The sequence below is a fragment of the Equus asinus genome, chromosome 9, assembly GCF_041296235.1.
Source record: "Equus asinus isolate D_3611 breed Donkey chromosome 9, EquAss-T2T_v2, whole genome shotgun sequence".
Taxonomy (NCBI): domain Eukaryota; kingdom Metazoa; phylum Chordata; class Mammalia; order Perissodactyla; family Equidae; genus Equus; species Equus asinus.
This window is the reverse complement of record NC_091798.1, coordinates 28,321,644-28,389,557: the sequence shown is the minus strand read 5'-3', so window position 1 is coordinate 28,389,557 and position 67,914 is coordinate 28,321,644. Positions and strand designations below refer to the sequence as shown.

Genomic DNA, 67,914 nt, shown 5'->3' with positions numbered 1-67,914 from the left:
TCTCTAACCTTATTTGACTTTAATATCCCCTTTTTCCCCTGGACAGGTATGCATGACTCCAGAGAGAATTCCTTTCTTGTGACAAAAGAAAACACTGAAGATCACAGAGAAGTTGTCTTGCTCTAGGCTAGGTTAATAATTTTATTGCAATCAAGGCCAGGGCTGGAAACCTACTTCTTTATTTTGTGGCTATAAATATATTTTGGTCACATCCATACATGACATATATCTCAATTTTTAGATAATTTCATAGTTAGTATAAAAGCTCAGAGAAGATTAATGTGGATATTCTCTGACTTGAAAGATTTAAGTGATTCATAGTAGATAAATGGCTTTTTATCCAACTTATTCTCTCAAATAATAGCAAGTGATTAAATGTGATTACATATGTATAAAAATTTTTTCTCCATATTCTGATGATGCAAAATTATACAATTTAATATTAGGGATAACAATAATATAATTCTTATTATTCCATGCTTCCACTGTCCGTTGACACCCATCCAATAAACATAATGGGGTTGGGGACACACTCATTGAAAACTATAAATGGCAGTGGATTGAAAATACTAAAATGGGTTGGAAGCCCGTCAACCTCACTGAGCTTTTGTTGGCTTTAAAATTCATTCCCTTGACTCTTCTCGCTCCCCTGAGGGTAATGGGGCTATGTTTTGTTCCTCTGTTCACTTAAATGGAGCTCTACTAATGAGTGATTCTGAAAGGCTTTTCCTTAGAGGGTTAATATTGTTGGCCCCTCAGTTAAATGCTGCTTTTCTTCTGAAGCCCCATCAGCTCATTCAAGCACTTTTGAAGGGTCACTGAAGTCATCCTAAAAGTCCCCAGGCTACAGAAATAACAAAGTGTGTGCCTTTCTAATACCTCAGCTCTCTGCTTGGTTTATGTTTTTCTTACTCAAGTGGGGGCAACTTAGGCGGCAGTACCAATGGTTGGTTCTGTTCTTGGATTGTAGCTTTATTTATACAACCAGATAAACAGTACCTAATCGTTTTATGAGCATGCCTTCTACAGTGGGTTGAATGGTAGCTCCCCCAAAAAGATATGCCCAAGTCTAAGCACTTTGTAGCTGTGAATGTGACCCTATTTGGAAAAAGGATCTTTGCAGATGTAATTAAATTAAGGATCTCCAGATGAGATCATCCTGGATTTTTCAGGTGGGCCCTAAATCCAATGACAAGTGTCCTTATAAGAGACGGAGGAGGAGAAGACACAGGGAGAAAAGGAGAAGGACATGTGAAGATGAAGGCAGAGGTTGGAGTTACAGTGTCACAAGCCAGGCAGTGTCTGGAGCCAACAGAAGTTGGAAGAGGCAAGAAAGGATTCTCCCCTAGGGCCTTCAGAGCGAGCATGGCCCAGTTGATGCCTTGATTTTGGCCTCCCTTCTAGGACTGTGAGAAAATAAATTACTGTTGTTAAAACCACCAAATTTGCAGCAATTTGTTACCGCAGTCACAGGAAACTTATACATCTTCTTGTCCAAGTTTTCCAACTGAAGCTTTGAAATATTCAGGGTGTCTTTCTGGGAATTTAGCATTTGTGTACCCAGGAGGATCACAAGGTGAGACTCAGAGCTCTGTACAGGCAACAACCACATCTGCTTTAACTCACCATCTGTCCATATGCCTGGATAGCTCCTGGTATAATCATAGGTGCAATATTCTGATTTATAAGAAACATATATTTGATCATTCAGATGACTAAAATATATTTCTCATATATATTTTGTCTTTGTCCAGGTTTCCTGGCTCACAGCTCCTAAAACCCTTGGAATTTCCTGTGATAAGAGTGATAAAGGTGTTTTTTTTCTTGTTAAGGAGGTACCTTTTGGAAAGCCCTCAGGTAACTAAGGATGAGGGGCTGGTTGCCGGAAGAACCAATCATATGATTAGAGGGTTGGAACTTCCAATCACCCCCTCCCCATCTCAGGGAGGGCAGAGGGGCTGGACACTGAGTTCAGTTGCCAGTAGCCAATGATTTAATCAATCATGCCTGTGTAATCAAGCTCCATAAAACCTGCAAAAGACGGGGTTTGGAGACCTTCCAGGTTGGTGGACATGTAGAGGTGCTGGGAGAGTGATGTTTCTGGAGAGGGCAGGGCATGAAAGTTCTGTGCCCTTTCCCCATCCATGCCTTGCCCCATGCGTCTCTTCTGTCTGGCTGTTCTTGGGTTATATCCTTTTGTAATACACTGGTGATCTAGTAAATAAAATATTTCTCTGAGTTCCGTGAGCCACTCTAAAAAATTAATCAAACTGAAGGAGGGGGTCATGGGAACCTCTGATTTATAGCCAGTCAGTCAGAGGTGCAGGTAACAACCTGAGCTTGCAACTGGCGACTGGTGTCTGAAGTGTGGGTAGTGGGCAGACTTGTAGTCCTGAACTCTTAACGTGTGGAATCTGATGCTATCTAGAGTAGATAGTGTCAGAATTGAGTTGACTTGTAGGACATCCAGCTGGTGTCCTGAGAACTGTTTGTTGGTGTGGGGAACCAACCCATCCCCCACATTGGAATTGGTACTAGAACCTATTTAATAGGTGCTCGGTAAGTATTTGTTGAATGAATGATTCCGTTGAATGGCTGAATTCTAGGATGTTAGAATTTAAGGGCCCTTAAGAGAATAATCTGACCATATAACTGGCTAATAGGAAAATAGCATTCCAGAAAAGGGAAGTGACTTACCTATGTGGTTTTAATTTATTTATTCATCTTGCCCAATAAAGGAGTTTGTTTGTTTGTTTATTTGTAACTTGAACGTTTTGGCACTATAGGACAGCCCATGGATAATTAAATATCCTTGTCTATAAGTGGCTGATGACAGGTTTTACTTGCATATGTGAAATGTGTATATTATTTTACACATTAGTGTCATTTAAAATTTTTACCCCTAGCATTTTGGAAAAAGACTTAAGATCCCTCTGCTGATTTTAAGTCTCTCAGAGGCTAAAAACAAACTCAAAAATCATAAGAAAATCTTGTAGTTTTTGTAAGTGCGCCATTGAAATATAAAAATTGCATTAGGTTTTATTCATTACTTTATTTTATCTTCAGGATACCATTCCCTGCACTGTTGCAATAGCCTAGTAACTGTTTCCCTTTTTCTAATGTCTGTTCTACACATAGATGATTAAATCTTCGTAAATTTGATTGTGTGTTTCCCCAACTCAGATGTTTTATCCTGCCTTCATATGTCTACAAAGGGAGGCTCAAATTGCTTAATCTGGCCCTAGCCAATCTTTCCAGCTTGATTCCCACCTCCAGTTTATTAAAAGCACACAGAGACCCTCCCGACCCCTGGACCAGTGCTTCTCAAAATTCAATGCACATATGAGTCTCGTGGGGGATCTTGTTACCATGCAGATTCTGATTGAATAAGTCTGGAGTGGGAACCAGGGTGCCTGCCTTTCTAACAAGTTCTCAGATAATGCTGATGAAGCTCCGCCAAGAATCACACTTTGAGCAGCAAGGCCCTGACAATATCATGCCCTTCTCCTGTGCGCACTCGTCACACACATTTCATTGTTGTGTGTTTAGTAACTGTATTTCCCTCACTGCAGAGTATGTCCCAGAGGACCGTGTCAGATCTGTTCGTTCCACTGTTAAATCCCTTGGCACCTATCAAAAGGAATCTGAGGTTCTTAATACTCTAGCTTTGTACAGGACCTAATTCACCCCTTCTTCTCAAGCCATCGGCAGTGAAATGAATTTGGAGAGGGAAAGTGACCTCTCCAAGGTGACACCATGAGTTAGTGGCAAAGCTGGGACTAGGAACTGATCTCTGAAGTAAATATTTATTTTAGTACAGAACTTCAAGTAAAGTTCTTAGGACAAGAAGCACATATTCAGAACTTGCCCCCCAGGTATTGGATACTTAACCTAGAACTCCCATTTCAAGCCCTCTGGCAAATTATATGTCTGAGAGAAGACAAGAAATACCTCTGGGGCACTTCTCAGAGTCCATGGAGGCTCCACAATTAGACTAATAGCTTAGAGGATAACTAGAGTGTAGCCAACTGAGAAGGATTGACCTCATTCTTCCTTTTTAATTACCTTAATTTTATGCATCAGGTAATTAATTGAATGACTTAGTGATTATAGATGCTTTCTCTACCTCCAGCCAGGAATGGGAACAAGTTGCATCAGAAACAGGTGGGAGGAGGAGGAGAGATTAGGGCAATGACCACTTAGTAAAGTCTGCATGAACCCCACGCTGTGATACAAAGATCTCCGTGGTCTTTTATGTTGGAGCAGTACGTTTGTCTGCCCAGTAGGGTGAAAATACAGGGGATGCCCTGGACTAGCTTCCAGGACTAGACCACGGTTCCTCAATGTGGGCACTATTCACATTTTGGGCCAGATCATACTTTATTGTAGGGAGCTATCCTATCCATTGCAGGATGTTTAGCAGCATTCTTGGCCTCTACTCACTAGATGCCAGTACCACCCTCCCCTCAAATTTATTACCACCAAAAATGTCTCCAGACATTGACAACTGTCCCCTGGGGGACAAAGGGAGAAAATAATCCCCAGTAGAGAACAACTGGACAAGACCATTGGTCAGGCTAAACATGTCTACAGGGCTGCTGTGTACAGATACAAATGATGCAGTAACAATTCCACGGAACACCATTCTTGTCTTCAATAATATTTGGGGCAACTTATTTTATATTTTGATAATATCTGAAACCCAACGCTTTGTCCCTTAAAAATGAACCTTTGTAGGCTAAGAACTTCCCCCATTTAAAAGCAATGTGAAGAATTTGCAAAAGCTATATGCCCATCAGAGTATCTGGTGACTTTAGTGTCCAAGAAGATGATTTGTTGGTCGCCTTGATCTCCACTAATGCTCTTGTCTTTCACCCTACCTCATCCTAGACCTTATTATCCTCAGTAACTGTACTGCTTCTGAAATCTGTATGTCAAGTATCTTTCTCTGATCACCAACCCCCATGCTTCTGACTTGAGTAATTAGCCAGTTCTCTCAACAACATTTTGACCCCACCTGAGTCTCCAATACATTGACCTCACCATTTTGCTCCACTGACCACTCCCTTCTTATCTAAATTTTTCTCTTTACTTAGTTCAGAATCTCTTGTTCATCATGGTAATTATTCCCTTGTAAAAACCCTCAATAACCTTGCCTTACCAGCTCTGTCATGTATTTGCTTGGCTAAACCTAATGCAGATTGAATCTAATTATTTACCTTCTCTGTATCTAAACAGATAAACATCTGCGCCTAAATGGAAAAGACACATACAGTATCTTCACTAATTCATTGCAGTTTATATTCAAGACCATAAATCTCAAACGGGCACTCACACTGCCTAGGATTCTCATCTTGGAGAGTTTGTTTTCTCCTGTCTGGGACGACTCTGTCATACTTCACTCTCTTGGAGGTTGTACCAGTCCTCTGCCCTCATGCTTATCTGATAACCTAGCTGATAACTGCCTGAAAAATAGAAGCAGAGGGAACTCTCGTGTACACATTATCAAATCTAGGACATATCTTTGTTTGGACCCGTATTCTCCGTTTTCCATCCTTTCACTGCTTCTATAAGGGCCAGTCTCCTACTATGCGTTCTATCCCAGCTCCTCCTGTAACTTCCTCAAGGATTTTGCTTCTGTAGTTCCCCCGTCTCCGGCATCATGGTTTCTTCCTTTTTTTTTTTTTTTTACAGATTTTATTTTTTTCCTTTTTCTCCCCAAAGCCCCCAGGTACATAGCTGTATATTCTTCGTTGTGGGTCCTTCTAGTTGTGGCATGTGGGACGCTGCCTCAGCGTGGTTTGATGAGCAGTGCCATGTCCGCGCCCAGGATTCGAACCAACGAAACACTGGGCCGCCTGCAGCGGAGCGCGCGAACCTAACCACTCGGCCACAGGGCCAGCCCCATGGTTTCTTCCTTTTAACCAAATTGTTCCCACTGCATATAAGTATATTCTTGTTTCTCACAAATTACATTTCCCTCTCATGATTGAAATTCTACTTTCTCTACCATCATATTGCTCTCTTCTCCGTCACAGCAAATCCTCTTAAAGGAGTGGTCTACACTCACTGGATCTGGTTCCTTATCTCCTGCTATTTCTTTAATCTACTCCAATCTGGGTTTTACTATCATTACTTCTCTAAAATGATTTCTGTCCAGGTTGCCAAAACTAATGGACATTTTTTTGAACTTCTTACTCACCATTTACTATTGACCAGCCTCTCCTTCTTGTAGCTCCTCTTGGTGTCTAGGATACTACATTCTCATAATGTTTTTATTGCCTTTTAACATCCTCCTTTTTTTGTCTTTTTTCTTTCTTGCTTTCTCAATCCTGCCTGTAATTGTTAGAGTTCTCCACTGATTGGTCCTGGACCAATTCTCTGTCCGTACATTCTCCTACAGTGATCTCATCCACTCCATGGCTTTAAATACCAAATGGATGAAGATGGCTCCCAAATCTATATCTACATCTTGTATTCTTTTTCTGTGTCCCAGATTTCTATATCCATCTGACTCTACTATTTATAATTTGATGTATGATAGGCATGTCAAGTTAGCATTTTCAAAACAGAGATATGAACTTTTCCTTCCTCTCCTTCTGTGCCCGGCTCCCCCCACCCCAAGACTTTCTCATCTGATTAAATGGCACCTTCATCTACAGAAGAACCCACTCAGAACTCACTCAGGCCAAAACCCTGGGAGCCAATCTTGATTTGTTCCTTACATTCATTCCTTATTTATAATCCTTGTCATGATGTTTCAGTCTATTTCTGAAATATATTTTCTTTCCTTTGTCAAAGAACAACAAAACTAGGCAAGACAGATTTTATTCAGACTGATGCAGCAGGGGAGAGAGATTTCAGTAAAAATTGAGCTCAACTCCCACTAAGACAAAGGTAACTGAAATTTTTAAAGGGAAAATGGAGAGGGAACAAAAAAAGGCTACATGGAAGTGAAAAAGGGAGAACAAAAAGGGATTGGGGGCTTAATGGAATGGAAAATTACAGAAAGGAATAAGTGGAGAATTACCGAAAATAGTTTGGCAGCAAGAGTTGGAACAATGCACATTTTGCGGTTTGGCAGCATTAGATTTTCTTGAGCAAAGACTCATCACAGGGGCTGAGGTCACCTTTAGGGACATGGCCTAGTGCATGTGGAAGCCAGGCTAAAGTTTAGTCAAGTCTCTTAGCATAAGTTCTTTGTGCCAACATAGGAGTTCGCAGTTCACACCCTCTTCACTGTTACCACCTTGTCCAACATTTATCATCTGGACTTTTGAAAGAGTCTCTCCAATGGACTCCTTGCATACCTTCTTGCCCAGTGTGAATTAAATCATGTGTTCATTAGTCATTAGGAAAATGCAAGTCAAAACCACAATGATATACCACTTCAACCCGTCAGAATGGCTATAATAAAAAAGACAGACAATAACAAGTGTCAATGAGGATGCAGTGAAATTGGAACCCTCATACACTGCTGGTAAGACTGTAAAATGGGATAGCCACCTTAGAAAACAGTTTGGTAGTTCTTAAAATGTTACAGATTGAATTGTATGACCAGCAGTTCCATTCCTAAATATCTACCTAAAAGAAATGAAAACATATGTCCACACACAAAAATGTATCTAAAGGTTATTATTTGTCCATTATGAATCAGCAGAAGAGCTCTACTTATAGCAGCCACTCAGGGACCTAGGATGATGAAGCAGCCACCATGCCTACCAACAATTGTTATTTGCTTTCAAGAGGGAAAACATAACTCAGGCAGTTCTTGCATCAGCAATTAAGTGACACATTACTTCTCACAATTTAGAGGCTGGAATTAATCACAAGGTCCTCTAATACAAGAACAAGGAAGTGCAATCCTACACATGCCTGGGAGGTAGAGAACGAGAAATGGTCAGCAAACATACTAATGACATCTTTGCTGTGCCCTTGCTGTTCCCTCGACTTGATGTGATTTTCCTTTATTTCTGTGCAGAGCTGGTTCCTTCTCATCCTTTAGTTCCCAGGACTTGCCTGAGAAGACTTCTGTGACAAGTCTGTCCCAAGCAATGCCTCTATCTCTTGCAGAATCCTTTTGAGCTCTTTATCCCATCCTCCAATGTGTTATGACCCTGCTTATTTCATGATCTGAAATTGTTTGGTATATGTCTTTGCTCTTTTCCTTATTGACTAACTCGTCCTACTAGAACATAAACTTTTCGAGGTTGCAATTTTGTGTTCTTCTCTGTTTCATTCCTTCCCCAATCTCCAGCATTTGGAACAATGCTTAGCAAGCTCATAATATAAAATCAATAAATATTCATTAAATGAATGAATGAACATGCTTTCTGACCTCCCTAGCATTGTTCATGCTGTTCCTTCTTCCTCTTCTTTCAAGCAGAATACCATGCATTCTCTAATTTTCAGCTTAATGTCATCTGCTCTGTAAGGCCTTCCCCTAGTCAGAGGTTCCTTCTAACTCAACCATGCTCTCATAAAATTTCAATTATCCCCTTTTTTGTGTAGCAGATACTCTGCTTTATATCTTTGTAGTTGTATGCATGTATCATTTCCTGTCCCATCTTTTAATTAGACCTATAGAGCCTAATTAAGGCCAAGTATTGTGTCTTATGAGTATTTTATATCCCAGTGCTCAGCCCATTGGACAAATATTTACTGAATGTCTATGTTCCAGATAGTTTCTAGGTGCTAGGGATAGAGTAGTGAGCAACACAGACAGAGTCCCTGCCCTCATGGCACTTATTTTCTATTGGGACAGACAGACCAACTAACAAGTAAATATATGACATAATTAAGATGTAGCAAGCACTTTAAAGAAAATTAAAATAAGAAGGATAGGCAGTGAGGAGGGAGTATTGGTCAGGAAAGCTTTTCTGAGATGTGATATTTGAATAGAGATCTGCATGAAATCAAGATGTAAGCCATCGAAACATCTGGAGAAGTATGTCACGGGCAGATGGTACAGCAAGCACAAAGGCCGCGAGAAGAGAAAGAGCTAGAAGGTGGCTATTGTAATGTAGGTGGAGTGGGATGGGGAGAAAGTCAGAGAGTTATTGGGGCCATATCTTATGCAGAGCCTCTGTAGGCCACGTGGTAGTTTTGGGGTTGGTTTTAAGTGTGTTGGCTGGTCATTAGTAGATTTTGAACAGATCAAAATTTTTTAAAGCATCAAATCAACTATCACTCCATCTTCTGTGAGGAAGTGGAGTGATATTCTGTGATAATTGTCTGTGGGGGGCAAAAATGGAATCAAAGAAACTAGTTAAGAAGTCATGTGATAGATCAGGTAAGAGAAGAGGGTTTAGATTAGAGTGGTAGTGAAGAAATATTTGATAAGTGGCCAGAAGACAAGTGTTGTATCCAGGGAGCCAAGTGAAGAAAGCGTTTCAGGAAGGAGAAGGATCAAATAAATCAATGTTATGGAGAGATCGAGCAAAAAGAGTCTTGATAATTGACACCTGGAGTCATTGGTGAACTTGATAAGTGTCATTTCCTTGGAGAGAAAAGCTTGACTGGAGTGATTCCAAGAAAAGGTAGAAGATAAGGAAGTGGAGGCAGAGAATATAGACTTTGATGGGATTTTGCTATAAAAGGGAAATAGATAAATAGAGGGAAAATGTATAGTGTGCATACAAATGATTAATTAAAATTTTCAAAACCAACACTCAGAAAGAAAGGCAGAAAAGAATGGACTTATTTAGAATTATTGATCTAATCTTAATGGAATCTTAAATGGAAACTTGAGGCTGTCTTCCCTTTCCACTCCTTTAACCTCTCTCTATCCCCAGGAAGGAGAAAGACTTCCCCTATGGATCGGGGATTACATGGACTCCAAGGACCAGCCAGGCCACCTTGCTAACGGTAAAGCTTCCAGAGCAGAGCATAAAGGGAGAACCTGTAGCTATGTACTGGGCAAGGGCTCTGTTGTCCCTTTTAGCATCGCTCCCTCTTGTTCCCATCCTTTCTTGGCCATGATGCTCTTTTCTCCTATTTTGGGTTTCTGACCAGGGATTTTGAATTTCACTTTCCAGAAAGAAGGTTGTCCTGATCAGAACTCTTGTTTGCAGGTTTAAAAAAAGAAAGAGAGAGAGAAAGAGAGAGAGAGACAAATCAAAATAATAAAAAGCAAAGCAAAGGATAACTCTAATTGGTTTAGGTCGAAACGATGAATCAATTCTTTCTGTTTTGTTTCCTCCAATATTTTTTCCTCATCAAAGAAATAAGACCTTGAAAAACACTTGACTTTTTTAGTCTATACCAGGGGTCAGCAAGCCAATTAACCTATGGGCCAAGTCTGGCTTACTACCTGTTTTTGTAAATAAAGTTTTGTTGAACCACAGCCCTGCTAATTCTTTTACATGTTGTCAATGGCTGCTTTTATGCTACAATGACAGTGTTGAGTAATTGTGAAAGAGAGTGTGTGGTTGTAAAAGCCTGAAATAGTTACCATCTGACCTTTTGCAGAAAAAGGTTTCTGACTCTGTAATCCATACTAACGTTTCCCCAAATGTGCCCATTCAATGACATTACCTGAGTGGGATACAATGAACACAGGCAGAGAAACTCCAAATTAAATGAGGTTAAGCAAATTTCTTCACCACAGGGCTTTACAGAGACTTTATGCCCCTATGAATGTAAGTTTCTAAAAAGGGGTTAAAGTGTGCTTTGCAGGTTTAAAAATATAATCTTATGGGATTTAGAATTGTATTATGGTTCTGATTCCTAAAAATGCCCAAATTCTGACCTGAAAGACACCTCTTCTTTCCATAGTGTCTCTAGACAAGTAATATCTGTAAGGAAAAACAGGGAGAACAAAATTCCACTTTATTAATAGATGCTCTAGTGTCGAATACCCCAATGCAGGGCTCTGCTATAAATGACTGTGTTGAAACACACAATTTATAACTTAAGGCACACAAGGGCCTTCCTATCCTCCCCCTGGCTTAAATCTTGGGATATCACCATTTCATGCCAGGCTCTTGAATAAAGGAAGTTGAAGGGGCTGGATGGGGAGCAATATGGCAGGTGGCCAGAGCAGGCCCTAGCCTAACTTATGTGCTTGAGGAGGTAGAAAAGAGAACAATCACAGCCACACCTGCACAGAAGCAGCGGTTTCTCAATGGAAGTGTGGGAGAGGGAGTGCAGCCTTGTGTATGCTTTTAAGGCACAGTGATTGTATCTAATAACGATAACGGTCCAATCAAGCAACACCTTCCTATATGCTACTCCCTTCTTTTGCTGGTGGTGGGGACAATGAAAAGGGATGGGCAACTGGGGACAATTAAAAGTACCCTGGCGTGGTGAGAGGATGCTGTAGTGTATCCTTTATCTATAATTTGCTAATTTTCCCTAACTTGTCTGACTTCAATATTCTTTATATTTCACAGAATTCATAGTGAGACCAAGCTTCTATGAAACTCCCTTGGAGAACGTTGGCTTAAACCAGCAGTCCTCAAACTTTAGTGGGCATAAGAATTCTTGCAGATTCTTAATAATAATTCGTATTCCTGTACTCCAGTTCAGGTTCCATTTCAGCAGGTTCAGACATCTGTATTGTTTTAACAAACTTTCCAAGTGGTTCCAAATCAGGGAGTCCACTGGTCATATTTTGAGGAACAATGGTTCCGACATCAGCTGGAGAAGCAAACAGAATATTTTTTTAACATTTTTTTTTTAGTGGTTGTTCTGCAGTTTGCAATATACATTTACAACCAATCCAAGTCCACTTTCACCCTTCTTTATCCCTGATGACTTTCCTTACTTTGAAGTCTGCTCTCTCTGAAATTATTATAGTTACTTTTGCTTTCTTTTGCTTGGTGTTAGTATGGTGTATTTTTCTCCATCCGTTTACTTTTAATCTACGTGTATCTTTATATTGAACGTGGGCTTCTTGTAGACAACATACAGTTGGGCTGTGTTTTTTGATCCACTCTGACAGGCTCTGTCTTTTAATTGGTGCATTTAGACCATTGACATTCAATGTGATTACTGATAAAGTTGGATTAATATCTACCATATTCCTTAGTGTTTTCTATTTGTTGCCCTTGTTCTTTGTTTCTGTTTTTGTCTTTTATTGTTTTTATTTTTTGCCTTTTGTGGTTTTAATTGAGCATTTTATAGGATCCATTTTCTCTGCTTTCTTAGCATATCGATGTTGATTCTTTTTTACTTTTTTAGTGATTGCAAAAGGAGTCCTTAAGCTCATGTGTAGTCCTGCCCAATTTAGCAGAGAGGGTTGGAGTAAAACTCCAGGCTGGTAAGCTTGAGTTTCACTCCCAGATCACTTATCTTCTTGGGAAACCTCTGACACAGATGATCTAGACTTTTAGTTTGAAATTTTGGCAAACTGAACTCTCGGAGACATGATTAACAAATTCTAGGAAAATTTGAGTTTTAAAGATGATAGGCGTTCTTTGTATGGTTAGGAATGGTTGAGTCATTTTCACAAAGGAAACAATATTTGGAGGGATTTTTAGGGTAAGACGCCAGAAAGGTTAAAAATCTAGTTCTCTGTGTTATTTCAATATGCTTTCTGGAGAATTATAGCATCTTCTTTTCCGGAAATCACTAAGCACATTAAGACTAGTGTAGACAACATGAGAGATCTTGCATGGTTTGCAGGCCGTGCTCAAGAGAAATGAAGACTTACCAGAACAGCTAAAATGGAGCTGTCTGCAAAGAGGATGAGCTGCCTTGGTAAGCCGCGAACTTACATAACAAAATGTGCACGCATAAGACAGATTGTAGAGGGAATTCAAATATTTCTCAGTTCTTGGGTTCTCAATTTTAAAGTTCTAATTTTAAAGTCCTCACCAGCTCTGAGATTCTGAGTCTGATGTATAGTCACTGCATACCATTTTTTCGTGTTGGAAGACAATGCCAATTTTACATTTTATTTCTGTAAAAATAACTTATATGTCCACTTGGGGGTAGTAAAGTATTTTTTCAGTATCTCTAGGGAGTCTTTAATATTTTCTCTGTAGATGCATTAGATGTGAGTGAAGACAGTACCAACTAGATGTTGTATTATTTCTTTTATTTTGTAAGAAACAGTTTCCTCTAGTGCATAAATAAACACAATAGGAATTATGAGCAAACACGGATTTCATTTCCCTTTTATTTCTGTAATGCCAAGAGAGTTAAAAATATACAAATTAAAATTGTTTTATCAGCAACAAATATATCCAGAGACTGAATGACATTTGAGTTAATTTTGTAATGGTGGTCTTGTTATATACAATTCAATTCAATAAGATAGTCCCAAGATGCTTTGAAAATTCCTGGGTTGTAAAGATATGCAAACACTTGAATTATTCTCTTTCTCTTAAACGATTTCAAGATTTTTATGTTTTTACTGTAATAACAGTAACATAACAAATTACTATAAAACTTAACGGCTTAACATAATGCATCTTCATTGTCTCACAGTTTCTGTGGGTCACCAATCTGGGTGTGGCTTAACTGAGTACCCCTGGCTTAGGATCTCTTACAAGGCTGCAGTCAAGTTGTCCACAGGCCTGTGGTCACTTCAGGGCTTGACTGGGCGAGGATCTTCTTCCAAGCTCTTTGGCAGCTGGTTTCTCCAGAGAGAGCGAAGAGAGAGGGAGAGGGAAAGCACGCCCAGGGAGAAGCCAGAATCTGTTTGTAATCTAATCTCAGAAGTGACATCTTGTCATCTCTGTCATATTCTATTTGTTAGAAACCAATTGAAGTCCAGCCCACACTCAAGGGGAGGGGATTATGTAGGACATGAGTACTGTAGGGGAGCAGAATTTGCCACCCCAAAATGTGTCTCTTTGGCTTGATTATTTGGGGATTATAATTTTTGAGAACAAAAGATTAAGGAAGAAACTTGACCTTCCCTTCCACTGCCTTAAACAATTTAAGATAGAAGGCTTGCTCTAGAAAGGAGCTATCACCATAGATAACTATAGTATATTATAACCTAGGTGTGGTAGACAGGGAGGAATCAGGCAAGGCCCTTTTGACCAAAGTCCTCCCCGTGTCTCATTTTCTCTGCAAGGCGTGGTACACATTTGTATACCAAACGTTTGCTTTTCCATCTCCATGTGAATTGCCTTCCTCCTCTTTGAAGTCCCAAACCACTACCCCCAGCATCCTCTTTTGTCTTTAGCTGAAGATGGTATTTAACATGGTGGTTTCAGTGATTTTGGTGAGTTAGTTAGTTTTCCTGGGTTTCTCCCATGTTTGCATGTTATTAAACTCTGTTTGACTTTCTCCTCTTATTCTGTCTTACATCGATTTAATTATTAGTCCAGCCAGAAGAACCTAGAAGGGTAGAGGAAAATTTATTCCTCCCCTACAGTACCAAGAGATGAAGATCATTCTAGGGGTACATTTTATAGGTTGCCCAACACAGATACAGATTTTACAACTACATGATTTTAAATTATTTCTCTTTTGAAAAATTACTAAAACAGTGTTCAGTGGTTTATCAGATTTCTATTTTATGGGCCGAGTAACCAGAATGTGTCTTGCACTGGTAGTCAGTAGACATGGGTTCTGGTCCTTCCTCTGTGCTGACCAGCTGCCACACTCCAAGTACTTTATTTTGTGAAAATTAATTAATGAAAATCTCATTTAAAGTGGAATCAGGAGGCCAGAAGAGAGAGCTCTCATGCATGTGCCACTCAATGCACACTACAGACCTCAAAAAGAAGAGACATACTTTGTGTGTCTGACAGAAAGTGATACTACTTACTACCCCAGCAGAGGGAAGGAAGAAATTCCTCTTTGCCCAGCAACAGCTCAGCCAATGAGAGACTGCCATAACTCAGCCAATGAAAAGCCACTACACTTTGAACTCCCAATCTCCTTTAATGAAGTTTTCATTTACAATACTGCCCTCCAAACTTCATAAAAGAACATTTATTTCCATGTGGTTTGCCGTAGACCACATATCTTGAATTGCAATTCTTTGCAATTCTTGAATAAACCCATTCTGCTGGTAAAATAACTGGCTGTTTATTTGTTTTATATTGACAAATAAAAATGGCAAGCAATAGGATATATTAGAGTATATGAGGAAGCCATTTGGTGTAAACCTAATTCGGCCTGACCTTGTCTTTCCAAAAGGGCCTGACCGTGGCCATTGAGCATGCATTGTATATCTGCTTTAGATGTTCCCTATGGCAAGAACAAAGGCCCTTGAGATAAAGGTGCAACTTCCCTCCTCCTCCCAATGTTGGCATTTCCTTAAGGATTAAGCATCTTTCTTTAGGCTAGGAACTGATTGCTGCGCTCACCTGTGACCACCCAGCTCGAGACAAAAGACTTGCCTCCTGCTACACCCACCAAGATAGCAGACCCACTACCTGCTGTGTCTGTCAAGCACTGTGCCAACAGGGCAATCTTGTGACTATTGTGGGAGGGACATTTCAATCATATGTGAAGTATCCTGTTTGGGGGTATATAACCACTCTGTACATCTCCCTTCTTTGGTGCCCTTTCTACCTTCGGAAATAAAGGCCCCGGGCCATGGTCCTCACATTTTAGCTCAGAATAAACTCTCCCAAATTTTCATTTATAGATTGGTTATGGATTATTTTCATCGACAATATCAACAGCTTAAGTCCTGAATCTTGATTTCCATGTCAACAAAGAAAGGTGGTTTGATTACATTCTTTAAGATCTCTTCTAGTTTGGACATTCTTTTCCAACAAACAATCAAATTCTCTTCTAAGGAAGTCCAACTCTCTTTCTTTTAGACAAGAGTTTCTCAACCTCAGCACTACTTACGTGTTGGGTTTGGCAATTCTTTGTTGTTGTGGATGAAGCTGTCTTGGACATAGTAGAATGTTGAACAGAATCCCTGGCCTCTACTCATTACATGTCAGGAGCAGCCCCCTATTTTGGACAATAAAAAATGTCTCCAGGCACTGAGGACCACAGATCTAGGCAGAGCCAAACTAAATCTAACATAAAAACATGATTTCCTTGTCTGTAATATCTTGGTTTTTTTCCATCAAGAAAAAAATCAATAAATTAATGAATACACAGGTGTTAATAACTTATGAGTATTTGTAATTGGAAAGAGAAGTGGTCTTTTGAGGTAGAAATTCAAGGCCTAGAGTTGAGAGGGTATTTCTAGTGACTGTGTCAGGGCATGGGGATGGGGTGGGACATTATTCATACTAAGCATGAATCATGTTCATTCCACAGAAAATTAAACTACAGAGACTAATTTCCAGAAGCCACAGAAGTGATTGTGAAAGTACACGAGTCCGGTGATGGTGAATTTTATATGTCAACTTGAATGGGCCATGGGGTGCCCATTCATTTACTCAAACATTATTCTGGGTGTCTCTATGAGGGTGTTTCTGGAGGAGATTAACATTTGAATCCATTTGAATTAGTAGACTGAATAGAGCAAACAACCCTCTCTAATGTGGGTTGGGCTGATCCAATCAACTGAAGACATGAATAGAAAAAAAGGCTGAGTAAGAGGAAACTTTGCTCCTTGACTACTTGAGTTGGGCCACTGGTTTTCTCCTGCCCTTGGACTGGAAATTATACCACCAGCTTTACTTTCGTAGTTCTCTGGCCTTCACGCTCAGATTGGAACTGTACTACCAGCTCTCCTGGGTCTCCAGCTTTCTTGCTACAGATCCTGGGTCTTCTCAGCCTTCATAATCACACGAGCCAATTCCTTATGATAAATATCTTCTCCTCTGTGTGTGTGTGTGTGTGCACGCATCCATCCTATTGGTTCTGTTTCTCTGGAGAACCCTAACTAATACAAGTCCTGAGGAAATTTATAGTAAGAGGAAAGATGGTCAGGGAAGACTCTAGGGGAAATAAGTTGAGAAGAAGATGGATGGGAAAATTTCAGACAAGTCACAACTTTTCTAAGCATCATCTTCCAGGGCCCAGTGCTATGTAACACTTGGGAAGTTTCTCCATCTGCCATAGCTTCCTCCTGTGGCCATCCTTACCTCCTAAACACCATTGACAAGAAGTCTTTCCTTGACCAAACTTTAGTCAGCCTCCTTTGAGCCCTCTTTTTGATGAGGCCTCTCCTTGGCCCTCATCTTTGGTCTGTCTGAGTCCAGTTGTAGCAAAGAATCCTGGTAAGCCAGTTTATAAAGCATCTTTCTTACCATTGATATCCAATCAAACTCTTTTCCTTTATCCTTTATCTAATCGACCTCCTCTTCCCCTCCTCCACCTTTGATACCGAGCCAGATTCCTCATACTGACCATAGGCCATAAATCCTGACTTGGTCCTGTTACATTTGAGATGAGTTCGATTTCCCTCCCCTATTTTAAGAGTCTCTAGAGCTCATTACTGGTCTTGAATAAAGTCTTCCTTGCCATTTTTAGCAAGTGTCTGGTGCAATTTTCGTTTTATTTTATACTACAACGCAATGACAGCTCAGTAAGTAAAAATTACAGGGGACAGATTAAGACTAGATTCTTAGACATTTCTTCAATCTGACTCAAAGTGTGATTTTAGATTTTTTTGTTATTCTTAGTGTGAACCACCTAATACATACCTAGGCATGTTTTAAAGCTACATCCTTCTGTTGAGAATTCGTTTGTACATGGGCATTACAAAATAATTTTATAGCTAAGCAAATAGACATAAATCTATTAATGAAATCTTCTTTAACGAAGTACAAAGACCAATATTATGTGTTTAAGAATTATACCGGTTTTAGATTATGCTTTATTTTCTGAATTATCCAGGCTGGAGGTTCTCTTTCTTCATTCAAATGTAGTAAGATATGGGAGGAGCCACAGGCTGGAGTCAGGAGAACTCAGTCCTGATATCAACCTTGCCACTCACTGTTTTATTTTGGACAAACCACCCTTTTGTTGGTGCTTTAGGCAGGTAATATAGATTTGCAGCTAAGAACTGGATGTCTAGACTTAGAATTGACTAAGTTAAACCTCATCTTCAAACTTTATTAGCTGTGTGACCTTGGATAAGTCACTTAACCTTTCTGTTTCAGTGTATTTTTCTTCTATGGGATGGTGATTATAATAGTGCCCACCTCTTAGGGTTGTTCAGAAGGTTAAATCAGATGAAAAATGTAAAGTTCTTGGTACAGTAGCTGGAAAAATCTCATTAAATATTATTGACATACAATAGAAAGAATGGGCTAGATGATCTTGAAAGCTCCTTCATTTTCTAACTTTATATAAATTTCACAAGTTGTATAGGAGTTCAAAATAGACTGCATGTCTCCATTTAATCAGGGCCACAGTTAAGAATAGATAGTGAAAGAGTGAATATAAATTTCGATTCGGTCAGTAAATTTGAATATCCATAGATGCCATAGGTTGAGGATAAGGACTTATTTGTTATTCTCTGTATTTTTAGATCCAGCTCAATGTCTGCCATTTGGTGTGTATTCAGTATTTGCTGGGAGGGGGCGGGAACGGAATAGAGCATGTACAGCAGTGAAGAACAGGTTGCAGGTCAGACTTCCTGCCTTTGAATCCTGGCCCTCTCACTTATTTATTTGTATGAATGGCAGCTCAGTTATCTCTTTAAGGCTCAGTTATCTTGTCTATCAAATGGGGGTTGTTATGAGGTTTACTTGATAAAGACTTCAAGCATATGGTCCAGTATCTGCCTTGTAGCCAATGTTCAATAAATAGCCATATTGGATACAAATTTGATATTGAGGTTCAGGCCCTTGATGCAGCTAAACATCCGTCTCTACAAGCGCTGGAAATAGTGTAAGTGAACCCCCTGAGGCTTGTCTCCTTGTTACTCATCTCTGAGCTTGGTGTCCATGCTAGAACCATCACATTAGTTGGATCCTTAGCCCTCTGTCTTCTAATTCTAAGAGCCCAAAACCAGACATTTAATTCCCCAAATGAAGACAGGTCAAAGGCCTTCAAAAACAATTAATATGCTTGGCCGTCCTTAGCAGCCTGGGCACCTTGTGGTTTTGCTGACCGCCCTATCATAATATTGATTAATCTTTCATGTAACAGATAAACAATCTTTAATACATATTCGTGCCTTCATTATTAATGAAATCCTAGCAGTTAGTGGTGGACTCTTGGGCAGCTCGTTTGTCTGGTGGAAATGACTGCAAAAAACACCTGACATGTTTCTTGGTGTAGAGCTCATTTAAATCATCTTACATTTGAATGCTGCCAAAGAGAGTAATATTCTCTAAAACCTGTAAACAAAGTGAAATGGGATTAAAAAATATCTCTTCATGAAACAATACATGTCCCCATTCCTGTTTATCATTTTTTCACACTTATTATAGCACTTCCTATGTGTCAGGAGCTATCCTGAGAGCATTACAAATATTTGTAACATAAAGACGTAAGTATATTACTTATTTAATCCTAATGCAACCGCTGTGATATAGATACTGTCGTTATGTCCATTCTGTAGATGGAGAAGCTGGGCCACAGAGAGATCAAGTATCTTGACTGAGGTCACACAGCTAATCATGTTACAGCAGGATTTGAACCCAGGCCTCTGGCTCTGGTGTCCACACTCTTGACAACTGTGTTTATTCTTCCATCTGTATTAATGATTTAATGGGAAGTAAATGAAGAGATGATATTTGGGAATGATATTAAACTGAGAGGCTTTTTCAGTGATATTAATGAAATAGAGTCCCACGTGAGCTCAGTGTAGTGTAATGGCGGAGCTCAGACATTGAAGTCACAGAGTTTTGGGTTTGAACTCACTACACCACTTACCAGACGTGTGTCCTTAGTCCTGACAATTCACTCCCCTTTGGTAGGTTATACAGCCCCTTGGAGGGGCCATGGCCTCATGTGAGTGGAAGGTACTTCTAGGTTCTCTAACTTTGAGATTGGCCATGTGACTTACATACCATGAGAAGTAAATACTCCAAGTGGCCCCTGTGCCTCCTGTCAGTACCCCAGCCTGGGGTGAAGTGGAACCGCCCCAGCTACCCTGCAGATATACGAGTGAGGTGTAAATACCTACTGCCATTTGCCTCAGACTTTGTACTTATCTATTTTCCCAAGTGTAAAGTGAGGATAAGTTTTATTTTCTCAACTGTAAAGGAGGGATAATAACAATACTCTCCTTTTAACAAAGTTGCAAGAATTGGTAATAAAGTCAAGGTCTATCCTAAAATTTTCAACACTTACATAGGGAAGCATAAAATTATGATAAGATATTCCTTTTGTTGGTGTAATATCCAAATAAGCTTTATCCAAGCCTCATTAAGAGCTGTTTTCAAAATATCTATTTACTCACAAATCGTTCTTCTCTATGCATTAAGTAGGCTTCCTAACACACAAATTATTTCATGTTTTTGGAAATAATGATTTGCTTTTCTTTTTAAATAATCTTTTTTTTTTTTTACTCCAATTCAGTCTAACAATTCTAGCCTACTAAATTCACGGTATGTATTTTTCACCGTGTGTATATTTCAGCGGCAATGGTATAATTTAGTATAGGAAACACTTTCTAGGTCATGAGTAGATTAGTTAAAACTTCCAAACATTGACATTACCTAGAAAATGTTTCTAAAGTATAACATATATGTATATCTAATAAAGAGTTCAAATGTGATTTAATGATTCAATGGGATGAAAAAAGGGAAGGAACAGCTTGTTTGGGTAAACCGAAACTTTGTGTGGCTTGTATAAGGCAGTACAACATCAAGCTTCCTTATAATGTTTATGTAGTACATTTTTACATATTTAAAAATGGAGATCTCCAGCCAAGTAGAGAGAATGTGGAAATTTTGTGTCTTTTTACAATGAATCCCGTGGGATATTTAAAAACAGATGTATAGGGAAGATAACAAGTAGATCTGTTGCTATTTTCTCCACTAATATTAATGGACAGCATCGAAGAGTAATTTTTCTACTCTAGGTTAATTATAAAATGCTGATGAGGCTTTCATGTCATAATTAGCATGCTTTAGCTTATTTTATCTCATCCCCCTGGATCAAAATCTGGTCCACTGACTATTTTTTTCAATGACTTAACCACAACTCTAAGTGGTCTATAATTATAATAGTGTTATTGGGCATTTATTCTACAAACAAATCACACATTTTAAACCAAGATGGCAGATTGCCACATATTAATAATTAGTGGTATGCTGATAAGTTAGTTCTCTGGGGGGAAAAGCCCCAATGTGCAGTGTTTGCCAATTTCTGTGGTATAAATATTCCCGCTGTGGTTGATTTCAAGCTACCAATCGTTTGACAGCAGGCTTACAAAATTCCTAAATATTTAACAATAAGCTTTCATGAACCAGTCCAAGTCAGCACCAGCAGGCTCACACCACTGTACAGCTAATACTCATACATACTGGACTTTTATGTTGGAATATTGATACTTTTTAATTATCCTTTGATGCCTCATTCAACTACAACTCGTCCATTAAGAGAGTGTCTTTATGTAAGACCGTTAAGGACACTTTGCAATAGTGATTACAATAATTTAAGTCACAGACTACTTTGAGGAGCTAATCAAAGCTGTAAACCTTCTCTCCAAGAAAAAAGTACACATTAAGAATTGTGAATACAGGGGCTGGCCTAGTGGTGCAGTGGTTAAGTGTGCATGTTCCACTTCGGCGGCCCAGGCTTCACCAGTTCAGATCCCAGCTGCGGACATGGCACCGCTTGGCACGCCATGCTGTGGTAGGCGTCCCACATATAAAGTAGAGGAAGATGGGCACAGATGTTAGCTCAGGGCCAGTCTTCCTCAGCAAAAAGAGGAGGATTGGCAGTAGTTAGCTCAGGGCTAATCTTCCTCAAAAATAAAAAATAAATAAAATTAAAAAAGAAAGAAAAAAAGAATTATGAATACAATTTCAGGGAATTCTTGCACCTCCTGACACCTGTTCAAAGGGTCTGAAATAAAGAATCTCTTGTATCTCTTTGGGCTAGACAAACTAATTTGGCAAGCAACATTGTGAATGTCATTGCTTCAGTTCACTAAGTTTTTGAATTACTAGAGAACTCAGAAGTCCCTATCACATTGCAGAAGAATTAAAGTATCAATATTTTATTAGTCACGTTTACTATCTGGCCTCTTCTGTTATTAGTCTAAAATTCAGAGATCACAGAGAATTCATGAGGAGATGATGAGGTCAGTCATAGGGTAGCACTGAACAATTTAGTTTTAATTTCTCCCTTTGTCCTACTAATTTGTATGAACTAAGCTAACTCTGGAACTTGTGATATTTCAATTTTCATTTTGGAATATAAGCTTTCTTCATGTATATTTGTGCTTGTGTAGGTATGTGTATATAGACAAATTAGCTTCTCAGTTAACACTCACTCTTTTTCCTTTTTAATGCCATGCTTCACTAAACCTATTTCCCCCTGACTTGGCCAGACACTTTTTTTATGTAGTCCCCTAGTACTTGTATTCATAGTTTGTTGCACACTTCATCACTAGATTTAAATAATCAATTTTGTAATGGTTTTCAAAAATAATCATTTCTTCTACTAGATGTAAACTTTCAAGGCTGGGAAATTCATAACGTGGAACAATACACATCACCTGATGGGTATGAGTGAAGATTTGTTGAATGAAAGAATTAATGAGTAAATTATAATTTTTTGGATATAAATTTTCAAGAGAAAAAAGTAAATGAGGAGAAAACAAAAAGATACCAAAGTTTTAATCAAACAACCAAATTACTAGCTTCAATTTTAGTGTTTTTTTTATTTTTTTCCTATCCATCCACCTACAACAGCAGCATTGTTACTCTTGATCATTGGGAGTTAAGGATAATGACCCTATGAGATCTTTATTCAAGAATGTCTCAAAAGGCAAGAAGGAAACTCATTTCTCCTCAATTTCTGATGTTTCGTTTTGCTGAGTCTTTTTCACTTAATCTTCAAATGACCAGAGAATTCTGCTCACCAACATAAATCACCACTGGAGAATTCTGATCCATTAGAGTTGGCTTACAATTAGCAAAGGTATTTAAATAAAATACTGAATCACTTTGAAGATGACTGTTCAGTTAGGAAATGATGACGTTAGAGACCAATACCCTCATTTGTCAGCAGGATAGCTCATTCAATTTAGGGAACATTCAGAGACTAAAAGCTGGAACTTGGGTGTTTCAGCATCAGTAAACCCTGGCGCTGGGAAAGGCCTTCTCACACCACAGGCACAGCAGGCGTCCCCTTATAACCAAGACTGATGAAATGGTCGATTGAGGGTCAGACAGGCTGGTCAGAAACAGAATCTCAGTCCTTTGGCTCTTAACATGGTTCTGTTTGGAGCTGTTGTTTGGCTCAATACATTGGAATGTGACATCAACTCACTTACCACATATTTATTGAACAACTACCATTGTGACAGATATATTGCCAGGATTCCAGCAGCAGCACAAATGAACACAAGATACTTCATGCCTTTGACAAATTTACATTCTGGTAAAACAAGAAGATAAATCACTGAAACACATAGCAGAGTGAAGGCAAAGCTTAAGAGATGTAAACTGACAGAGAAGTTATATAACACATCCTATTTGAATAAATCAAGCAAGGTTTCATGGTGGAGATACCATACTGAGATGAACATTGAAGGATGGGTAGGATAGCAACAGATGGAGATTGGAGGTATAGAGGGCATTCTATAAGCAAATATGTGCAGCTGAGAAAACTGGGGCATATTTTCATAAGAAGAGCAAGAAATTGAGTTTGAATAGAGCATATATTCCTTGGAATAATATAATGGAAAATGAGTCTGGAACTAGATTTTGCCCATATTATATGTGTGATGAGTGTTATATTGGTAATGAAGGATTGAGTAAGTGAAAGCCATGGGTTTGAGGCCAGTAGTTACCATTGACTTGTCTTTGTTCTGAGACAGTAGACCATACCTCTGTCTATTTGTGAAGACATGAGAAATCCAAGGCTAGCCGGATTATGAGAACAACTAAGTTTGTTTCTGCTACAATTTTGTCTCTTTGGGCCTGTCACCACAGCTTTCTCCCTCTCTCCATTCTTCTCTAAGTGGGACTTGTATCTGATCCCACTCCTGGTGAGGAATGACTGACAATGGCCTGGGGATTGGAACGGTGGGAATAATAGTTCTAAGGAGCGTTTCCATATTATCAGGAGGACTCCTAAAGTAAAACACTTCAGGACTCTTAGGAACCACATTATAGTGGCAGAACGTGAGGCAGTAGGGTAAATAGTTTGAGGTGGAGGAACACTGGCATGGACCCCCCTGCCCCCAAATCATTTAAAGAAGAACAGCATCTACATGTCTCCTTTCTGTGTCTCACAGGGACCATTGGTTGTAAGAGCGACAGCCTGATTCAGAGTGTGGATGACTCAGGACAAACTACTCCCAAGAGTGGAAATTACTCAAAGCATAGGTACCATGCTTTGCTAGTCATGTTCTTTTCATGAACTAGTGAAGGGGTATGAGGCAGTTAGGATAGTGGAAAGGCAACTAAAAATCAGGAGGTTCTAGATTTTAGATCCAGATTTAGTAGCATGTTCACATTTGTTAAAAAAAAAACACACCTAGAAATGGGTATATAAGTTCTAAGAGCCATTTAATCTCCCTAACATCATATAAGAAGGCATAAATTATGAGATGTCCCTCCCTGCAGTGCAGAGGCAGAGTTCCTTTCATGGTGCCTGTCCAGTACAGAGGGCTGCGGGGAGGTGGTAGCTGCAGAGGGATGACTGGCAGGGGAACTGGGGACCTGCATCTTCAGTCAGTTCCACGAGGTGACATTCTGTCAGGAAGACATTCCGCTGGGCAGGTGGCCCCTGTGGGTGATGCTGGGAGTGCCACTGTTTGCAGGAAGGAGAGATCACGTTCCGGAATGCTGCTCGGAAGCGGTGAGAGAGCACGTTATAGATAATGGGGTTGACAGCTGAGCTCAGGTAGAAGAAGACACCTGGAACGCAGGGGATTAGAAGAGACATGCCAAGGAGAAGCTGAATGAGAGGCATAATAGGGGAAGCATAAATATTTAACAAAGGCCTAGGTCCCTGTGATTGCCTCTTTTGGAAGTGATCATATATACAAGACTCTAACTGAGAATACAAAATGCTCTGAACCCATCTATCACCTGTGTGCTTAGGAATCAAACACAGAAAGATTAAACAGTCTTGGAAAAATTTAGGCTGGCATGGGATCTCTCTGAGATGTTCAGCAACTTCCTTTGATCCCCACTTGTTTAATTAAAGAATATGTTTCTGTAACATGAATGAGAAATGCTTAAGTATCAGAGGAAAGAGAGATGTTTTTATCTTATTGGAGTTTTGCTCAAATCTATAATTTGAAACTGTAAGTAATGGAGGAATGGAAAATCAGTCAAGGCATAGTCCCTGCTGAGATTACTTATAATGCTAAATATCTCTTCCAAGAAATATTCCCCAATGTCCTTTCCCATCTAGCCTTTCCCCTCGATGACTCTTCCCACCTTATTTCCAACTTTATTGAATAATTATATTTTGCCATTATTTTTTCCAGCAAATGCCTTGCATACTGCCATTTTCTTCTTTGGTATAGACCCTTTCTTTTTTGTCATATTTTATTTTATTTCCTCAAGGCCCAAGATAAGCCTAAGGTTGAGAATCAGAGGACTTAGTTTCTGACCTTGGCCCTTGCTTGCTCTGTGACCTTAGACAGAATTGGCATTTCAATTTTTTTTCCTCTGTAAATTGAGAAGGATAATACCATCCTCGCCCACCTCCCTGGATTATTGTGAGGCTAAAGTTGAGATACTATCCACAGAGGGGTTGAGAATGGCTAAGAAGATAAAATAAGTGATAGGTACTGTTATCAATGTATTCATTGTTGTCTTTGTTTATATAGTCCAGGACATTCTGAGTGCCATGTGCCCTGTGTACTGAACTTGGCAGAGAGGAATATATAGGGGGAATATTTCCATGGACTGTTAATTCATTCAATAAGTAAATACTGATTAAACTCTTATAGCAGGAACTTTGAGGTGCATTGGAAGGTAGTAGATTTAGACTTTGTTCTCCAGAGACTTAAATAGTATTACAGAGGCAAGATCTATGCCTAACTTCAATAATTAATAAAAGAACAATACCAACAATATCTATCAAGAGCAAAATATGTGTTACCAACAGTCATGCTATGGAAATTCACATAATGGCATAAACACAAAGACTGTGATGGTTATGAAAGATTTAAGGGGGGTGATGGGACTCTAGAAAGACCCTGACTTGAGTAGGATACAGTTGGGGAAGAGATGAGAGAGTACTCCAGGTAGAAGGCATAGCATGCACAAATGTGCGGAGGCAGGAACGGTTATATTGCATAGGAATACTGCAGAATATGTAGAACTCCCTAATTAACAGTGACAAACAAATGGTCGATGAATGGGAATACTATAACTTGAAGATCAAAAGGCAAGTTAGGAGCATTTTCTGTAGCACTTAAGAGATTTAGACTTCATCTGTTGGCAATACGGTAGTGGGAAGGATGATATGTTAACAAGAAGATGTTATTATAAATGCCATAATTTGGAAATCTTAAAATGGTTGTCTTGATGCATCTGGAGAGGTATCAGTCAATGAGTCAAGTCTCATGTGATCTTGTAATGATCCAGTTTATTTAACTACTTCCATTTTTCTCAGATTAACCACAAAGATAAGAGTTATAAATATTTTTGAGATTTCACTTAGAATAATAGTTTAACATGGAAGAAAGTACGAAGGCCCAGGTATAAGCTGCATACAAGCCCTGCTGAGTACAAACAAGAGGGTGATAGAAAATAGATAATATGCATGGTACTCAATGTATATATATGAATGCTATTGTTTTTGCTCTGTGCACATCTGGTGCTTAACTTGCACAAATTGATCCTATCTTTCCTTTTTGATGATGTCTTCGATAATCTAAAGAGCCCACAGAACTAGTCAGTGATGAGCAGAGGTAAAGGGACAGAAGTGGTCTGAACCTAAGTCTAACAGTCACACTGACTGAGAAAGAGGGACCTGGGTGGCCATTCTCTGCTCCATTTTAGGGGAAAGAACCCTAAACTTGAAGTTAGATGACTTGGGTTTGAACCCTATTTTTACTATTTGCCAGCCGAATGCCTTTGGGCAAGTCATTTCTTCTTTGTGAAACTGTTTCTTCTTGTACAATGTTGACAATATCTACTTAACAACCTTGTTGGGATGATTATAGAAAGGTATATAGCTTTTTAGAGCTTAAAAAGCCCCTTAATAGTTACTATGTTATTTGCTTCTTATCATCAGCCCATGGTTTGTATAGAGAAGGCATTATTGCCATTTCACAATGGGTACAGTTGAGGAAACTTTGGCATGAAGGAAGCCTCATTCTTCAGGTCACTCAGAATGTTAACGGTGGGTATGAGATGCAAATACAGGTCCTCTGACTTAGTGACCTTTCCACCACTATTTCCACCATGTTATATCTATGGTATCCTTAGCAAGCAGCCTTAAAGTAGCCTAAAAACAGACCTTGATGTACCATGAATACCCTCTGGTTGGCATTTGTGAGGATCTAACACTTGCTGAAGACAGTATGAGATTTCAGGGCGTGAATGTTTAATATATAAGAACCAATTCAATCACGTAGCCATTGGAAGGCAAACCGAAGGAATCACTCCTTAGGTCATTTTCTTGATGTAATCATCATGTTTAGAATTGAAGTCTTCCATAAAGTAGCATCTAAAATGGTAATCTGATATATTTCTTTTGGACAAGTAACATACCTAATCAATATTTGAATAAAATAAAAATCCAGTTATTTGTCATTGTATGCAAGTCCCTATGGTAAATTGGTATATTCAGATAGAAGCTACTGCTCTAAGCAAGATGAAGAAGCTGCAATTAGCTGGACACTTACGATGCAACCAAAGCAGCTAAGCATTTACCTGATACCACGTGGATGAGATTGAACACAGCAGCCAGGGATTCAGTCCACTCCTCCACAAAGCTGAAGAAGAGTCGATCAACATGGAATGGGATCCAACAGATCGCAAACACTAAGACCAAGACAACTGGAAAAGGATGATGAATGGGAGAGCACAAAACAGTCAAAGCAAGAATAGGTAAACAGTGCCCGCTCTGAGTCCATGCATTCCTTCTAGCGTTTTCCCCTCCGTCTTTGTGAAGCTATCATTGTTATGGGCCAACTAGATCCTAAAGAGCTTCTACATAGACTATTTAAATATAAGAATGAATTGTTTGGATTTGGGACCAGTTTTCCATATGATTGTACAAGATTTCTTGTATAATGTGTTTCCTTTAGAACATTTAAAATAGTATTGCATTTATTCAAAGTTCTGAAAACATTCTATTGTGGAAAATACATTATGCTGCAAGTAAACTGTTGGAACCACATAAACTGCTTATATAAATAAGTGGCTGGGTTCAAGCAATTGGTGTTCTTTAAAGTCGAAGATTAATAACAAACTGTTCAATGTAGTGTGAATTTATCTTGCTGCTCTAGAAATAATTAGAAACTTCTCTGAATTCAGTCATTTAAAATTCTGTGAGGGGTGAGGGAGGAGAGAGAGAAAGATTGAAAGACCGTGAGCTATTGCTTTACAAGCATCTTTTGATTGGGTTGGGATTGGGGTGTATCTGTTATACAATAAATTGCTCGAGCATAGAATTCCTTCCAATTTCTTTCTGTTTGTTTTTACTTTTTATTTCGAAGTAATTATAGATTCACAGGAAGTTGCACCCTCTAGTTTCTTCTTTTCAGGTCTCAAGACAGAGATTGGTGCTACCATAGTTTCTCTTTGGGGCATTTAATCTCCATAAACACAAATATGTATGTTTTTTTTCTCTTCTGAAGTTATAAAATACTTTTCTTTCCCAAGACATGATGTTTGAGATTTGCCTCAAAATAATCTTGTAGGGGCTTGGGGAGAGAGAGGGATCTAGATGAAACAAGACTAGCTGTGAGTTGATAATTTTTGAATCTGGGTGATGAGTACATGGGTGTTCATTTTACAGTTCTCTGTACTTGTGAGCACGTTTAAAGTTTCCATAGTAAATAGCACATATATTTCTTGTTGGCATTAAACATATTGAGAGTAAGTTGTCTGCCTGTGTGTGTCAAGAACATCTGCAAGCTGCTTCTGAGTTTAACTCCCAAGGAAAAGTTCCTAATCTGCTCACTGCCTACAATTCCCTTTAGTTAAAAACTTAGTTCCCGTTAAAATTGAACCCTCTGCCCCCAAACGCAAATATTTTACGGTATATTTTATCATTGTGACTTTAATGTGAGTGCGCTTCAAATCTTTATGTGAGAGTAGATTAGAATCAAGGAGAAAGGGGGAGAGGTAATGGACACTTGATTTCTTTTGTTGTTGTTGTTTGTTGAGGAAGATTAGCCCTGAACTAACATCTGCTGCCAATCTTCCTCTTTTTTTGCTGAGGAAGACTGGTCCTGAGTTAACATCTGTGCCCATCTTCCTTTATACGTGGGACGCCTACCACAGCATGGCTTGCCAAGTGGTGCCATGTCTGCACCCGGGACCCAAACCGACGAACCCTGTGCCGCTGAAGCAGAACATGTGCACTTAACCGCTGCGCCACCGGGCCGGCCCCTAGTTTTCTTAATATGGAAAGTCAGGAGCCAACAGGGGCTAAATGATTTCCAAGAATATGACTATTAGAGTCGAAAAGACGAACTTCAGTGACTTCATAGTTCTTTTGTTCATGAACGCCAGATACAGTGAGCGTTTCATGTGTGTATTAGCCTGGAGAATTTGTTTCTTTCAAACCTTTGGTTTTGACTTGGAAAGAATATTATAAACTTCCTTTCTCTCATCAGTATCTCTCACAGATAGATCTCATCATAGATCTCTTGTAAACCAGCATCTCATCATAGGCTGGTGCTGGATCATATATTTTTAAAACATTCTTTTGGGAGAGTGCGGATCAGTGCCTTGATATATTTTTAAAACATTCTTATCTATACAGAAAAGTATACTGTTTTATATAAAATCACAAATGTCATAGACGGAATGACTACTTAGAAATACTCTTGGCCAGATATTCTTAATCTGGAAGTAAGAGATCCCATGGAGTCCAAGAATGGGTATCAGGGGATTCATGATGCCCTGAAATGGATTGTAAAACATTTTGTGTATATGCGTTTGTACATTTCCTGAATGAAAAGTTCACAGCTTTCATCATATTTTTAAAGAAACCTATCCACAAAATAGGTTAAAAACCACTTTCTCCTGGAGGGGGAGAGAGATGCTCAAAGGCCCAGGGAGTAGATGTTATTTACCAAAATAGAAACAAAACAGACAGGTCTTAGAGACTTGAGTGAGACAAGAAAGTCCAGAACATTATATTAAGTTTCTGGAGAATTTGGATCCCGAGCTCAGCAGCACTTTCTTAGGACAAAATGCAACTCCTTTGCTTTCGCAAATAAGCAAAGAAAACCCCCAAACAAAATGAAGGACTTACACAGCATTTTGGTAACTGATTTTCTGGAAGGTCTTTGAACATTTGCAGTCACTTCATCTGCCTCAAGGTGTTGTTCTTTCCTTAGCTGCAAGGAAGTAGAAAGGGATGTTAAGAAAGAGAAACGTTTTTTCCTCCTGTTAAGATCCAAGAAGGGTAATTCTAACACTCATTTTGCAGACAAAAAACTGGGACTTGAAATGTAAGGATTTGTCTAATGTTTAACAATAAATTGGAGGTGGAATTGGATCCAGGTTGCCTAACTCAACTGGATAGATGGTTGTGGCCAACTTGTAGTGCATCCATTTATCATAGGCTATTCTGTAAAACCTAGTCATGTAGTATGTTAATAGACATTCAGTGAAAAATGTAAAATTCTGAAGTAAAAAAAATTGTTAGATAGGCTTTTCCATTCATTCATTCATTTATTCATTCAATAATTATAAGAATGGAATCCCTCTGCTATGTGGTGTCTAGGCAGTAGAAAAAACCCAGGTGTTATTCCTGCCTCACGAATTTTCTAGTCTTCATTGTGGGTCTTCTTAGAGCCTTTAATATGCCGATGGACATTATGAATCTTCACGAGGGATAGTGTATCACCCTCTTCCCACGCCCACCTTCCACGCCCCGCATCTCCCACCCCAGCTTCAAGGGGGATAGTACTTCTTTGACTAAACAGTGCTCTCCCTCAACCCCTTTCAGTGCAATACCTAGTACCATCGTGAAAAGCACAATTTGGGAAATTCCGCTTTACTAGTATTACTGATAGGAGTGCATACGCTTCTGAGTTTAGATGTTAAAATATATTCATCCTTGTTGGAAGATGTGGTGATCCTTGAAATAGCACCTTAACATTTCAGATATGAACACTGCCTGTACACGCAATCTTTCTTGTCCGGTTTGAGTCTCACCTTCCCCTGGAAGACTTTGGTGGCCACTGTAGCCCGTTGTCCTCTCCTTCGTCTGAACTCCCATAGCACTGAAGATCTACATCATCCGTCTAGTTGTGAAATTTTTGTGGGGATATTCAGTCAGATAAAAGAAGCTTTAAGAACTCTTGATAAACTACCATCAAATATCTAGAAGATAGTATAGTATATATTTGCCAATTGGTTCTCTAGCATTCATTCTCCTCTTACCAATAGTACCCTGATATTTCCTTAGAGAATTTGCCCCTTCCCCATTCTTAGTCATTAATTTGGGTGGCATGATCTCATCCCCAGCTCCACGTTTAGTCCCTGAATAACTTAGCTACTATCCTCCAGTCAGTGATTGGATAATTGGGACCAATGAGATTTCATGTATTTGCTTGTACTTTTAGGGATGGAAGTTTCATTTCGCTTTTGTTGGGACTGCCAGAGGGACCCCATCTTGTTCTCTGCATGTGAGGTCTGGATTTACAACAGCGTTTTTTTTTCCACCATGAGGAAAGTGCTTGGAGCCACCAATGGGCCACTGTGAGGATCTTGAGGTTGAAACCAACACCATAGAAAGGAGAGCAAAGAAATAGAATTAAAGCTACATCCTTGATGACAATGCTTGTGTTTTACTCGATTAATCTTCATCAAGAACCAGCTCTACTTCTGGACTTATCAGGTCTATTGTCCCTTTCATATTTTGTCAGGCTGAGTTGGGGTTCCCTCATTAGCAATGTAGAGAGTCCTGACAAACTGACTGAGGACATCCGGTGGAAGGAAAATTCAACTTATTCTATGTAGTCTCAGGGCAGATTAGGGTCAATTTATTGGGTTATAAGGAGATATCTTCCAATTCAAGCTAAAGAAGAAATCATTGTGGCTATGTGTAACAATGGAGCAGACTGCTCGAAGAAGCAGTGAGCTTCCTGGACTGAGTGGCATTTTGATGGAATATTTTAGAGAGGATATTTAAAATTAAGTAAGACTTGGAGGAAAGGGTCATTAAAATTTGCCTCCAAAGTTCAACAAATCAATATACTGTCTTCCTAACAAACACGTAAGCTCCTAGAAGTCAACTAGCTCTCAGGACCACACCAGCCCTGAAGCATCCACTTAGATGATTAACAAACCTGGCCACCTGTCTCTTGAATATCAAGTCATGTGCCACATAAGGATGTTTCAGCCAATGACAGACTATGTATACAACAGTGGTCCTGTAAGATTAGTACCATATAGCTTGAGTGTGTAGTAAGCTATACCATCTGTGTTTGTATGAGTACACTCTATGGTGTTCACACAATGACTAAATTACCGAACCACACATTTCTCAGAACGTATCCCCATCATTAAGTAATACGTGACTGTATTGGTGCTCTCTACATGTACCTATGTCTTCACAAACTGTGGGATTAAAGTTGCTGTGACATTTGACCCTTCGGAGGCATCTAGAATTTGGAAAGAAATAGGGGAAAATATTGTGCCGTCATTAGGAATATATGGGAGGAAAGCTAAGGTGATGTTATTAACACAACAGGAAAACAACAAAATGCAGGTAGAGTGCTGTGTCGGTGCCTGGCACATGAGACTCAAGAGGTTATATAATATTGTCATGATTCTGATTATTGTCCTGAATTTACTTGAAAGACATCATAAGAACTGCATTTTTATGAAATAGAGTTATTTATTTATATCTGTGGGCCCACTTGCATGGGTTATTGAGTCCCTTCCAGAAATTCTCCCTCTCACGGTACCACTCCCTGACAAGCAGTATTTGTGCTGTTACAAAGAAGCAGCCAGATGCACTGAGAAGAAAAACATTGGTGTTCAGGGTAAAGCCATGCATCAAACTACAAATCTTACTAACATCTTCAATTAAATCTACTAAAGGTTATCATTATTTCCTGCCATTTAAAAAATGTGATTATTACAAGACAGTTATTCCATTATTTGATTTCATTCTATAATTATGAACAATGAAAGGATATTAAGATCTATTTGTCACTTCTTTGGGTGAGTTTAATAATTCTCGATGGTAATGTCTTCACCCCAAGGAACAATTTCCTTAAATCAAACATCAAGCAAACAGTTCGTACAATTCTTCTATGAACAGGCTTCCTGTTCAGCGTAGTTTGCACTGAAAAGAAAATCATGTATCTACTAATCGTTGCTTACTTTTCAGCTTCCTTAGCTTATAGAGACACAACTAGCTAATTAGAGGAGGAGTGGAAACAGACTATTTATGCATGTTCTACATTGTTCCTGCAGAATTTGCAGAGGTTGACATTGTAGAATAGAATCCAAACAATTTGTCTAGCCAATATTAAATGCTATTTTGTTACTGAATAATTTCATTTCCCTTCACATGTTTACCAAAGGAGATATTCAACTATTGGTTATTCTCACTCACCCCAAACTTTTATTTTAAAACTCAAGTTACAAAAAGAGGAGTGAAAAACTGTGGTCACTATACAGGAGTTTTAGAAGCCTGCCTACCCAGTCCCTTTAGCTATATAAGGTCAAAAGTCAGGGGGAGGTCTATGGGGTTGATTATCACTCAGGTTGATATATTATCCTGATCAGTTATTTATATGATTAAAATCATTCTGCCAGCTGTTCATTTATATAGTTTGTGGAGACTAATTTGTGTACATATCTCTACAATCTGAACAAAATCTCTTTATTAAAAAAAAAATCAGTCCAACTCTGGCTAGCATGGCTGAATCCTGCTACAATTCATAATCAATCCTCTTCAATTTAAGCATTAATGCTTCATGCAGGAGATGCAAGGACTAGGTGAGAGCTTCAGCAGAACTTCCTCCCAGATGGGAAGACATGTGCCCTGGGATTGTCTATTTTCTATCTCTAACATGTTTGAACCCTGGAGAGGAGCTCAGTGGAGACCTGTGTCTTGGAATGATGAGGCAGCACGGAATGCACAGCCTTGAGTATGCACATGGCTCCCCTCCTTCTTTCCTGCTCCTGGAATTTCATCAGTCTTGAGTTTTCTGCCTTCTGAAGGAAGTGGGTCCCAGATTCAATCGCAACTTGAGACTTGCCAAGGGAGTCAATAATTTAACAATCATCAAACTTGCTTGTGTTTCTTTAAATCTCTTAAATCAAAAAGGCCATCTGAGACAACGTTTCCAAGTCTCTTGTTTTGAAGGTAGAGAAGCTGAAGTCCAGCAATGAGGGAAATATTTAACCTCATTCATTCATTCATTCATTGAGCTTACAGTCTAGCTGGAAAGAAAGATAATAAGGAACCCACAAGTATAGAATTATAAATTGTGATAAAAGCAATGAAGGGGAATCACTAGGAACCATGAGCACCTATCCTGTCGCTAGGTAGCTAGGTAGGACCAGGCAGTTAGGTAATCAGGGAGGGCTTCCCTGAGGAAGTGTGAGTGAAGTGTGATTTAAAGGATACGTGAGAATTAGAAAGGCAAAACGGATTGTGGTGGTAGACAGTAGGAACATTTAAGGCAAAGATACAGCAAAAGGTACAGCATGTGCAAAGGCCTTAAGGCCAGTGCCACAGACAGGACTTACTTCTCCCGACACCTAGGCTGGAGATCTTTAAATTCTTCTAAGAGTGACTTTCTTAGTGGTTAGTTCCTTTCCTGGTATCCTTTGGGTAACACCTCATCCTTCCAGAGGACAGAATGCTATATGTTGCACTACATACACAAGACAAACTAGGGTGGTTCCTTAGCTGTTGTCTGAGCTGTCCCTTAGCTCCTGATACAAGGTAGCTGAAGATTCATGACAACAAAACAAAGTGAAACTCAAAGTAATTGGTTGGGGTGGGGATGGGGAATGTGTGTTTCCTACTCAAAGTTAAGCATTTCCCCCAAACTGACTCAAGACAAGTGATTGGTGTTGAATGAGATGGTACTGGTAAGTTTCAGGTGGAGATTTCTCCTAGGGCTCCTGATATTTAGAATCATGCAGAAGTCCTTTCTCCCCAGTGAGATGCACATGGCATTCTAAAGACATGATCATGAGCTCGTCTCGGGTGATATATGTCTCTGGGAATACAGGGACCAGCACTCCAGCAGGAAACTGGCACAACTCTCTGCCTGATTAGATTTACTGCTGTGTCCAGACATCTGGGGTACTTAGAATTCATTCTTCCTGCTTAGACTTTGCCATTCACCTTAGACACAGTAGATATTCAAAAGGGCCACCTGTGGGGCACTCATTTCTGACATTCACCTTTCTCAGAGAGGCAGTGAAACGGGAGTCTATTAATTGTCACATAACACACAGTGTCAGAGCCCTCTTGGAGCCTGTGATGTGAATGTGATGCCTGCTTTGTTTTCACTTTCAGTTATAACTCACATTGCTCTTGCTCACAGATCTTTTTTTTCCTTCTTTTGAGGAATCACAGACTGTTAGAGCTATCAGAAGCCTTAGACATAATCTGATGTGATCCTTTCATTTTATTAATGTGAAAACCAATTCCAGGAGAGAATTGTGCGGCTTGCCTAAGGGCATATTATGTGTGAGCTTCAGACCTGGGAGTCGAAATACTCTCATGACTGTTTCCTACACACGCTAGCTCCTTAAATGGGTATAACACCGTCACAGTTAGATCTCATCTCTGTGAATTTGGATGCAGACTATATCAGGAGAAGAATTATACAGATTCATTCCTACCCTCACCAAAAATAGTTCTCTTAGAAAATTTAGATCCAGAAAAAAGAAAAAAAGAAAGAAATCTATTTACCACCACGAGCACAGGAGAGGAAGCTTTCCTTATAAGATAAGTTGCAAACTAAGTGATAACTTTCTATTCATCCCAGCTATCCTTTATTCACACTGTCTCCTAATAAACTATGTTATGTGCTCTGTTCATCTCCCCACCGCCACCCCCAGTCTCCAGCTGCTCAAGAGAAGTCCAAGCTGACCTCACTCCGGCCGTATTTTTGCATTTTAACCTGACACTTCAACCAAAGGCTCAAAGCAACCACAAGGATGAGTCTGACTTTAAAATTGTGCACCTGTCTTGGAGTATAAAACAGGTAGGGATAGTGTATATTATATTATACTCAGACGAAGTTGGTGCAGAGGAAAATTTCAATGCATACAGGAGGTGGAGGCAAGAAAGAGACAGCAGGGTGTGGAGCAGTCTCTCTGGGGGTGGCCACCTTGTGCTATTTAAAACGAGGCTCCACCTCACACCCACTGGATCCGATTTTCCTGGGGGAAGGGGTCTGCACATTGGTACCCGTAGTAAGGTTCCTAGGTGATTTCCAGGAACATTCCAGTTTGAGAACCACAGGCACAGAGGGAAGAAGAATGGAAAGTGAGTGAAAGGAAATGATTTGTAGTTATGGTTACTATTTGCCTAATTTGAGGCAAGTCCTTTAACTTCTCAGTTTCCTCTTTGAGCGGATTCTATTTTTTTCTATGCCCCCTTCCCATTTCGAATTCCTCCCATTCTAAGTTTTTCTCTGAACTTTGAGTCAATGAAAAAAAGAAGGGATGCTTCCCTAAGCCAGCCAGCTTGGATACTCACTCTGAGCCCCATGAGGTAGTAGAGGATACTGATGACAGTCATGGGGAGGATGTAGAAGAGGAAGGAGGTAATCTGGATGATGAAATTGTAGATCCACATGGGCTTGATGACGGTACAAGTGGCGGAGCCCGGGACCAAGGACCCATTGGGGAAGTAGTGGAGCTTGATGCCGTGGATGCTGGTGTTGGGCAGAGAGAAGAGAAAAGACAAGCCCCAAAGGATGCCAATGATCTTGAGGGCCCGCCGCCGGGTGCTCTCCAGCTTGGCTCGGAACGGGTGCACGATGGCCACGTAGCGCTCCACGCTGACCGTGGTGACGCTGAGGATGGAGGCGAAGCACACCGTCTCAAAGAGGGCCGTCTTGAAGTAGCAGCCCACCGACCCAAAGAGGAAGGGGTAGTTGCGCCACATCTCATAGACTTCCAAGGGCATCCCAAGGAGCAGGACCAGGAGATCAGAGACAGCCAAGCTGAAGAGGTAGTAGTTGGTGGGCGTCTTCATAGTCTGGTGCCGAAGAATCACCAGGCACACCAGGAGATTGCCAACGACCCCCACCACAAAAATGAGCGCATACACCACAGTCACCGGGAGGGAGAGGTGACTGCGTGGAGGCCCGCAGAGGAAGGTGAGGTAGTCCTCAGTGCTGTTTAGGTATTTCTTGAGTGGATCTTCCAGTTCCTGCTGGTGGATCCAGGAAACATTCTCATGTTTTTCCATCACTGACATTAAAATCCAAGCCCCGAGCCTCTTCTGGTTTGAGCGTTTGTCCCAAGCTGAGCCAGAAAGGAAAGAGAAAGTAGGCAAGAAAGCAGACTCAGTAAAGGAGGCCGGGAGAGGGTGATGCTTCAGCCAAGTTTGGCAGTGATCCCTTTTGAAGAGCTCCTGAGACAGAAGCCCCGCCCCTCCACAGGCTGTGGGCCAATGAGTGTGTGTCAGACGGCTCAGTAAGAGGACAGCTGGGTGGGGCGTGCTGGCTTTGCCTGCAGGGAGCAGGAGAGAAGCGGGAGACGTTTCTCTGAATTGGAAGGAGCTGGCAAAACAGAGCTGACACAAACGGTGATACTAACTTCAGTAAGGTGTGGGCGCTCTGAGCAGTGCATTTGGCAAAGTTGGGGAAATCTGGGTGGAAATACAAATTAAAGTTGCAGGGTCATGGGTAGAAGAGTACAAATCTCCATTGATCCTTGTCACTTGTACAGCATGACAAAAATGGGAGATCAATAGGTTTCTCAAGTTATCTTCTTCCGCTGGAAATTCAGGGCTCCCTGGGGAAAGCATGATCAATGTGCCTTTTTGGTTTTGATTGCATTCACAATAGAATCCAAAGCCTACAGGAACACTTGAACAGCCTCTAGTCCTGCCCGCTGTCTGCCATTTCAGCCACTTTGGTGTGCCTTGCTGTAGAAAAGACAGTAGGATTTAGAATCAGGCACAGCCATAGGAATTCTGTAAGACTTTGGGAAAGTTACTCAGACACTCAGAGCCTCATTTCCTTATCTGTAAACTGGAGATTCATCCATTCTATCTTATTCAACAAATCCTTCTTGAGGATTCAGTATGTAGCAGGCAATGTTCTAGGCTTTGTAGAAATATCAGTGAACAAGCATGACAAAGTCTCTACCTGCATGGAGCTTTTCTTACATAGGGAATTCTGAAAACACACAAGCAAACCAATAAATTAATGACACGATTTCAGATAATAATTTGTGCTGTGAAGAGAAAAAAGGAAAAGACATCATTAAACATGAGGCTGGAGGTATTCTTTTATAAAGTATGGTCAAAGAAGACTTATCTCAGGAGATGTCATTTGGGCTGAGTTCTGAATGATGAAAAGTCAGTTGTAAAAGAGCTAAGAGAAGTGTATTCAGCAAAAGTAACAGCAAGTGCAAAGGTCCCGGGGCAGTAATAAGTTTGGTGAGTTTCAGAAACATCAAGAAGATTGGTATAGATGGGATTTAAATGAGTAGACAGGAGAGGATGAATGATTAGATTGAAGTGGCTGGCAGGGGGAGGATCATGTAAATTTTTCTAGGATTTGATAAAGTTTGGATTTTATTTAAACTTCAGGGACTTAGAATCTGATTCAATCTGATGCAAATGTTTTCAATAACTAGATTCACATAAGTAGAATTCCTGGGTCAAAAAGACAGAAGTAATAAGAATTAACCCTAAATATATTTCTTTGTAACTCCCCTTTTTAAGCCTGTGTCAGAGACGATAAAAAAGTTAAACTCATCTTTCACATTCTAGTCTTCCCAAAGGCTATTTAAATTTACAGGTCCTCTAAGGTGACTGAGAGAGCATACGCGCCCCCCCGCCCCCCCAAACCTCGCCAACACAAGACATCACCAGAGTTTACTTTTGGGGATACAATATTGTTTTAATTTGGTTTAAAGTTGACTATCTTTTACTACTTCATAGTCGATTTCCTTTCTTTTTTCTTTGGAATGACTCTTCACACAATTCACCCAGTGTAAGTAATAAATAACTAGCAAACTAGACTTTTGAAAACACCATAGAAACAGAGACCAAAAGGTGACATTCCAGTTAAACAGTTGGAACTTTGAGAAGAGTCGGAGGAGGGCAGCCCAGATGGTAAGAAGATTGGAAATCGTACAAGTGATGGTACAAAGCACAGTGGAGGGTTTGGCCTGGAGGAAAGAGCACTTGTGTAGGACGTGATTATGAGAATGGCTTGCACATCTCTAAAAGATTGCCATATGGAAGATGAATTAAACATTCTCCGTGTTGCTTCTTTGACCCAAATAAAGATGCTACAAACAGGTGAATATTAAGTTAAAATAAGGAAGAGATTTCTAATGATTCTCTGAATTCTTGGAATAAAAATAAAGGAAGTTCTATGAGAGGCAGGGACTTCCCTGGAAAGGACGATAGTTAAGAGAGACTGGAGACCCTTCAGGGCTGCCAAAAAGGATTATAAGTCAGATAAGAATGGATGAGCTTCTTGCTGCTCAGAGTGTCCTCCACACCCAGCAGCATCCGCATCAGCATCGTATGCAGAATTGGGGGCCCAGCCCGGACCTCCTGCATTGGAGCGTGCGCTTCAACAGGACGCCCAGGAGATTTGTTTGTACGTATCGTGTGGGGAGGACTGGACCGGCCGACCTCTGTAGTTCTTCCTTGTATGATCCTGTGAGTCTGGTGTGATTTCAAGGGAAGGGAACTGGGGCGTGGTGTGAGGACAGCGGAGGGGATCCTTTTGAGCTGGCGAGGCTGGTAAGAGTTTTCAAACTACGCCCATCACTCCCGCATCAAGTTCTCAGCAGAGCCTGGCATGATCCTGGAAGAAGTGGTGTTGTCTCACCCAGAATCGATTTTGAGCTGTTGACTCTCAGAGCCGGAGGAAACCTAGGTATTGTCTAGTTTATAACTTCATTTTATGTAAGAGGGACTGAACTGAAGGTCAGAGAGGGGCAGTGACTGCTCCCAGCTTAAAATAAAAATTGATGGCTCCTTTATACTGTAATTTCTAACTAGGTTTGTTCTCTCCCTACCTTGCTATCTCTCTCCATCTTTCTCTCCTTCTACCTCTCCCTCCCCATATACACACACACACACTTCTTAAATTAAACAACCTACTTTTTAAGTTAATCTCGTGGCTGTCCTCAGGGACAAATGTCAAAAGCAAAGACTGAGGGAAATGCACCTCAGAGGGAATCTTTTCTAGGTGTAGCAAAGCAGGCTGTGAAGAGCAACATGAATAGGCGTTGAAGTCAAAAGGAATATAAACTCAGAATGTAAATACTGTTCAGAGTGATGTATGCTCTTCACTAGTTCTCCTCAGACTCTCCAGCTGAGGTTTGTCATTGGTTATTTATCTATTGTTTTTAAATACTTTCTTTTTTGAGCATGACTAGCCCTGAGCCAACATCTGCCACCAATCCTCCTCTTTTTGCTGAGGAAGACTGGCCCTGAGATAACATCCGTGCCCATCTTCCTCTACTTTATGTGTGGGATGCCTGCCACAGCACGGCTTGCCAAGCAGCGCATAGGTCCTCACCCGGGATCTGAACCGGTGAATCCTGGGCCACTGAAGCAGGATGTGAGAACTTAACCACTGCACCACCGGGCCCACCTCTGTCGTGGGTTATTTTCTTCAAGAGTCTAGGTCATGATTTAGGCCAGAGAAGAAAATAGAGAATAGTCAAGCAGCAGTGGATGGAAGTCCAAATCTCAGGGTTAGAAAACCTGCATATGAATCCCAGTTATATCATCTAAGGGGACTACGTTTGGTCCAAGGGGTCCTTGGGTGTGTTACTTTATATATGTGTACTCCAGTGTCCTAATGTGTAAGAGTAGGGATTATTTTTATTTCGTCTACTCACAGGGTTGTTCTGAGTTCCAATAATACTCAGCAAAAATCCTTTGTAGCTTCCGAGAGATGTTTGCAACTTCTTGTTTGCATTGTCACTCTTCCCAATGAAGACCTTAAGATTCACAGTGGCAGCCACTGTCTAACTTGTTCGCTGGTCTACTTCCATGGCTAGCACAGTGCTGTCGCATAAAGAGCACTCAATCAAGTTTTGTTAAATGGACAGATAACACATGAAGAAAAGAAGGAGGAGGGAAGAAAGCCAGAGGCACAGCAGGCTGTCTGCTTGGGTGACATTAGTCTTACTTGTGATTATCAGGTTTCCTAGTGTTCAGGTCTTTCTGGTCTTCTGGTCTGATGTTTCTCTCATAGGTTTTGCTTTTTAGTGATGACACTAAACTGGCTAATGGTGTAGTGAGAAGAACTAGGGCTCTGTGGGCAGGTGGACCTAGGTTTAATTTTGCTGCTTGAAACTATATGACCTTGGGCAACTTACATATCCTATCTGAGCATCAGTTTTCTCATAAGTAAAATGGGATTAAAAATTCGTCACTTAATACGGTTGTTGTGAGGATTAAATGACAAAATCTGTGTAAATAGTTTGGCATACAGTAAGCATTCAATAAATGTTATTTTCCTGCACTATGATTTTAAGGAGGTTGATCTACTAATAAAAAGATTTGATCAATGGCTGTTATTCTGGTACATGGTAGGCATTCAATCAATTATTTGAAGTAGAGTGCATGAATGTAATATTGATTTTTATCTTTAATCACATTTTAGTTGAAGGTAATTTATAAGTCCAAGATTTTTGTACATGATTAAATGTTAGCTTTTTATCTTTTATTTGAAAAGTGTTGATTATACTACTTCCGTCTTTTGATATTGAGATTTTTTTCTTTGTTCTGATCTAGATCAATTTTTGTCAATGTATGAAAACTTGAAAAGAAGATATATTTTTGATAATAGATAAAACGTGTTCTGTATCTATTAATTTCACCTTATGGACTACATGAGTTAATTTTCTTTGATGGAAAGCATTAATAAACAAACACAACTTGTTTAGTCATAGCACACTGGGTAATTCACAAAATTAAAGGGTGAGATAAACAGCCTGGCCTCAAGTGGGAAAGGAAAAGGTGAGCTCTGGAGAGCCAAGCAGCATCACTCGTGAGCAGCATCTTTGGATCACTGTCATCAGATGCTTCATTCCAACTGTAATCTCTCCCTTTGGATCTCTGCTTAAGAGTCATATTCCTCAAAGAAAGAGTGAGATTGACTTAGTTTAGATTTCTTGCCTAATTCTGTGAATTACGGAGGAGGTCCAGTTCCCTACTAGATGAAAGGAAGAGGAGACTAGACAGGCCATAACAGAGTTCCACCTACCCAGGTCGCATTTTTGTATCCTCCTTTCAATCTTTCTCTTTCATCTGCCAGACTAAGCCATGGGTGTATTTAGGACTCAGAAAAATGGAAACGTGGTTAGCTACATAACAGCACATGGCTGGGCTTGGTTTCAGGCTACTCTCTTTTCCTGGATTTGCTTGTCTGCAGAGAAAGAGTGTTATGGCTCTGCTCTTACAATTACTGTTACTACCACCACCACCACTTATTGAGTACTTTATTCATTTATTAATATTTAAGCTATTTATCAGACACTATGCGAGGTACAATTCTGCCTCCCTCCGTATTGCTTAGAATCTAGTGGCAGGGCAGTCATTTAATCAAATAAACATTTAAATGGATGTATGATTACAATTGCAGTAATGATGGTGAAAGAACTGTGCTGGGCTTAGAGAGCATGCAATATGGACACTTGGTCTTGTCTGAGGGCAAAGAAGTCTCTGAGGAAGTTGTGACATTGGAGGATGTGTAGGAGTTAATCAGGCGAAGGGAGCTCAGGGATAAAATTTTAGGCAGAGATGAGTAGGAAAAGGGTCCATGCCTAGCAGAAGCATGATTTATGTGAGAAATCAGATGAAAGGTCATGTGGCCGGAATGCAGACAGCAAGTGAGAGTTGGGTAGGAAAAGAGCCAGGTGAGGGGGATGCTGCCATGCAGGACCTTATGGATCATTTTAAGTATTCTGGAGTTTAGCCTAAAAGCGATATGAGGCTACTGGGTCTTAAGCATGGGAGTGATATGACTAAGTTTACATTTTGAAACAATACCTTCAGCTGCATATGAACAGATTTGAGGAGTTAAGAGTGGATGTAAGGTGTATCAGGAGACAGCTGTAAGCGTTTATGAGACAAATGAGAGGGGCTTACACTAGGGTTGTGGGGTAGAGATGAAGACAGTCTGACAGATTTGGGAGATATTGAAGGAGTAAAACAGACAAACTTGGTGGTGGATTGAATATAGAGTGTGTGAGAGAGGGGAGTGACAACCATGATTCCTAAGTTTGGGCTGATATAATTGAACGGATGGCCCAGGTCCATTCATGGTAATAAAGAACATCAGAATAGGTCTGAGCTTAGGGGAAAAATCGTGAGTTTAATTTTGCACATGGTGGCTTTGATATGCCTCTGTGACAGCTACGTGTAAACATCCAGAGGAAGATAGATACAGGGGTCTAGAACTCTTAGGGAAGACCTTGACTAGAGATATAAATGTGGGGGACTTTGCTTGTGGCAGATAAATAAAGCTGTTGACGTGGGTGAGGTTGCCTAGGGAAAGAGTGCAGAGGAGGAGACCTAAATTGGAGCCTTGAGAAATTCCAGCATTTAACAGCCAGACAGAGGATGACCCTCCCCAAAGAGCTGAGAAAAGAGGAATGAAACCAAGAAAGATCAAGGAAGTCAGAACCTCTAAGACATCAAGACAATCAGTCATGACTTTATGAAACGTGTATAATTGCAATGATAGGGGGTGCTGATTGCACTGAGCTGAGGAGTTAGAGGAAAGTGAGGAAAGGGGAGACTTATTGATAAGCAACAATTGTAGAAATTATTTTGAGAAGTTTGGCTGTGAAGGAGAAGAAGAAATGAGATTGTGACTAGAGGGTAATTTTGAGTTGAGGAAAGAATTAATTTTTTTCTTTAGATTTTATTTTATTCCTTTTTCTCCCCAAAGCTCCCCGGTACATAGTTGTATATTCTTAATTGTAGGTCCTTCTAGTTGTGGCATGTGGGACGCTGCCTCAGCATGGCTTGATGAGCGGTGCCATGTCCTCACCCAGGATCCAAACTGGCGAAACCCCGGGCTGCCAAAGCGGAGTGCGTGAACTTAACCACTCAGCCATGGGGCCGGCCCCGAGAAGAATTATTTTTAATGGAAGAGTTTTAATTAAGAGCAGAAAGGATCCCTTTGAAAGAGAGAGAAACAGGGAAGAAAGAATAGAGAGAGAGAGAGAGAGAGAGAGGAATGAGACTATATAACCCAGTGAAGGAACCCTGTGTGTGTGTAAGATTCCTGAGATTGTGGGAAAGGAAGCATGCAAATTATAGTAGGTAAAACTGGCCTTGAATAAGAGGAAAAGGCAGCTCTGCTATTGTGAGACAAGGGAAGATGGTTTCTAGATTATGCAGTGGGAAGTTGAGTGACTCTGGCCTGTGTCTGGTGGCTTCTAGTTTCTTTGTGAAGTACAAGGCAATGGTTTCTGCTGAGAGTCATCAAAGGGGTCACAGAGAGAGGGAATTGGAATGGAGGAAAGGTAAGAGGTGAAGTGGAAGTTTGAGGAGAGTGGAGAATGACTCAAGTAGGCTTATCAGCAAGTAGGAAATTGAGTTAAGAAGAAAGGGATAAGATTGCTGGGGGTAAGTTTCTCCTACCGAGGAGCCTACTTATTAGTGACAGCGGTGGTGAGTGATGCATGCTTCTTGGCTCTACAATAGAACTGGTTCTTCTTTAAAGCATCAATGTATTCTTCCTTATTCCTTAATCCTTATAAGGATTCTTCTTTATGCTGTGATTTTAACCAATCATACTTGGCTGTTTGATTATAGTCATAGAGAAAGTAGACAAAGTTTTACAAATAAGGGTAGAGATTTGCCTGAAAAGTATAATGAAAAAAAAACCCAAAGAAACAATGGAGTTTGAGTATCATTAAGAGTATTTTAAATAATTGATCACTGAGACTAACAGAATAAGAGAGGTAAATAGAAGAAAGGGGAGAAATGAAGGACTGTGAACTAGTAGTTGCAATGGGAATAGTTGAAGAAGCAAACTGGAAGAATAGGAGATGATGCTCTGAGTGAAATTCATATAAATGATTTTGGAAATAGAATAGCTATGGTTAAAGGAAGGATTTAGGGTATGGTGTAAGACAGGCTGGCTCAGATGCAGTGAAGCTGGTCTCTAGAGATGAAATGGTCACGAAACAGAATCGCCAGGGTGTTGAAGGGATTATAAATGTGGAGGCAAAGCACCCAACATGATGATGGGCCTGGTAGAGAGGAATGCTCTAAACCAGGTACCAAAGTCTTTGAGGAATGAAGGATGTGCTTGGGATGTCAGTTACAACAGCAATGAGGAGGGGGAGTGGAAGATGTGTTTAATTTCTCTGTTCTCAGCTGGGCTTTTTTTCCTTCTGTGAGTGTCAGCCATTTCTAAGCATTTTTTTTTATTACTTATTCTTCAAAATATTCCAATTACTGTCATCCCGTCTTGCAGATAAGAAAAGTGATGCTCAGAGCCTTTGTTACTTAAGGCTACAGAGTAATACTTGGCAGACCTAAGATGAGATCCCAGATCTGTCTGCTAGGACTGTTTGAAAATTCAGTTTATAGTGTTTTAATTTAGTAAGCAGTAGTTTTAGAGTTGTCTTATATAGCACTGACTCTTCATGGAGACATGATCGAACAGAAGCATTCCAAGTCAGTTCATGCAGAGTGGACCCCTGGTAAGGCAGGTTAAAAGACACGGAAGCACTTCCTTTCTGCTGCAAGACTCCTGACTAGCAGTTTTAGATGTGTAGGTTCTGTGGTGGCTGAGTGGGGCACACCAACTGGATTGAAACAGAGACTGGTGGTACTTTGACAAATTCTCATCCAGCAGGCAGAAACATAATGCTGGAAAAGGATGGCAGCAAGTTTCAGTGCCATCAAGCAATTGGTGTTAGGGTTCCAGCAAGGAGTAGTAAGTTGTGCTCAGCTGTGGAAATGATGGAGCAGTGGTTCCTGTCATTCAGGCAGAAAGGCAGCAATAAGGAAACTAGGCATCACAGGGCTGTCATTCAGTGGTTAGGCTCTGGTTATGTTTACCTAATGTCTATGTTACATCCCAGTCCTAAAGCTGCCACAGCACCGGGTGAATTACCCAGTCAGAGGAGTCAGGAATAGAGAAACCAGACAATGCTTACTTACTGAGACTGGGGCAAAAGGGCACACTAGGAGTAGCAGCAAGAGAAACCTCATGCCTGTCATCTATATACATGTCTGACTATCTGTCCATCCATGCACCCATGCATTTGATGAGCATTGACCAGCGCCTCCCAAATGCAAAGCTTTGTGCTACATGGTGAGGATAGAAAGATGAGGACAGAATATTGGCTCCCTCCAATTTATACTCCCTCCCTGCCAGAAGAATTCCAGGTCTTTAATTCCTTCTTATTTACTACAAGTAGCAGAAAGATAGACTTGGACCCTGCAGAAAAATATAGCTCTACAGTGAGAGGTCCACATACCAGCAAATGAGTTCCCACACACTGGTACATTTAAAATATGAGTGGGAAACACATATTTGGATGATCAAGATGCAATTTATGCTAGACCACAGGGGCCTAGGCTGAAGAGAATGTCACAAAAAAGCAACAAAAATGTCTGAACATTCAACTTGAAGTCTTGACATAAGAACTGTACATAATCCATTTTCCTCTCCGAGGGAAACCCTTCTGATAAGGCCCAGGATGCAAGCACTTCTTCCTTCCCCTCTACCCTTTAGAGGCTCTGCTTTTGTTTATGCCCAGCTCATTATACAGCAGCTGTCTTCATTACCATCTCATTTTTTACTGATGGGAAAATGTTGCCACGGTGATGCTAGAACACAGGCCTGACACAGACCAACATGACTTTTCCCAAATTAGAGGCAGTGGAGCAAGAAGGAGTCATAGCCTTCTCCTATCTTCCTCATGTATGTGCTTCTTTGCTGAAGGGGTATTAGAGCTAATGGAGATGAGCCCTTAGCAGCAAATGGGATGGATGGAGGTCTTCACATAGCTATTTCATTTTATTGTAATTAGCCTGTTTCTCATGAACGTATATTCATGAAGAGTCTCAGGTTAGCAAAGTCATAGCCCAACTCCTTGAAGAACTGACTGTCTTGTTTGCTCTTTTCTGTTGCACAGCCGTAGGCTGCTCTCCAAGTGTCACAAATATGCACCACTGGTAACAAATGGAACTGGAAAGTACATGGATGGCTTCTCATCAACCCTTTACTGCCTCTAGAAAGCTCAGATTCATAACTTCTTGAGAGCAGTTAATTTGGGTATTTTTATGCAAGATCATGGACTGTTAGAGCTGAAGAACGCTTAGAAATAAACTAAGTTGACTTTTTCATTTACAGATGAGGAAACAAGGCCTAGAGATGGAAAGGGCCCCTTTAAGGGACCCACTATCAAGAGGCAGGTTGATTGAGCTGGAGTGAGGAGCATTTTTTTTTCCTATCACTTTGTCTAATATACTCTTCCTCTAAATCCTGCTTTTTTAACCAAAGGCTTTTAGAGAATAAACCTTTTCTTCTTCACTGGGAAGAAAATTAATGCAGATAAAAATAAACCCAGAGACCTCCCCCAGTATTAAACTTGATTTACTCATTTAAAGCCACTGATCAGAGCTTCCTAAGAAAGCGTGTCTTACTCTGATGGACCTGAAGCCTTGAGGAGATGAACAGTACCAATGCTCAAAGCTGGCTTCTTAGCACGTGTCCCAGTCACGCTGACAGCAGGACCTCTTACCATTTTATCTCTGTTTTCTTCACCTCCAAACCCATTAGCATGGGGCATCATTTGATATATTTCTGTCTGTCCTTTCTAGGGCTCAAGTGCTATTTACAATGAGTCTTGGTGACTTCACATCATAGGATGATATCAGAGTACTATTGTGACATTGAGTTGGTTATAATTTAAACTAAGCCATGTGGGTCCCCTGGAGACATTGGTGAATCTTGGCAGAGATGTATGTGTATTTTCTTGATACAAAGGGTGGTTTGGGACTTTGCTTTTTTACTCGCTGTCAAAGGCCAAAGATTTTAAGAGCTTCCTGTTTGGAAAGAGACTTAATAAAAATTATAATTAATTGAGGTTTGGGCTAGACACCAAGAGTCTTAGAAACAAATGCTGACTCTCTATTGATGGAGAAGTCATTTTAACCTCTCTCAGCCTCAGTTTCCTCATATATAAATCAGGCTCAGAATTATATATCCTGTGAGGATTGTTGTAAGGAACAGATGAGAAAATGCAGAACAATTAGATAAGGGGCTGTCACCTTCTCCAGCATTTACTCAGCACCCTGTGTGTGTTGGGACAGTCTGAAGAAAGATATGATGTGCCTCCTTACTCTTGGGGACAGTTTGGCTCAGATTGCTGCTTCAAAGGGATTTCATATCCTTCACTTCACTTACTATTCTCTCTAATGGTGTGAGGTGAACATAGGAGAGAAAACTCTCTTGTTCAAGATCACCATGTACGAAGTTGAGATTCTTGAGTTTTAGTCTTTGCTGGATTATAATGTAGCCCGTCTAATCTTACAGAAGTGATCTTCATAAAATGCAAAAAGAATCATGTCATTCTCCAACTTGAAATCCTCCATTAGCTTCCCTTTGTCTTTAGAATAAATTCAACCCTGTCTGCAAGGTCCCACGCCATTTGGCCCCTCCCACCTTCTACCTCATCTTTCTCCATCCTCACTCTTACCCAAGGCATTTCAGCAACAGAAGATGTCATTCAGTTCCTCCAACAAACCTTCCTTTTCTGCCTCGGGGTCTTTGCATAGCAGCTACTTCAGCCTACAATGATTTTCCCCTGGGGCCTTGCAAAACTGCCTCTTTTTTTTAATTTCAGTTCTCAGCTTAAATGCCACCTGATCAGGGACTTTCCTTGAACACTCTACCTAAAGCAAGTGCACTGTATTATTTTCTGTTATAGTCTTTGGTTTGTTACCTTCACAGCAATCTCAATTTGTAATATTTTTGTAATAATCATTTGCTTCTACTGTGTTTACTTGATTGTTTGGTCTGTCTTCTGTTTTGGGATGTAAGCTTCATGAAAGTAGGAACTATATTTCTCTTACGGCTGTGCTTCCAGCACTAGCACAATGACTGGCACCTGGCAAGCACTCAATAGAATTTCCTACACGAACAAATGAATGACTCGATCTGTCACCCTCTGTGTCTTAGGTTCGTCATAAATGAAAATATGCTGTGACAGCACCCATCCGACTTATTCTCTTAACCACAGATAGGAGAGGATATGCGACTTTCTTTCTGTGGTTGTCACTTCCTGGTCTGCACCAGACATGCTGCTTCTTTGTTGTTTCTCTTGCATTGTTCCTCTGCTAGCTTGAGCTACAGTTCAGTATATAGAATTTACTAAACTAAAAGTTATGGTGAGGACATTTGATTGGAAGTCAGGAGATCTGAGATCTAGACTTAGATATGCTTCTGCTCACACAATATGATCTTGGATAAGTTAGACGCCTACTTTTGCACTTGAATTTCTTCTGTGTTTGTAATGAGGGGATTGGAACAGATGAGCCAAAGAAGTCTTTCGCACTTGGAATATTATCTAACTTAGATTGTTTGTTTCCTTTCCATCAATTAACTTGGACAGCCTCATAAGGCAACTAATTTTAAAATAGCAGAGATCATCTGGATTCATGTTTCGGCATATCGGTTAAAAATAGAAATCCCAGGGGCTGGCCTGGTGGCATAGTGGTTAAGTTCAAGTACTCTGCTTCCACGACCAGGGGTTTGCAGGTTCGGATCTCAGGTGCAGACCTAGCACTGCTCATCAAGCCATGCCGTGGCTGCATCCCACATAAAATGGAGGAAGATTGGCACAGGTGTTACCTCAGCATCAATCCTCCTCAAGCAAAAAGAGGAAGATTCGCAACAGATACTACCTCAGGGCCAATCTTTCTCACAAAACAACAAACAAAAAAAGAAGTCCCATTAATTAGTTTGTGTTCACACTATAACATTTATAATCCCTGAGGAGAAGCCAATCTTCAAAACATCTTGCCAATAAACAAAATATTCTATGCCCTTGCCGCATTCTGGGTACTTTCTAGAGTAGACTGGGAGCCAAGAGCGCTGACGAAACAGAAGGAAACAGTATTATGTCCTCACGTTACTCTCCATATGCTGTCTTGTAGTCTGCCAGAATTTTGCCAGCCTGACTCCTCCAAATTTCCCATTTCATCCCAGATTACATACATCTCAGCCCCATCAGGAAGGTCCGCATTTAGAGCCCGTTTTGCACAAACAGTGGAAATGTTTGACATACATTCAGTTTTTGGTATTCATTACCCTGCGTCCAATGGTAAAACAGAAGGAGTATGGTCTTGTGGTTAAGAGATTAGGCTGCGGAACCAGAAGCCTGGATTTGAATCTGATATGACTTGCAATAATGACTTAACCAATCTAAGGTGAGTTTCCTTGTCTATGAGAAAAGTATAATGATAGTAACAAACTTATGAGTTGTTGACAGGGTTAAATGAAATAATCATGTAAAATACTTAGCATATCCCTGGCCCACAGTAAGCAACCAATATGCATCATCTGCTGTTTTTATTTCTGTTATTACTTGAGTAAAAACTGGAGAATTCCAGACTGGATCAAGAGGCTCTGTTTGTTTTACCTTTGTCCAACATACTGACCTTCTGTGTCATCATCTGTAAAGCTGATGTTTGGACTGTGATCTGTAAGATCCCTTCCTCCTCTGAAATGCTAAAGTGAATAGAATAAGGCATATTTGCCATTATAAGAAAATAAAAATTGACATTTTAGGGTTTCTAAATTATCTAAGAACTCTTGAGAGCTGATCACCACATATTTTATAAAAAAAGAGCTATGACTTTCTTAGTTGTGACACAGAAGGCAGGAGGTAAGTGTGAGGCAAAACTATAAAGTAGGTGACATTTTGGGGCAATCCAGACCGTCCCAGTCTTCTTTCCTGCGACGTCCCTTCTGCACATCCTAGCCGTTTTCTTGTGCTCTCCTTTTCCCTCCCCTACTTTCTGGAAGCTCTGAATTATATGCCTTATCTCTAATTGTAAAATGAAAGCTCTTGTTTCCTATTAAATAAATGTTATGCTCTGAGAAGCAGAGACAAGGCATATTTCACCAAAATTCTGTGATTGGGCCGTGCTTTCCAGGGTCCTCATATAATGCCAGATTGGTGGCTACTATTTTTTCATATTTGACAGGTCAGAGAGTTATGGTGCCTCCTGTCATACCAATGATAGGACCAGTTCTTTAATCTTTACATATTATTCGTTCTGGCTTCAGCCACTGACAAATAATACATTTAATTCTCAAGGATGCGTTGAGTTTCTCTCTCACACTCTTAAATAAACCATCTTAGAATTTTTCTAACTCTTATTTTACTGATAGAGAAATGGAAGCTCAGGGAGATGAGGCCCAGAGAAATGGACTGACTTACTTTATGTCCCCACAGCTAATAAATGACAAAGCTTTCTGTAATAATACCTGAAATATCATTACATGATACATTCCTTAGAGTCTTGCTGCTTCTTGATTAGTATTTGTTTTTGTTTTTCATAAGAGGCTGTTATTAAATTTTCATTTCTCTAGGATAAGAAGCACACTAAATTGGGAGTAATTAACACTTTTCAGGTTAGTTGAGAATCAGTTATTAGTGAGTTCAGATCAGGACCCAGCAAAATGCCTGGGGCGCAAGAGGGACCAGAAAAGGAGGGAAGAAGTATAGGGTAGCGATTGGAATAGAGAACTAACCCAGGATTTGGCAAGATGAGATTTGCTGGTGACTCTGATAAACGTGGCTTCTGTGTAGTGATGGGAGGAAAATCTTCCCAAAGTAGGTTAAAAAGAGAGTAGTATATGAGGGAGTGAAGGAATACTAATATTTCATGGAGTTTTTCTCTAAAGGTGAGTAGAGAAATGAAATAGCTGAAGAGAGACATGAGACCAATGGAGGGATCTTTAAAAATATAGATGAAATTGTAGCATATGTATATGCTGTTGAAAATGATCCAATATTTAGGGAGAAATTGATGATGAGAAGAAAGAAATGTCAGTCATAAGAGCAATGTCTTGGGTTGCGAGAGGGGATATGATCTAGTGTACAAATAGAGGGTTTGGTTTTACATAGGTATGAAAACAGAGCGTATGGGTGGAGAAGCTCGTAGCTTGAGAGATTTGGTGGTGGAAAGATGTGGTAGTTCCCTTTGGTTGCTTCATTTTCTCAGTGAAATAAAAAGTAAGTCAAGAGCTGAGTTAGAATGTCTTGAAGATTTCAGGGAAGATGAGAACATGTGAGCGTCCATCTTAGAGAGTGAAAGAATGAATTAATTGGGGGAATATGGTGAAACTGCAGGGGGGTACTAACGGCCCACTTGAGTTTGGTGGTCACAAATTTAAAGAGAGACAAGTTAGACCTGTAGTGAGTTTTTCTCCAGCCCCTTGACCTGCTGGAGTGTAGTTGCAAAATAGGTGCGGTATGGAGTTAAACTGAAGCTGAGATGTCGCAAACTAGGCTAAAGGAGGAGTAAGGAGCCAGGGATTTGGGGGTCTGCAAAGGACTGGTTATAGAGATTGACCATGGGATCGAAGAAGAATAAGGCAGGAACTGAGAGCGTGACACAGGTAATGGACAGTGAAAAGTGGTGGGGCTGGTGGGCTGGAGGTCCTGAGAGGAGTTACAGAATTTATAGAAGTGAATAAGGGAGATTATAAAATTAACAGAGTTGCAAAAATAAGAGCACATGTTTGAAAAAATATTTCACAGCAATACAGTTATTAGTAACAACAAGGTCTAGGGTACGGCCTTGGTCGTAGGTGGCTGAGGTGTGGTGAAGGAGAAAACCGGAAGTGGGTGGTAAAGGATTGAGAAGCACAGCGGTTAGAAGGTGACCATGGCGTTGGTGTGGAAGTAGCCAAGAATGCTGCCATAGCAGTAGAATAGAGGAGGGCAAGAGTAGTGATGGGGGCTGAGACAGTGGTGTAAAAGGGATGAAGAGTGAGACAGTGATTTTCAGTGATTAGGAAGCTAATGAGAGTGGCAGGTGACTGCAACAAGGCAGGATAATGCACAGTAGAGCTTCGTGACATATGCTCCGAAGGGGGCAGGATTTTTGAAGGAAGAAGGAGGAAATAATTGGCTATAAATGATTGTGTGGAGCATGGAGAGCACTTAGCCTCATCTCCAGGCTCTGTGCAAGGTGGGCTGTGGAAGGAAAGACAACCTTCACTTGAGAGGCTGCAAGGGAAGCAGTTTCCACAGGAAGGAACCAGGTTTCATAATGAGCATGCAACTCATCATGGGATGGAGAAGATAAAGACAAGCTTGAAGATATAGGAGATTTTTCTGGTACAGACCGTAAGTTCCAGAGCACCCAGGAGAAGAGCTGGGATGTGTGGTGTTGGTGAATAATGGCTGTGAGATCATACTAGAGGATCTCAAAGCTTCTCTGAGTAATGATAGGTGATCTAGAGTAGTATTTCTCAAACTTTAATGTACATATAAATCTCCTTTGGATTTTGTGAAACTTCAGATTCAGTTGGTCATATGGGGGAGGATGGGATAGGGACTGGGAGATTCTGCTTCTTATTATTTTTTTTTTGGTGAGGAAGATTGTCACTGAGCTAACATCTGTGGCCACCTTCCTCTATTTTGTATATGGGTTGCCACCACAGGGCTTAATGAGCGGTGTGTAGGTCCATGCCTGGGACCCGAACCTGCAAACCCCAGGCTGCCGAAATGGAGCATGCAAACTTAACCGCTACACTACCTGGCTGGTCCCTAGAGATTCTGCATTTTTAACATGCTCCGAGGCGATGCTGGTACTGCTGACGTGAGGGTCCACTTTGAGGAGCAAGGCTCTGTAAGCCTGGACTAGTGTGAGCGATGTCAAGGTTGGGACCCGGGGAGGGGATGCCAAAAATGCACTTGATGAAGAACATTTGGAACTCTGGAGCCTGCTTTATTCTAGGAATAGTTAAGAGTTGCCACCATTTTTGGAAGATCAGTTTTTACACCTTCAACCCTCCTCTTTCCTGCTCTGAATCTGACTCACCTGTGTTTCATATATATTTGTTCCACTAGGTGTGTGGTCTTTGTCTCATAGACGTGCACACATTATTCCAACGGGATCATTTCCTTCTTGGGACCAGAGACAATGGGGAATAGTGGGACGTTATTGGATCATGAGTCGTAACACCTAATTTTAATTCGCATTTCTACTATTAAGTAGCAATGTAAAGCAATGGAAAAATCATTTACCTTTCTGATCATTTTTATATGTGAAGTGGGAATCATCATGCCTAGCTGCCAATGTTATGAAATTCAAATGAGACACTTGATATGAAAATGTCTTATAAACTCTAAAACAATACAATAATATGATAATACTTATTACAGGGCTAATATTTCTCTGGTACATACCAGCATGGCACTCTGGCTGCCCCCTGGTCTGAGTGATTGGTGCCCATGTCATACTTGTGGTTAAATATTTTTAACATAACCCCTGAATATGATGTTTCATTGTTATTGTTATTCATTCTGAATCTTTATACAGTGCTAGCAGACAAATAGACATGCAATAGTTGTTGGATTAAAGAATCGTTATAACAGGGTGGGTAGAATATATGAACATTGACCCCAAGGCACACTGAGTGAAAAGTGAAAGTAATTTCAAAAGTCTGTGGAATGAGTTCTTTCTAATGATGATTCTGTCACTTTTACCAGGAAACATTAAGGTGTCAGTTTTTGTTCTCCGTGACAAATTTTAAAGTGCCCTCCCTCACAGTAATTTCTTACATTTACTTCCTCTTGAGACTGTGCCTTTCACATTGCTGTTGACGGATGGTTGATTCACGCAGGTGCACTCAGCCGAGGGGAAAGTGTCAGGCACGGCCAATCTGTGATTTCCTTACCCATTTATTTTGTTCTGGAACAGAACTCTCTGTTTCAAAATGTGTTAAGGGGACTCAGGTTGAAATTTCTTTAAAGACTTCTTAGGTGGGTTGCTATATGGGAAAATATTTTTGCAAACACAGCCTGTTCTCTGACAGTAAAAATATTTCTGTTTTTAAAATTTTTTTCTTGGAGAGCTTGCTTTAGTGAGGATTGCTTTTCCCAGGTCTCTAGAGATGAGATAAAAAGTATGAATTTTGGAGTTTGAGTCCTGGTTCCACCTCTTACTTAGCAGTGAGGTCTGAACTGAATTACTTACCCTCTGTAAACCTCAGGCCTCTGATCTGCAGGATTGGGATAATTACAGTCTCTTCCTCATAGGATTGTTGTAAGAATTGAGGCAACGTGCATGAAGTAAGCAGCATGGCGTCAGCCCAAAATAAGCGCTAGTTATTATTATTACTACTGTACAAGAACTTGGATAAATTCAGAATTTATAAAGGACGTTCTAAATTCAGCAGTAAAAACAGGCAACCCAATTAAAAATGGGCAAAAGATTAGCACACTTTATAAAGTAAGATATACAGATGGAAAATAAGCACATGAAAAGGTGTTCGACATCATTATTCATTACAGAAACCTAAGTCAAAACCACAACGAGGTACCACTTCACACCCATCAGAATGGCTACAATTCTAATGCCATTACCAAGACTAATGACCATACCAGTGTCAGCAAGGCTGTGGAGCAACCGGAGCTCCCATACACTGCTGGTGGGAATGCAAAATTATAAAACCACTTCAGAGAAGTCTTTGGCAGTTTCTTAAAATGTTAAACAATACACTACATATGCCCCAACCATGCCTCTCCTAGGTATTTCCCCAAGAGAAATAAAGCATATGCCCACACAGTGCTTTATGTACAATGTTCATATGTTCATTGATAATAGCCAAACACTAAAAGCGATCCAAATGTCCATCAACAGTTGAATGGCTAAACAAATTATGGTATATCCATACAATGAAATACTACTCGGCAATAAAAAGAATTAATTACTGATACACAACAATGTAGATGCACTCAACATGATTATGCTGAAGGAAAAAAAGCCAGACAAACATAGCACAAACTGTATGATTCCATTTAGATAAAATTCAAACTAGAGTGACCAAAAGCAGATCAACGGTTGCCGGGGGATGGGGTGGGAAGCGAGCAGGGAAAGGCAGGAAAGAGGACTTACAGAGACAGGGGGAAATTTTCCAGAGAATGGATGTGTTCATTATCATAACTGTATTAATCATAGCGATGGTTTCAAGGGTATATATATTTGTCAAAACTTATCAAATTGCATACTTTAAGCACGTGGAATTTATTGTATGTCAATTATACCTCATAATAGCTGTTAACGAAAAAAGAACATCTGGTGGCTCCCACCTCCATTGCCTTCCTTATGCTTCTAAGTCTGGAATTCTCTCCATAATTGACCCCATCTCCTTGATGAGCCTCATCTATTTCTGAACCTTCTGCTCCACTGAGACCATTCTTTTCATCCGCTTCCCTGTAAGCTCAGCTGATTCCTGCCTTCCTGCTTCTCTGTTTGTGGTATTCCTCCCCCTCCGTAGCAAGCCTATCCCTTTCTTATCTTGATAATCATACTCCTTTCTAGGGACCACCCCCAAAATATTTCTTTCATTTGTTCATCAAACATACTTTTATTGGGTACCTGCCCTAGGCTGAGAGTTAGGCATCCTTCAGTGACCGAGACAGCCCCAGTTCATGTTCTCTGAGGCACACAATGCGCTCAGAGACACAGACAAGTCAATTGCTATACAATTATGCATACATTTATTATTTTTGGTTACTCAGTCTTTGAATACCCTTCATGTTATTGGGGAAGTCTCCACTGGGGGTTGTTGGTGGGAAGCAGGACCCATTTCTTCCTAACGGTGTTAAGACTTCTCCTTTCCCCCTGAGCACAGGCATATGACTTAAGACTGCCAACTTAATGCTCCTGACTACTACTTGGAATGTTGAGAGAGTAAAGCAGAGACACAAGTACAGTTTAAGTGGTGGCGGAATCAGAAGTTAGCAGCAGCAGAGCAAGTGGCCAATGGTGGCTTTGCCTAAAGTCAGTGTCCGAAAGAGACCCTGCCTGTGGGGGACATTTTGGTTCTTTCCCATTTTCAGATCCTTGTTCTCCAGATTTTCTCTAGATAGTTACTGTCTTAGCCTGTTCAGGCTGCTATAACGAAATACCACTGGCTGGGTGGCTTATAAACAACAGAAATTTATTTCTTATAGTTCTGGAGGTTGGAAGTCCAAAATCAGAGCACCAGTATAGTCAAATTCTGGTGAAGACTCTCTTCCAAGTTGCAGACTGCTGGCTTCTTGCTGTGTCCTCACATGGTGGAAGGGGCTGGGAGCTTTGTGAGGTCTCCTATATAAGAGCACTAATCCCATTCATGAGGGCTCCACCCTCATGACTTAAGCATCCACTTCCACCACTTGCTGTTCTATTCGACCTCTCCTAGTTTTAGCTTCCTGGACATAATGATAGTGCTTACCCCATATGGTTGTTGTAAGGTTCCATGGGATAATCCAAGTGAAATACTCTGCACAGTGCTTGGCATATGGAGATGCTCAAGAAATGTTAGCTGGTGCCATTATTCTGGCTTACTAATATGGCTTGACACATTTATAAAAACCACTTCAGCCAAATATGGTCAACTCATGCTAACTGGAAGGCAACACTGATCTAGGGCCTTGGAGGGTGACTAGATTACCAAGGAAAATGTTGTTGTATAGAGTACATTATCACACAGCAAAGGAGACAGAAGTTCAGAGAACCAAGCAGGTGAGACAAACATACACAGAGTTTGAAACCCCAGAACAAGAGGAAGACTAGGAATTGAGGTAGTCAAAATTCAACCTAAGCATGGGCAAGTCAAGCAAGCTGAAAAAGAGATTCTTTTTCAGGACACTTAACCATGCTTATTTGGATTATAATTATGCAGATAGGAAAGCTGGACCGAAAGCAACGTCAATACCAATGTTAAAATGGCAATTTCCTTCTGAGATCCGTGTTGGCCCCCACCATATATAGCTCTCGCCTAGGTAGAAGTGAGTATTGTGAAATGCAGGCGAGTAGTGGGAAAGTGACTCCCATGGCTGAGAAGGGCATGAGAGTTGCGGCGGCTGACAGACTGAAACGCACAGAAAGTACAACTTTGCATATTCGTCTTTTTTACTCTGTCAGCTTATTCTTATCTTAAAACTCATGATCTGATGAATAGAGAAAAAAGTAACTGAAACAGTATTATTCATTCTCCAGAAATATATTAACTTGCTTGGTCATTTAAAGAAAATAAAATATGGAAAGAGCTTATAGTCAGAGACATTACCCATAGTGCAATGGTGAGGATTTGAAGCCATCACATAAAACATTCAATGCTCTAGAAATTTAAGAATAATGGAAAATCACTGTTCCTGTTAATGAGCACAGAGCCAGAAAAGACCCTCTGTCATCATGCAAATTATCTTATTGGCCTGTGGACTGACTGGCAGTGTTATCCTTGCCTGCCTAATGGCACCTCGGGCATCTGTGTGCAGAGCCTTTTCAGTGTCAAAATGGTGAATGGGGCAGGGAAAGGAGCTCCTGGATGGTTTCGTGCAGCAGCTTTTTACTGAAGTTACAGACTTCACTGTTTGCCAGATCCCACCTAGTACCTCCTGAGTCAGAATCTCCCTATCCCCAGGCTTCTGCTAGGAGGTTGGATAGTGGCAGACAAGAGATAAGGGTAGGAAAGAAACCAGTTGCACCTGAGGAGAGTGCATGAATAATGAGGTTAGAACAGGATCTGGAAGTTCAATGTGATCAGAGTTGCTCAAAGCAGACTATGGCATCCTCTGGGGTAGCCTCTCCTCCTGCCTATGGTTCTCCCTCCTTTACTCCCTACATTCATCCCTCATTCTCTCTCCTGCACCCCTAGAGCACTAGGCCCTTGAGAGAGTGGAAGATGAAAAAGACTCAAATCCTGCTGTTATGGAGTACCGGCCTGGGAGATAGAACAGCAAGTTCTAATGATCTAGATGGCAAGTCTCTTTACTTCTTGGTCCTCTACCTTTATCTCTTTAAAAACCAGAAACTAGAGATGGTTTTCCCAGCTCTGAAAGTTTACTAGCTTTTAAATGTTATCATTTATTATGGCTAGGCATTCAACTAAGAATGTTATTTGACTCTCATGAAAATGAAACAGGCAAGTACTGTTATTATGTCTCCCATTTTACAGATGAGGAAACCAAGGCTGAATGAGGTTCAATAAACTACAGAAGATAGCTCAGACAGCAGGAGGTGGAAGGATTAGAATTTGAACCCAGGAGGTCTGACTCCACACATGGCCGCCGTACTACATTACCTTTTTTGAAGCCAGCGGGTTTGTTTTACAGCTGGCTTGGCTGGAACTAATAGAAATTGCATAGGTGCATGGGCTCTGGTGTCAGAACTGCCTGTGTTCAAATTATAGTTCCATCACTTTTTAGCTGAGCATCTTTAGGCAAATTACTTAGCCCCTCTGTGTCCTGATTTCAGCTATCAATGGATTAATAACAAGTTTTGGGCTAGAAATCATTGCCATCCTAAACCGTGCTTTACAAATCAATGACCCCCAAAATATAGCCATTTCAGTGCCATAGTGCCTGAGATATCACTATTATAATGTAGGTTCCTTCAAGCAGAGCATTATCCTTTTAGTAAGGCCCTCTTATTAAAAATAAAAACATTGACTAGGATTGAGGGATTATACCATGCCAGGCAAGATATAAAACACTTTATGTCTACCATCTCACTTATTCTTATGACACCCACATAGAGTATATGCATACAGCATATGTACAATAATCATTCCCATGTTACATATGGGAAAATGAGGCCCAGAGATGGCCAAGATCACACAACTTGTAACTGGTGGCACTGTGATTTGATCCAGATCTCTCTGATTCTAGAATTATGCTCTTAACCATTCTGCCATTCTATCACCAATAGATATGCCTAGAAGAGTGAGGGTAGAGTCAATATTACACAAATATGGATTCATTCGTTTCTCCTATCATTTCCACCTCAAGAGGAGGAACCAGAACAGCATGAAGAACGTGGCCATGTGGGAGGTGTAGTCAATTACAAAGAGAGAGAAAAGCCTTGAAAACCAAATTCCCTGGGCTGAGGAGGGCTGGTTATGGAGATTAATTTGCCCTTCCTTATCCGGCTTGGCTCACGCCGGGATTGCTGCTGGGAGACAAGGCAGCCCTGATTCCTCTTGGAATGACACAGGCTCAGGGCTGGAAAGAATTTGAAGAGTGCAGCCGTCAGCCCCTGTCTGAGGAAGGCCCCTTCTCTATAACAACTGAAGCTGATGGTTTTCTCCCCTCTGTCTCTGCTGTGACGCCCGCCCCACCCCACCCCCCCCAACCCTGAAATCATTGCATCCTTTGGCTCTGCGTTCCAAGGCACCTTCCTCATCTCAAGCTCGACTTTTCCTTATTTTGTTCTTTTCTGTTGATCAACAAAGAAGAAATGCACTTGTTTTTCCATATTATGATTATCTACCTTTTTTGAAGCAGCAATTACAAATTACATACTCTGCTTCCCAGCCTTGCTGCCATCTTGTAACCTGGTTACTCCTCTTCATTCTTCAGCTTGAAGTCACACATCACTTTCTTGGAGAGACACTTCCCATGCATCCCAGACAAGGTCAGGTCTCCCTCTTTAATGCATCCACAGCCCTTGAATTCTCTTGTGTAACACTTTGAATGCCAACAATTATATAATGATATGTTAAATGTTTGTGTTTCCCATGAGATATAAGTTCTATCAAGGACTAGTAAAGTCTTGTTCGTATCTGTATCCCAGGCACTGGGCTTATTCATTCCTTTCAAAACTTTTATGAATAATTTCCCAGGTAACAGGCACTGTATTTGTGACCAAGAGAGATTTGATCCCTCACCTCATGGAACTGAGTCTAGTGGAGTTTTTCATCTTTTTTTCCTCAACTTTTATCTCTTATAGCAGTTGGCAATAAAAGAATTTTGCTGTGTGATTCCTCTGTACAGTATTTTTCTAAGTATAAATTGGTTCAGTTGGGTGCTCACTACTTTGACTTAGTATGACCTGCACTTGTCTTCATTTTACAGATTAACGAAACTGAGTCTACGCAGTTCAACTGACAGTTGCACAGTTGGACTACAACAATGACATCATCAGAGTGACCTGGGAACAATTCATTCATTTATTTATTCTCCATCTTTGTAGGTCCTGCTTCCCTGATTCTGCTTCCACTCATCGCAGCATGGATACGGAAAACTTTGGCCATGGTGTAGACATGGGCTTTGGGTCAGACTGGCTTGGGTTCTATAGCACCATGCCACTTACTAGCTATGTGACCTTGCACTAGTCAAACTCTCCAATTCTCAGTTTTCTGAGAAATATCAATTCATACTTCATGGATATTTTTTTTGAAAAGAAGATTAAATGAGAAGCAGTAATAGCAGCATTAGCACCAGCACCACATGACCACCAGGAGCATCTGACAATTATGTGACCCTTGTTATGAGCCAAGATCTGTTCTAAGGACTTTACATATATGAACTCATTTAATCTATCCTATTAGGTAGATGCTAGTTTTATCTCTATTTTACAAATGAGGTAAAGGAGGCACGTAGAGGTTAATGAACATGCCCACTATCACCTAGCCGGTAAGTACAGACCCAGGAGGAAATCTCAGTATCTGAATCTGAGCCCACGTTCTCAACAACCTGGCTGTAACTGCCTCTGGATGAGGCATGCAGAGCACTCAGCATGGCACTCAATACAAGGTGTCTCTATCTGGCGATTACAGGTTTGTGACAGCTCTGAATTGGTTTGCCCCACTTTTCCTAGGAGATTGCATCAGATAAGAGAAGCATTGTGAACATGAAACACTGCTTATCCGTTCTGTTGCTCAAATGAGCCCTAAACCCAGGCTTATTCCAGCTCTGAGTGGTCAGATTGGCAAAATAAAAGGAGTAAATAGGTAAAGGAAAGAGCAAGGCATGGAATCTAATGAGGGGAAATGAGCTGCTGATGTGAAAACTATCTGCAAGATAATAGAGTTGATTCCTGGGGCTCCCACACAAGACCCCTGAAAGCAGCAGAATTGTCCATCAGTGTCAGTGATGAACCTAGTCAGTGCCCTCCTGGTGCCAATCATACCAAGAGCTCTGAGAATTTTAATTCTCTTGAAGAGCGAAGAGACCTACCCTGTGTTTACAGGTTCCCGCTCTGCATCTCAGTTGTTTCTTCCTAGTGGAATAAGGAGGATTTTCTGTACGTTCAAACCTGGTCTGCTGGCTCTCTCACTTGCAGAGGGAATAAATCCCTTTCCTGCTTCCCTTTGTCATCTGTGTTACTTTTGCCCCTTTCCCCTTTCCAGCCTTTGTCCCAACCTGCTTTCTTTGCCTTTAAGGGCCAGCCAAGGTGCCAAGTCATATTTTCACTTGCTCATTTATTCACTCATTTATTTATTTATTCAACAAATATTTGTGGGAGTTCCTACCCTGTGTTAGGCACTGGAAGTAGATACAAGAAAGGACAAAGCAGACATGGATTCTGCCTTTTAGGTCACATTAAGGAATTTGGATTAGAGGTTTAAGAGGAAGACATTAAAGGGTCTCATGTGGGGATTGTGATTAGATTTGCATTCTTTTTTTCTTTTCTTTTGAGGAAGATTAGTCCTGAGCTAACATCTGACACCAATCCTCCTCTTCTTGCTGAGGAAGACTGGCCGTGAGCTAACATCTGTGCCCATCTTCCTCTACTTTATATGTGGGATGCCTGCCTCAGCATGGCTTGCCAAGTGTTGCCATGTCTGCACCCAGGATCCAGACTGGAGAGCCCTGGGCCGCCAAAGTGGAACGTGTGCACTTAACTGCTGCGCCACCAGGCCAGCCCCAGATTTGCATTCTGAGATCACTCAGGCTGCAAAGTGGAAGATGGATTGGAAGAGACAAGAGTGTCATTATAGTGATAGGCAAGAGACGATAGAAATACGTTTCCCCCAGCTTCAAATTTTTTCTTTCTTTCGTGAATCTCCTATAACCTTCAAATTACTTCCTGTAATTCATTAAATCCTATACCTATCACACCCTGCATGGTTAACTGGTGGGCTCCTTGCTGAGGTTCCATGTCTGATTTTGTCCTCCATGCCCAGCATAGAGCCTTACACATAGTCGGTGCTCATTTATAAAGAGTATGAATCTCAGCATCTTAGAGTTGAAAGGGCCCTTGGAGGAAATCTAGTCTGGTCATTTTATTTAGCAAAGTCCAAACAGGTTAAGCAACTTGCCTAAGATTATACATTAAATTAGAGATAGAGATTAGATATAATAGCAATCTGAGCCCAACTCCAGTTTATGAATGATTCAAAGAATTGCTGAATAAAGACCTTTCTCCCTCTTGTTTACAGCTAGAATTCTAGTAAAACAGGAGAGGAACCAGAGGTTTGAGAAGCAAACAGTGGAAAGAGAAGCTATAGAGTTAGAAATGAGATAGGGGGCCGGCCTGGTGGTGTAGTTGAGTTTGCATGCTCCGCTTCAGCAGCCTGGGGTTCGCAGGTTTGGATCCTGAGTGTGGACCTACACACTGCTCATCAAGCCATGCTGTGGCAGCGTCCCATATACAAAATAGAGGAAGATTGGCAAAGATGTTAGCTCAGGGACAATCTTCCTCACTAAAAAAAAAAAAAAAAGGAGATATGCTCACTTCCCCCTCATACAGGATCAGTTTATATTCTGATACCAGTGAGAAGATTCAGTATTTCTAGACTGGCCGGGTCACAGCCAGGGGGTCCGAGAAAGATTGTGTAACCCCTTGGGGAAACTCTGAGGAGGGGCCATTGGACATCTTGGGGTGAGGAGAAAACTCCTTTTGTCCTTCTTTCCCACAAATGTTTTCTCTCTTTCTCCTTTCAGCTTCATCCATACACACAGTTCCTCTCTCTAATATGGCATTGCTGTCTTTCATGCGTATGTTTTAATTCATGCACAATGAACTCAGCCTTTTTAATGCAAATGTCTTTGGATTTGAGATCAAACACTTGGTTTGGAGATCTAGCTCTCCCATTATATGTGAGATCTTGGGCAAATATCTAAGTTTCTCTGAGGATTAGTTTCTGTATTTCTAAAATCTCTAAAATCTCTAAAATTGTGTAAAAAGTGAAAATTAGCTGACACAGCCATTGTTAGGCTTATCTATTATGAGTCAGAGTTTTCCTAAGCTTGGTCTGTAGACCACTTGCATCAGATTCTCCTGCAGGGGTTTGATAGAAATGCAGACCCCTGGGCCCTGCTCTAGACCCTTTGATTCAGAGTCTCTGGCAGTGGGATCTCAGAGTTGGCGTTTTTCCAAGAGATTCTGATGTGTATTTAGGTTTAAGAGCCACTAAATAACTTGGAAAAATGCTTTATGCATTGTAAGGCATTGTATAAAAGCTATTTTAAGAACATTATTATTTTTGCACCCAACCTGTCCTGGTTTTTGCCTCTCTTTGCTCAAAAATCTCTCTAGAAAAACCACCTCTACAGGGGTCCTTGGCAGCATCTAAATAGTCTAAGGGCACATGGATGAAGGCAAAGAGGCACCTTACTGGAAATTCTATGGTGGTCTTTAGGCTTGACTCACCAGCCTTTTCAGAAAATTCTGTAATGTCATTGAGTGTGAGTAATAACCGGTTGGGGATTCAGGCAGGAAGATTGAGACACGTTACTGAACAAAGCAAAAATCTCTGCAGCTAGAAAGAAGCAAAATGAAGTTGAGCTCAGTGTTTCATATCAGTGCAAGACCCGTACTATAAGGTTTAAAACATCTAGTTTGCTCACACCCAGAAAGTGAATCTTAAATCTGTATCTTTATCATCTCTTGACTAGATTTCTATAATCCCACAATTACTTTATAATTACCAGTTGGATGACCTCTCTTGTATCTCTTTGTAACTCAAAGTAAAGGAAGAGAACTCAGGTGAAATCATTTCCTTGCTCCAGCAAGAGGCTTTTGGCTTGGTTGAGGTAGGATCTGACTTATGTGATGGAAGACAGCAAATTACCTGGGCTGAGGCCATCATCCCCTGGTCAGCACTGCCTCTCTCTTTAGGGAAGGACTGACTTCAAGATTTGCCTGAGTTTGGTACTGCATGAAAACCTGGGGTAACCCTCCCAGGCAGGCTATCTGAAAGCTCAAGAAATATCCATATGGGGTTTCACAGCCCACGGGTAGTATTGTCCTGACAAAAGCTCTGACTTCAAGATTGACTTTCGATTTCTGTGCTTTTTAATATATATATATATACATATGTTCACTGAACAAATTAGATTTCTTTTGAATGAGTACAAGAATAGAACAGGGAAAGCTATAAAATAGTTGGGATTTATGGTCTAGCTCAGAGGTGATTTTTTTCAACTCATCTAGGCTGAAATTGCTGCAGTCTTCTCCTTTGAGCTCCTTTGGAATTTATTTTCAATTTAGGCTGCGTACCTGTAAAAATAGGATGCAGAATGATACTGCAGTTTCAGAAGAAGAGTCTGGAAACCTAGTCTGTGCCTGGCTTATAAACAAATTCAGACATATTTGCTATAAAGCCTTACTCAGATTGAGATTCCAATTTTCCCATTACTTCACTGAAAGGCTATATTATTAACTCTTTGTTCAGTGTGTCCCACATCAGTATCTTAATAGACCCCCAGGCTGCTTTTGAAGACACTTTCAAGAAGCATAAAGATGGAGTAAAAAGCAAGAGTAGTTATGAGGAGATCTGAGTTTTAGTTCTGATTCTGCTTTTCTCTTATGTCGTCATAATAAGGTCGTAACCTCTTGGACCTCAGCTTTCTCATCAACAAAATGGGATGAGGTTGAACTGGATCAGTACTTCTGAACTGGTGTTTCCTAGAACACGACGAAAATGCCTAAAACTAATTGCATGCATGAATCAACAATTTAGACATTTTAATGTGTAGGGTATCCCCAACTTAATTCCAGCATTAAATATTTAGCAAATCTGTACTATCCCAAATCATGGAGGGCATGTATTCAAAAGCTTGTTATTTGCTTACTAATCAAGGGGCAAAGTAAGAAGGAGGAGACGTAGGTTTGCAGAAAATCTCTGTGTAACCTTAAAAGTGTTATTTTCACTCATTTTCTGTCTCCGTTTTCTCATCTGTCACCTATTCCATCAACATCCTGTGGCTCCCGTCAAAGTGCACTCAGATTTGCACACATCTAAGCTCTCTTAGTCACATTATCTTGATAACTAGGCACAAGCAGACTGCAAGTAAATGGAACTTCTAAGTAACTGACATTTATTATGAAATATCATCAGAATGGTAAATTGAGGTTGAATCAAAGTGAAAACAGGACAGTGACGAAATTCACTTAACTGTCTGCTTGTCCTGGCAGAGCTGAGTCTGGAGTGGCAAGTTGGTTTCATCTGCAGGGCCAGTTCCAGTTGATTGAAGTTGCTATTGAATGTGAAGCAGTCTTGGGGCTGGTTGTAAGAGCTTGGGTCTGGTAGCCATGCCAGGCATGCCGCTGAGAGTGGGGAGTAGGCGCAGGTGCCCACATGTAGGCTGACCTGAACCTGACGTGTGTCCACCTTTTCGAGAGCATACATGCACACAGATGGAGTTGGATCCAGAGGTTGTGATATTCTGTCTGTTATTTGTTTGTTTTGGGTCATTTGGAAGGTCCTTAGACCATAACAGTGAAAAGGATGACTCCAATCAAAATTAGTATGGATGAGAAATATGTACACCATGATAGGATTACACGTGGTTTGGATCTTCTTCCTTTTCTCAGCCTCGAATGTCTTGCTCCCTCTTTTTTATGCTTGAAAGCTTTTTTGTGATCTCTCTCTTTCACGGTCTAATTCATGTCCCAACCTTTCCATGAAGCTCTTAGAGACTATCATAGCTTACCTTTCCATGGCAAGTAAGATGTCCCATGGCATCTGGCACAGGAATATGCACACGGTAAGTCATCAATACACAATAATTGGATCAACCTATAGATGAATCACTAGTTAGACTATCAAAAATAAATGGTATATTTATATATAACATATCAATATATCAGTTAACATTATAAGCAGTCTTATAAAAGATGGCTCATATTGATTTTATTTTTAATTGAATGTACTTTTTAAAAATTGGCAAAAACTAGGTCAACAGAAGGATTGCACTGCTGTCTGAATTGCTTTATTTTTCCTGAGTACTAAAAAAGTCCGTAGTCTGCAGAAGGAAAAATAACTTCACAAAGAGAGATGAATGACGACTTTCCTGAGCCTCATCAGGACATGCTGATGTCTAGAGTTTACTAATTAGCCAATATGCCGTTTAGAGATCAGGGCAGGAATCTCTCTGCACAGAAGTGTGGATACCCAGAAAATTCCCTTTGTGTAATCAGTTTTGTGTTAAAACCTGAAGTCAGGAAAGCAAAAACACTTCAAATAGAAATGGATCAGACAACAGATTTTGTTTTAAAACTCATTTTGTGATCTTGCAAAGAATTGCTGCATTGACTCAGACTGGACCTCTAGGGGAACGATAAACAAGTCCACACAAACCAAATGTACTGTCTCTTCCCTTCTACAGAGTGAATTTAGCGTGG

General features: G+C 40.5%; 1 protein-coding gene across 1 annotated transcript; it reads right to left on the bottom strand.

Moving 5' to 3' along the window:
• Positions 1-23,274: 23,274 nt before the first annotated feature.
• NMUR2 (neuromedin U receptor 2) lies at positions 23,275-37,704 on the bottom strand. Its single transcript, XM_014846945.3, has 4 exons — positions 36,844-37,704; positions 30,409-30,493; positions 27,852-27,977; positions 23,275-24,872 (listed from the first exon to the last, which is right to left on the bottom strand). Exons 1-4 carry the CDS (start codon positions 37,567-37,569, stop codon positions 24,598-24,600), a joined length of 1,212 nt encoding a protein of 403 aa, XP_014702431.2. The 5' UTR covers positions 37,570-37,704; the 3' UTR covers positions 23,275-24,597.
• Between the last annotated feature and the right edge of the window lie 30,210 nt (positions 37,705-67,914).

What these genes read in the sequence shown, in the direction of transcription:
- NMUR2 (XM_014846945.3), bottom strand. Translation starts at nt 37,569, where the DNA reads ATGTCAGTGATGGAAAAACATGAGAATGTTTCCTGGATCCACCAGCAG. An exon ending in ACTACCTCATGGGGCTCAGA is followed by an intron (nt 30,494 to 36,843) that starts GTGAGTATCCAA and finishes ACTTCCTTGCAG; the next exon opens with CTAAGGAAAGAACAACACCT. An exon ending in ATCAGTTACCAAAATGCTGT is followed by an intron (nt 27,978 to 30,408) that starts GTAAGTCCTTCA and finishes ATCCTTTTCCAG; the next exon opens with TTGTCTTGGTCTTAGTGTTT.